This window comes from Triticum dicoccoides, chromosome 7B, assembly GCF_002162155.2.
Source record: "Triticum dicoccoides isolate Atlit2015 ecotype Zavitan chromosome 7B, WEW_v2.0, whole genome shotgun sequence".
Lineage (NCBI taxonomy): Eukaryota > Viridiplantae > Streptophyta > Magnoliopsida > Poales > Poaceae > Triticum > Triticum dicoccoides.
The window spans coordinates 160,012,993-160,085,081 of record NC_041393.1 but is presented as its reverse complement, the minus strand read 5'-3'; positions in this window follow the sequence as shown (position 1 = coordinate 160,085,081).

Genomic DNA, 72,089 nt, shown 5'->3' with positions numbered 1-72,089 from the left:
ACCACCCCTCCACGGGCACCCCTCCATCATCTACTGTTCATCCAGCCCTCCACACCACGGGGTCCTGTTCAACCACCCCTCCACGGCCACCCCTCCACCGTCTATTGTTCATCCATCCCTCCACACCACGGGGTCCTGTTCATCCAGAGGCAGCGCCACCGCTCACTGTTCATCCACCCCCCTCGCAACGCTCACTGTTCATCCAGTCGATCGGCTTCAGTTAGCAGCAGTAGTGAATGAATCGCTCCATCGGGTTCAGTTAATAGCCATCGATCGATCGCTCGGGTTCAGTAACGCGTAGCCTGCAGTGCAATCGCTCGGGTTCAGTTAGAGCCCAACGCCTCGCTCGGGTTTAGTTAGAGCCAACGCCTCGCACACACACGCGTACGTGTACGAGAGAAACGTGCATCGCTCGGCCCCCGACCTCCCATCGTAACCGGCAACTCCCCGAAATTTTCCTCCCCCTCGCTTCTAGCACGGTTTTTCCGTCATGGACGGCCCAAAGAATGTCATGCAGCTGCGTCTCCGGCCCGCCCAGGACGAAAATTCCATTTTCTGTCATGATTTTTTGTCATAGAAGTAGGAGCCCACCACATCTATGATGATACCGTGTTCTGTCACAATTATCGCCATAGAAGTGTCATATGTATGACTGTAAAAAAATTCGTTCGGCCCAAAATGTCATGGATGTGTCTTTTTTTTGTAGTGATAGAAGTAGCACAAAAACATTTTTTTAGTGTAGGATTTTCCTTGCTCAAGCCTGCCTACTAGAATCGCCAGTGCTTGAAAGGAAAAGTGATTGAAAAACATCGGAATTGGAAAGTTTCCTATGGTACTACTTTTCATGAATTTGGTGCAAAGGAATGGAGCAAAGGAAAACTGTAGGATTTGTTCCTTTAGTGTCTCCTTGAAGAAAAACCATAGAAATTCTAATTTCCACTTCTCCTCCTTTTCATATTCCTATTCATCAAGAACCAGACTAAGAGATAGTAGCATAATAGCATTATAACCATACATTTTCTTGTGGTTTGACTTAATCTCACCAAGCTTTTTTGCATCCCGTGATCTTCCAATTGGTTTGAATCAAACACCCAGATTGGCAGAAATCGTGTGTTTTTAAATTCTCTATTTTGCACGTGCATTCCTATCCTATTCCTGTCTATTTCCTATCCCTGCATTGTTAGAATCCTCAAATTCAAACAAGCCCTTACTCAATTACTTTTGTTACAGATATGTGTCAAAGAAAACCTTATGTGGTTTGTCCTACTCCTGCGGCGCTGTGTTCCACCCCAGCTCAGCTGCTCCAACGATGGAAGGGTTCACCACAGCAGGGATCCGCTCTCCAGACTGTCTTTCGTCGCCTCAGATCTTCTTCCCCGCCGCCGGCAGCAACGACAACTGCATTACCATCATCAACTAAGCACATGACCTTGAGGACTACACGGGCCGCAAGAGAGGTCGCACTCTTCCGTGTCTGCTGACGTTATGTGTCGCTTAATATGATGACATGCTACATTATCATCGTGTTCACCTATTAGACTCCGAGTCAGGTCCAAACTAATGCTGAAACTTGAGTTTTTAAATGGTTGTGGGGTACATATTGGGGCAGCAATCAGTACTATCTGTCTACTATCTGGTTAATCTCTGGTGTCTACTATGAGTTTCATGTTGGGTGCAAACAAACATTAAAGGAGCCATTATCTGTATTTTTTAACTAAAGATATTATCTGCCTCCTATCATTGATTTTGGGTCTATCCACAGTTTTCTACCATCACTCTGGATTTGTGCATGCACTCCTTACATAATCTCACTATGTTTTATTCATATGCATGCCAGTTATTTTACACAATGGAACTGATCATGTAGAGCAAAAGAGACGAGCCTTGCATGGCAATAAAATTTCATGCAGACGTCGTTCCATGGTGGGCGCAAAGGTAGCCCCCCTCCACCCATTTTGGATCGTAATCAAGAGGAACATAACTGTTCTGAGGGGGATTCAGAAGGAGAAGACCACTCCTATTTACCCCATGAGGTCTTCGCTCTAACTTGGCATGCTGATGTTGGTAATATCATGCATATGGTGCCTTGCATTGCTTACTTTATACATTAAAGATGTCATCTGCTTAGTTTAGACATGCTTTGTATCAATGCCATCTGTTTAGTTTCTTTATCGTATGTGTGAATCATGCAATGCCATCTTGTCTAGCCAGACATCATATATGTGAATTTTGCAATGCCACCCTGGTTAGCCAGTCATCTTATATGTGAATTATATCATGCCATCATTTTTTATTACATGTTAAATTTATCAACAATTTTAGTACATTCAATTACTCTTCCTGTGCATCAGCCATTCGGCACGATCATGGAAAAATCTGGAGTGGAAACAAGGTCTTCAGAGCAGACAATGCTCTCTGACGAAGTGCATGTCTTGCTGGTTACCGATAGCTCCTCAGAGGAGGATTCAGAGATAGATGACCAGTCATATCCCCCCCCCTGAGGTGCATGCCCTAACTTGGCAGGGTTATGTTGCTCATATCGTGTGTATGGTATTTTGCATTGCTATGTCATTTGCTTAGTTTAGACATGATTTGTGTGAATGCCACCTGTTTAGTCTCTAATTACCATATATGTGAATTATGCAACGCCATCTTGTTGCAAGACATTATATATGTGAATTATGCAATGTTATCTTGTTGCAAGGCATTATGTATGTGAATTATGCAATGCCATGTTGTTTAGGCAAGCGTCATATATGTGAATTATATCATGCCGTCCTTTTTTTTATTTCTCATTGCTTTTGTCGACAATATTTATATATTCAACTGCTCTTCTTGTGCATCAGCCATTTGAATTGGTGATGGAGAAATTTGGAGTGAAAACAAGGTCTTCAGAGCAGACAATGCTACCTGCTGAAGCAGATATCTTGCTGGTTACGGATAGCTCTTTAGAGGAGGATTCAGAGGTAGATGACCAGTCCTATTATCCCCCTGAGGTGTATGCTCAAACTTGGCAGGGTTATATTACTCATATAATGCATATGTTGTATTGCAATGCTTAGTTTTTACATCATATACACAATATTGAATGCCATCTCCTTAGTTGACACATCATATATGCGATTGCCCTCTGCTCACTTCCTTAGTATATAAAACATATATTTGAATTATGTCATGCCATGATGTTTACATAGATAACATGTATCTGAATTATGGCATGCCAACCTATTTTCTAAAGACATAATATAGTAATATCATCTCATCCTGTTTACATAGTCATCATATTTTAAATTATGTCATTCTATCTGTGAATTATATCATGCCATCATGTTTCCATCGACTGCATGTTTGTGATTTATGGCATGCCAACCATTTTAATAGACACATCGTATAGTTATATCATGTCATCTTGTTTACGTAGTCATCATATTTTGAAGTATGTCATTCTATCATGTTTAGTTAGCCATCATACATGTGAAACTGTGTCATGCTATCCTGTTTAATTAGCCATCATATATGTGAAATTATGTCCTGTTATTCTGTTTGCTTAGACAACATAAATGTGAATTATTTCATGCCATGTTTTCTTCCCTACTATCCATTGCACATGTCTATCTTACAATGTGTGTACATTCAATTACTTTTCTTGTTTATCAGCCATTTCAATTGGAGGGAGTGATGGCAGTATCTGTGGGAGTAAAAACACGGTCTTTAGAAAAGATCGTGCTACCTGTCGATGTAGATAGAACCACGGTTGTACTTGCCCAAGAACCAGCCCCACCACACATAACCCACACTCATGCAGAATGTACCCCTACCCAGTTGGACAGAGAACCAGCTACACCCCTTCTAACCCCAACCCCAGCAGATAGACATCCAGTTCCCGTTGACACAACACCGTCTCCACCATAGAGCACCCAAACACGAGTAGTTAGTAAGGCAACTGCAGTGCCCAAATCACGAGGACCACCACTCCGAACCCGAAGTCAATGCTTAAAGCAGAAGAAGAATTATTCTCAGGTCAGGTTCCGTAGCTATGGTTCATACTACTTTGCTCTTGCATCACTGTATTTACTGATACCAACTAATTTCAAATTTGAAGGATGCAATTGAAACTCCAATGGCGCAACAGGTATGTTTTAAACCTATTTCTTCAACGTGTTTGGCTGTTTGTTGTTGTAACTTGCTCTATGTTGATTTCAGTTTCAATTGAATAAACAGTTATGTTCTCATGCCATGCACATTACAAGTGTTGTTATTGCTGTGTAGTTTCCCACACTTATATTTTGTCTATGCTGCTTTGTCTTAAATGGATATGATTCGAACTGTATCTATCTTGATTTGGCAACATAAACTAGAATGATATAGACCATACAGTGACCATACTACATAGATATATGTTTGTTTCATGCTGTTATCCTATCCACCTTACTACTGAACTGGTTTACCAAAATGAGTTTTATATACTACATTATAAACCTGAGATGTGTTTGTTTGTTTCTCTTTTAGAACGTAGATAAAATATTGGAGAAGAGTACCCTGTTATGCAATGGTAAAGGAAGTAATGCATATAAGGTTCAAGATAGTGAGACATCCCTGTTGGTCTCCAAGAAAGCTGATAAAAACTATATTGAAGACACTGAGACAACCCCAAAGTCCTGTCTTGATGTAGTGTTCGAGTTACTGGCTACCACTGATGCTACCAGCTCTTCAAACTCGTTGCCTGAATCAGTTCGGCTTCTTGAGTCTCAACTTAAAGTTGAAAGACATCGATCTGATGTTATGTGACAGGAAGCCGAGGACTGAGGAAGTCCCTTCAAAATTCAGATGCATACTTTCTGGTGCAACAACAAGCGCTGGAGGACTTAAGCGCCAAACAAGAGAAAGTTAATAAGCTTATTAAGCATCTTGCCAGCATTATGGGTACCCAGGATACTGTTTCTTGAGCTCTTCTGAAGTGGTTTCAGTTTTGGACTTGTTTTGCTGCGGCATTTATATGCTGTTGTGTTCCCTATATTTGCACTGGTGGCGAACTTTGATGCCCAGTGGATGTAATATGTGTAATAACCGTGATAGCCTAGTGTAAGTTGCTTGCTTATTTATTTCCTTGTTATCTTGTTTATTTGTTGCCTTGTAGTTAGTGTAGTTCTTTTTCTGTGGTTTGCTAGTGGCTGCAATAACCTATTTTTTAAAACTAGGCCACAATAACCATGGGCTAATATTTACTGTACTGACACTGGGCCTCCTACGGGCCATAGAAACAGTGGGCCTTCTACGGGCCGTATAAACAGGGGCCTTCTACGGGCCGTAGAAACAGTGGGCCTTCTACGGGCCGTAGAAACAATGGGCCTTCTACGGGCCATAGAAACAATGGGCCTTCTACGGGTCGTATCATCAATGGGCCTTATACGGGCCGTATGATCGATTGGCCAAACATGGGCCAAACAGACCACATTCTGGCCGTAAATGGGCTAGAGTTGGAATTGTCCGTTCATGAGCTGACCATAACGGGCCATCGTTAATAGGCCGTATTTGATGATGCTATGAAAATGGCCCAACGTATTAACGGACCACAAACGGGCCGACTGTAACCACGGGCTGAATTTGGCCCAGAAGCAGAAAATGACAGTAACGGGCCGTAAGTAAACGAATGCCAGAAATGAGCCCAAGAATAAATGGGCTCTGAGAAGGCCGAAAGATAACATGGGCTAGAAACGGCCCAACGGAATAACGGGCCGTTAATGGGTATAAAGTGGTACACTGTTCTTTACGGGCCAGTTTCACCATGGGCCGTTAATGGGTGTAAAGTGATACACTGTTCATTACAGGCCAGTTTCACAACGGGCTGTTAATAGGCCAAGAGTTACATAGGGCCTCATATGGGTCGAAAGACGTCATGGGACATACATGGGCCAGAAGTGAAAACGGGCTGGAATCATATTGGATGGCCCAGATGACGCTACTGGGCCTAATTCGAATAGGGCGTAACGGGCCTTGGGTTAGCAGGCTGTGAATGGGCTATATGCGAAGAGGTCGTTAACAGGCTTTCCATGGGCCGGCCCGCCATCTTTTGACTAAGTCAAACGGGCCGGCCTTTTCATAGGAATGGGCCTCTGTTGGGCTGTGCCACGTGTCGACGTATCATAGGCGCCTTTTGTCCAATGAGTGGATGACATCTGTCCTAGCGATGAGCCGACATGTGTTTCCTCCAGCCAATGATGATTTTACACGTGGAAAATCCCCATTGGCCAGGGCTGTTAACGGGTTACCGGATCCAGAACCCGACCCGATAGCTTGACGGCGTTCCGTTACGGTGGATGCCACGTGTCGGTCACCCTTGACGAAAGCACTTCTATGACACGCAATTTATCGTCATGGAAGTGGACACTTCCGTCATGATAATTTTGGTAATGTCATGGAACACTTCTACGGCAGCACAGGTATGACTATCTTGATTCTGTCACAAAATCGTCATGAATGTACATGAATGACAGAAAACGCGACCTACTGTGACAAACACGTATCATCACGGAAGTGTATTTTTTTGTAGTGCTACTTCTGTACACCGACAAGAGCCCCTGGGCCTGGGCCACACATAAGCGCGACGCGTTGTTGGGCTAGGCCTAGAACGGTGCGCGGGGAGGCGAGGCTGATTTTTAACGCGGTAACTCCTTCGCCTGCTGTGCTTCCCCACGACTCGCGTTGAATGCGTGACGTGGGGATCATGCATGGGGTGACCGAAGCATGCCTGTGTCATCTTGCGGTGAACAGTAAAGAGGCGGCTTGCATGTCCCTTTAAGACCACAGGGCCGCTGCTCATTTACTTTTTTTCTCCTTAGAACTGTCCTTCCATGTTTCCCACTACGCCCGCCCCTTGTGCCACATACGCTGCATGCACGGCGTGGGGTAGGTGACAGGCGCATGGAATACGGGAAGGCGCGCGCACGAGTCGATACCCATGCGCCTTCAATTGGGCAAGGAGGATGGTTGACGGCCTCGCCTGCCGCCACCTTAGTGAGCTGGATTGGTTGAGAGAGACGGCCCAGCCCTGATCCATCCCCTTTATAAGGAGGCGGGAGGGATGGCACCCCTCAATCTTTCTCCATCCGCCTCCTCCCACCTCTGCTTCTTTCTTCCTTCTGCTATGGCAAGAGGGCGCGCCGGTGCTTCGATGGTGGCGACGAGGGTCTCCGCCCGAGAACGCGCCCCTCCTTCCCAAGAGTTTGTGGCGGCAGAGCCAGCCACGAGGGGAAGGGGGAGGGGGCGAGGTCGAGGTCGCCGTGGTGCTCAGGGAAGACGATGACGGGGCGGCGTACCGGTCTTGCTTCCGCCGGCGGTCCCTCCCCCAATGGAGGGCCACGTCAGGGACCAGCCTAGCAAATTCTTCATCAGGTTGCGCCGGCAGGCGCGTCATCGTCTTCGTCTCCTGATACGTCTCCAACGTATGTATAATTTTTGATTTTTCCATGATACTATATTACCCGTTTTAGATGTTTATGGGCTTTATTTTACACATTTATATCATTTTTGGGACTAACCTACTAACCGGAGGCCAAGCCCGTATTGCTATTTTTTTGCCTATTTCAGTATTTTGAAGAAAAGGAATATCAAACGGAGTCCAAACGGAATGAAACCTTCGGGAGCGTGATTTTTGGAACCAACATGATCCAGAGGACTTGGAGTGCAAGTCAAGAAGCAGCCGAGGCGGCCACAAGGGTGGAGGGTGCGCCCACCCCTACAGGGCGCACCCCCCTATCTCGTGGGCCCCTCGAGTGGCCACCGACCTACTTCTTCCTCCTATATATACCCACATACCCTGAAAACATCAGAGGAGCCAACGAAAACCTAATTCCACCGCCGTAACCTTCTCTATCCGCGAGATCCCATCTTGGAGCCTTCGTCGGTGCTCCGCCGGAGGGGGAATCAACCACGGAGGGCTTCTACATCAACACCATAGCCTCTCCGATGAGTTGTGAGTAGTTTACCACAGACCTTCGGGTCCATAGTTATTATCTAGATGGTATCTTCTCTCTTTTTGGATCTCAATACCATGTTCTCCTTGATCTTCTTAGAGATCTATTCGATGTAATTCTTTTTGCGGTGTGTTTGTCGAGATCCGATGAATTGTGGGTTGATGATCAAGTTTATCTATGAGAAATATTTGAATCTCCTCTGAATTCTTTTATGTATGATTGAGTTATCTTTGCAAGTCTCTTCGAATTATCAGTTTGGTTTGGCCTACTGGATTGATCTTTCTTGCAATGGGAGAAGTGCTTAGCTTTGGGTTCAATCTTGTGGTGTCCTTTCCTAGTGAGCGCAGGGGCAGCAAGGCACGTATTGTATTGTTGCCATCGAGGATAAAAAGATGGGGTTTATATCATATTTCATGAGTTTATCCCTCTACATCATGTCATATTTCTTAAAGCGTTAATCTGTTCTTATGAACTTAATACTCTAGATGCATGCTAGATAGCTGTTGATGTGTGGAGTAATAGTAGTAGATGCAGGCAGGAGTCGGTCTACTTGTCGCGGACGTGGTTCCTATATACATGTTCACGCCTAGATAATCTCATAATTATTCGCTTTTCAATCAATTGCTCGACAATAATTTGTTCACCCACCGTAATACTTATGTTATCTTGAGAGAAGCCACTAGTGAAACCTATGGCCTCCGGGTCCATCTCTTATCATATAAGCTTTCAATCTACTTTTATTTGCATCTTTACTTTTCAAATCTATATCATAAAATAACAAAAATATATTTATATTATCATACTATCTCTATCAGATCTCACTTTCACAAGTGGCCGTGAGGGGATTGACAACCCCTTTATTGCGTTAGTTGCGAGTTCTTTGTTTGTTTGTGCAGGTGCGTGGGAATTTTGAGGAGCCTCCTACTGGATTGATACCTTTGATCTCAAAAACTGAGGGAAATACTTACGCTACTATTGCTGCATCACCCTTTCCTCTTCAAGGAAAACCAACGCAAACTCAAGACGTAGCAAGAAGGATTTCTGGCACCGTTGCCGGGGAGGTCTTCGCTCAAGTCAAGACATACCAAGTACCCATCACAAACTCATCTCCCTCCCATTTACATTATTTGCCATTTGCCTCTCGTTTTCCTCTCCCCCACTTCACCCTTGCCGTTTTACTCGCCCTCTCTTTCCCAATCTCCTCTCTCTTTTGCTTGCCCTCTTCATCTCCTCTCTCTTTCTCTTGTCCTTTTTGTGTGACGTACTTGCTCCTATGGCTTTGCCTAAGAACACTGATCTTCATCTTAGAAGGTTGGAAGAGATTGAATCAAACGTTAGAAGTTTTATGACTTTACAATTTGAGCATAATTTTTTTTCAGAAAAGAGATTAAAGAACAAAAAAGTTTTTTGGGGTTTATGAACAAAGAGCTTGATGATATGACTAAAGAATTTTATGGTTTGAACGCCCAAATTACCCGGCTTGAAAATTCTATAGCCCAAATTTCTGATAAGCAAGCTACCTTAGTCAATAAGATGGTTGCCAAACCAGAAAAGTTAGGTGAAAATAATGATGAAGATCTTAAAGTTATTGATGTGTCCCCTATTATATCTTTGTTTTGCAATATGAATCTTAATAATAATGGGACTGGAGATGAGTCAACTTTAGTTAACAGGCGTCCCAATGATTCAGAGTTTTTAGATCTTGATGCTAAATTTGGTAAAAGTGGGATTGGAGAGGTCAAAACTTTAAATAGCATTGAACCCACTAACTTGGATTTCAAGGAATTTGATTATTATAATTGTTCTTTAGAAGGTTGTATTTCCTTGTTGCAATCCGTTGTGAACTCTCGTCATGCTTATAGTCAAAATAAAGCTTTTACCAAACATATTGTTGATGCCTTGATGCAATGTTTTGATGAAAAACTTAATTTGGAAGTTTCTATACCTAGAAAACTTAATGATGAGTGGGAACCTACTATAAATATTAAAATTAAAGATCATGAGTGTTATGCTTTATGTGATTTGGGTGCAAGTGTTCCCACGATTCCGAAAACTTTATGTGATATTCTAGGTTTCCATGATCTTGATGATTGCTCTTTAAATTTGCACCTTTCGGATTCCACCATTAAAAACCAATGGGAAGGATCAATGATGTTCTCATTGTTGCAAAGAGAAATTTGGTGTTCGTAGATTTTATCGTTCTTGATATAGATTGCAATCTTTCTTGCCCTATTATTCTTGGTAGACCTTCCCTTAGAACGATTGGCGCGATTATTGATATGAAGGAAGGGAATATTAGATTCCAATTTCCATTAAGGAAAGGCGTGGATCACTTTCGAAGAAATAAAATTAAATCACCTTATGAATCTATCATGCGAGCTACTTATGAATTGAGTAACAATGATGGCACTACTTGAATCTATCCTCGCTTTTATGCCTAGCTAGGGGCGTTAAACGATAACGCTAGTTGGGAGGCAACCCAATGTTATTCGTGTTTTTTTGTTCCTGCTTAGTAATAAATTTTGCATTGTTTAGATGTGTTTTTACGTTTTAATTAGTGTTTGTGCCAAGTAGAACCTATAGGATAACCTATGGTGATAGTTATTTTGATTCTGCTAAAAAATAGAAACTTTGCGTGCACGAAATTAGTTTTGTTAAATCACAGAAACGAGATTTTGCGTTGATTATTTTTTCTGTACATGAATAGACAAATTTCCCAAGACTTCCTATTTTTGTAGGATTTTAGAGTTACAGAAGTATTCTTGGGTTACATATTCCTAAAGACTGTTTTATTTTTGACAGATTCTGTTTTTCGTGTGTTGTTTGCTTATTTTGATGCATCTATGGCTAGAATTAAGTGGTACGAACCATAGAGAACTTGGAATACGGTAGGTTTAACACCAATATAAATAAATAATGAGTTCATTACAGTACCTTATGTGGTGGTTTTTCTTTTTTCACTAACGGAGCTTCTGAGATTTCCTGTTGAGTTTTGTGTTGTGAAGTTTTCAAGTTTTGGGTAAAGATTTGATGGACTATGGAATAAGGAGTGGCAAAATCCTAAGCTTGGGGATGCCCATGGAACCCCAAGATATTCAAGAATAGCCAAAAGCCTAAGCTTGGGGATGCCCCGGAAGGTATCCCCTCTTTCGTCTTCGTTCATTAGTAACTTTACTTGGAGCTATATTTTTATTCGCCACATGATATGTGTTTTGCTCGGAGCGTCTTGTATGATATTAGTCTTTTCTTTTTAGTTTACCACAATCATCCTTGCTGTACACACCTTTTGGGAAGAAGCCCATTTGATTGGAATTTATTAGAATACTCTATGTGCTTCACTTATATCTTTTGAGCTAGATAGTTTTTGCTCTAGTGCTTCACTTATATCTTTTAGAGCACGGCGGTGGCTTAATTTTGGAGAAATTATTGATCTCTCATGCTTCACTTATATTATTTTGAGAGTATCTTAGAACAGCATGGTATTTGCTACGGTTATAAAATTGGTCCTAGAATGGTAGGCATCCAAGTTGGGTATAATAAAAACTATCATAGAAAGTGAATTGGATGCTATGATCAATTTGATACTTGATAATTGTTTTGAGATATGGAGGTAGTGATATTAAAGTCATGCTAGTTGGGTGATTATGATTTAAAAAAATGCTTGTGTTGAAGTTTGTGATTCCCGTAGCATGCACGTATGGTGAACCGCTTTGTGATGAAGTTGGAGCACAATTTTATTTATTGATTGTCTTCCTTATGAGTGACGGTCGGGGACGAGCGATGGTATTTTCCTACCAATCTATCCCCCTAGGAGCATGCGTGTAATACTTTGTTTTTGATGACTTATAGATTTTTGCAATAAGTATATGAGTTCTTTTAACTAATGTTGAGTCCATGGATTATACGCACTCTCACCCTTCCACCATTGCTAGCCTCTCTTGTACCGCGCAACTTTCGTCGGTACCATACACCCACCATATACCTTCCTCAAAACAGCCACCATACCTACCTATTATGGCATTTCCATAGCCATTCCGAGATATATTGCCATGCAACCTTCCACCGTTCCGTTTATATGACACGCATCATCATTGTCATATTGCTCTTTGCATGATCATGTAGTTGACATTGTATTTGTGGAAAACCCACCTTCATAATTTTCATACATGTCGCTCTTGATTCATTGCATATCCCGGCACACCGTCGGAGGCATTCATATAGAGTCATATCTTGTTCTAGCTTTGAGTTGTAATCTTGAGTTGTAAGTAAATAAAAGTGTGATGATCTTCATTATTAGAGCATTGTCCCAGTGAGGAAAGGATGATGGAGACTATGATTCCCCCACAAGTCGGAATGAGACTTCGGACTTTAAAAAAAGAAAAAAAAAAGAAAGGCCAAAAAAAGAAGAAGAGAAAGGCCAAAGAAAAAAAGAGAGAAAAGAAAAAAAAAGAAAAAAAGGAAAAATGTGAGAAAAAGGGACAAGGGACAATGCTACTATCTTTTTTGCCACAATTGTGCTTCAAAGTAGCACCATGATCTTCATGATAGAGAGTCTCCTGTGTTGTCACTTTCATATACTAGTGGGAATTTTTCATTATAGAACTTGTCTTGTATATTCCAATGATGGGCTTCCTCAAAATGCTCTAGGTCTTCGTGAGCAAGTGAGTTGGATGCACACCCACTTAATTTGTTTTGTTGAGCTCTCATACATTTATAGCTCTAGTGCATCCATTGCATGGCAATCCCTACTCACTCACATTGATATCTATTAATGAGCATCTCCATAGCCCGTTGATATGCCTAGTTGATGTGAGACTATCTTCTCCCTTTTTGTCTTCTCCACAACCACCATTCTATTCCACATATAGTGATATGTCCATGGCTCACGCTCATGTATTGCGTGAAAGTTGAAAAAGTTTTGAGATTACTAAAGTATGAAACAATTGCTTGGCTTGTCATCGGGGTTGTGCATGATTAAATACTTTGTGTGATGAAGATAGAGCAATAGCCAGACTATTTGATTTTGTAGGGATAACTTTCTTTAGCCATGTTATTTGAGAAGACGTGATTGCTTGATTAGTATGCTTGAAGTATTACAATTTCTTATGTCAATATGAACTTTTATTTTGAATCATTTGGATCTGAACATTCATTCCACAATAAAGAAAATTACATTGAGAAATATGCTAGGAAGCATTCCACATCAAAAATTCTGTTTTTATCATTTACCTACTCGAGGACGAGCAGGAATTAAGCTTGCTGATGCTTGATACGTCTCCAACATATCTATAGTTTTTGATTGTTCCATGCTATTATATTACCCGTTTTGGATGTTTATGGGCTTTACTTTTACACATTTATATCATTTTTGGGACTAACCTACTAACCGGAGGCCCAGCCCGTATTGCTATTTTTTTTGCCTATTTCAGTATTCCAAAGAAAAGGAATATCAAACGGAGTCCAAATGGAATGAAACCTTCGGGAGCGTGATTTTTGGAACGTACGTGATCCAGAGGACTTGGAGTGCAAGTCAAGAAGCAGCTGAGGCGGCCGCGAGGGTGGAGGGCGCGCCCACCCCTACAGGGCGCGCCCCCCTATCTCATGGGCCCCTTGGGCGGCCACCGACCTACTTCTTCCTCCTATATATACCCACGTACCCCGAAAACATCAAAGGACCAACAAAAACCTAACTCCACCGCCATAACCTTCTGTATCCGCGAGATCCCATCTTGGAGCCTTCGTTGGTGCTCCGCCGGAGGGGGAATCGACCATAGAGGGCTTCTACATCAACACCATAGCCCCTCCGATGAGTTGTGTGTAGTTTACCACAGACCTTTGGGTCCATAGTTATTAGCTAGATGGCTTCTTCTCTCTTTTTGGATCTCAATACCATGTTCTCCTCGATCTTCTTGGAGATCTATTCGATGTAACTCTTTTTGCGGTGTGTTTGTCGAGATCCGATGAATTGTAGGTTTATGATAAAGTTTATCTATGAGAAATATTTGAATCTCCTCTGAATTCTTTTATGTATGATTGAGTTATCTTTGCAAGTCTCTTCGAATTATCAGTTTGGTTTGGCCTACTAGATTGATCTTTCTTGCAATGGGAGAAGTGCTTAGCTTTGGGTTCAATCTTGTGGTGTCCTTTCCTAGTGAGAGCAGGGGCAGCAAGGCACGTATTGTATTGTTGCCATCAAGGATAAAAAGATGGGGTTTATATCATATTTCATGAGTTTATCCCTCTACATCATGTCATATTTCTTAAAGCGTTACTCTGTTCTTATGAACTTAATACTCTAGATGCATGCTAGATAGCGGTTGATGTGTGGAGTAATAGTAGTAGATGCAGGCAGGAGTCGGTCTACTTGTCGCGGACGTGGTGCCTATATACATGATCATGCCTAGATAATCTCATAATTATTCACTTTTCTATCAATTGCTCGACAATAATTTGTTCACCCACCGTAATACTTATGCTATCTTGATAGAAGCCACTAGTGAAACCTATGGCCCCTGGGTCGATCTCTTATCATATAAGCTTTCAATCTACTTTTATTTGCATCTTTACTTTTCCAATCTATATCATAAAATACCAAAAATATATTTATCTTATCATACTATCTCTATCAGATCTCACTTCCGCAAGTGGTCATGAAGGGATTGACAACCCCTTTATTGCGTTGGTTGCGAGTTCTTTGTTTGTTTGTGTAGGTGCGTGGGACTTTTGAGGAGCCTACTACTGGATTGATACCTTGGTTCTCAAAAACTAAGGGAAATACTTACGCTACTATTGCTGCATCACCCTTTCCTCTTCAAGGAAAACCAATGCAAGCTCAAGACGTAGCATTTCCCTTCTCCATTTGCTCGGGAGATGGAGCTCGACCGCCACAGGCTTTGAGACTGCATATGAGGGGTTGCAGGAATAGCGGCACATGGGTTGATGTTGATTTATCAGCCCCTCATGTCATGTATCTTCGTTGCGGATGGAAGACCTTTTCTCGTATCCACAGCCTGACGGCGGGACTCGTTCTCTATTTCAAACTAATGGAGAATGACCTGCTCTCCGTCAAGGTCTTTGGAGACTTTGGAACTCGCCAAAAGTGTGGCATGGAGAGCTCCTCTGATGACGAAGACTCTTCCTCGAGCGGGAGTGATAAGGAGGACAGCGACAATGACAATGAGGGTAGCAGGCGGTAGGACGACGGGTCTGTGTAGGCATCGGACCTGCCGTCCCTGGGTGGCGCTAGCAGTAGCAGCATCTGCACCTGGCCCCTTCTCCTGATGGGGCCAGCTCCTTGAACTTCTCGTGGTCGCCTCCTTGGGCGGCTGGTGTGGAGAGGCCGGAGAAGGCAAAGAAGGCGGGTGGCGGGCCGTCAAGTCGGAGTACGATGGCACTGACGCCTTTGTAGCATATTGGCGACCCGCTGCCTCATCTTCCAGCTCTTCTCCCGGCACCATCATCACCAGCCCTCTCCTGGGCGGCTGCCGATATGTTCTCTTGGTGCCTTCTGCTGCTCGTACCTCCCCTAGGCGCTCCTTTTGCCCTCTTGCTTTCTTGTTCCATTTCCTGAGGAGAGGGACAAGAAAGGGATTATGGGCACCTTATCTCTTTTTAGTTTGTAAGACCACGAGCCTTAGTTAAATTAAAAACTTGTAATCCCCTTGCTCATGTTTACATTCCGTACGAACTGTACCTATATGGGGTGTATTAATGAAAAAGGGTTCTTGTCGGGTTCCTTTTGGGTGAGCAAAACCCATACCAAGGAACGAATCCTTGTTATTTTTAATATAAACATTGTCGCCCGGTAACAGGCCTTGCCGCTCCCTTACTTCATTCGACCACACTCACGCTTTCGACGAAGGCAGGGCGAAGTAGGGTTAGGCTTTATGCTTGCTTACTTGCCACCGCGGCTACAACCAGACTCCGACCCAAGAAATAATTCTTGGGTACAGGAAAAGGGGAGCACGGTGGCCTAGGAATAAAACGAGGTTTCATACGCCCCAATTTCATACGGAAATGCAAAACAGGGGATGAAGGACTTATCTGAATCTGCAGCCCCCCGACAACCTTGGGTTGCCGGGGTTGGGTCCTTGTGTCTTCAGGCCCCGGCAAGCTTGGCTTGCCGGGACCGGAGCGCCGGCTCGTTCTCCTTCTTCCAAATAGCTCATCAGAATGTCCATGCACCCTGCGAACAAAAGAGGACGGAAAGGAACAGAGAGACGCACACTCGACCTCGATGCCAGGGGTTAGTCGCTGCTAAGCACTATCAACCCTAACCGAGGGAGGTACTCAACCTATCATGCATGCTATAACTTAGGGCGCTACCGCTTCATTTATTTATGCTCAGGGTCTGCGCCTAGCTTTGTACAGAGGATTACATGCCTTGCCGGCAAGGCTCGTACAAAAGGTGGTTTGCCGGGAGGCCCGGCAACCGCGCCTTATGGGTAAAACTTACGAAGATGCTCGACGTTCTAGGAGTTTCTCACTGGAACTGCATCTTCGGTCTCCAGGCGGACTGCGCTGGGCCTGGTGACTCGTATTACCCAATAGGGGCCTTCTCACTTCAGCGTCAACTTGCTGGAATTCTTGGCCGATTGAACGCGCCGAAGAACAAGGTCGCCTTCCTCAAAGATTTGGGCATGAACCTTGTGGCTATGGTAGCGGCGAAAGGCTTGCTGGTAGCGTGCTGCTCTCACAGCCGCCCGAAGATGATCTTCCTCAACGAGCGTTGCGTCATCTTGCCGCAATCGCTCTTGCTCAAGCTCGTCATAAGCGAGCAACGAGGTGACCCGTATGTGAGTTCCGTGGGGAGAACTGCTTCTGCCCCGTATACCAGGGCAAAGGGTGTCTGGCCGATGGCTCCATTTGGCATCATTCTGATCAACCAAAGAACCGACGACATCTCATCAATCGAGCGCCTTCCACTCTTGTGCAACCTGTCAAAAGTCTTTGTCCTCACGCCTCGCAGTACTTTAGCATTTGCCATCTCTGCTTGGCTGTTGCTCCGTGGGTGTGCCACGGAAGCGAAACAGACCTTGCTGTCGAGGTCCTCAATGTATTGCATGAAGGTGTAGCTTGTGAACTGCGTGCCGTTGTCGGTGATGACCCTGTTTGGAACACCAAAACGGCGGACTAGCCCCTTGAAGAATTTGACGGCTGACTGCATTGTCACCCTCCTCAGTGCTTCCACCTCCGGCCACTTTGTGAACATGTCGATTGCAATGTACAAGTACTCAAAGCCCTCGACGGTGTGGGGGAAGGGCCCTAGTATGTCGAGCCCCCAGACCAAGAATGGCCAGGAGAGAGGGATTGTTTGAAGGGCTTGAGCTGGCTGATGAAGCTTCTTTGAATGGAACCGACACGCTCCACACGTGGTTACTAGTGTCGTCGCATCCTGGAGGGCAGTGGGCCAGAAGAAACCTTGTTGCAAAGCCTTGCCTGCAAGGGCCCTCGACACTATGTGGGAGCCACATATGCCTCCATGTATCTCCGCCAACAGCTCCAATCCTTCCTCCCGGGGAATGCACTTCAATTTCACTCTGTTTGGTCTTTTTCTGTATAGAACATTGTCAACGAACTAGTACAGGGCAGACTGACGGGCAGCTTTCTCCGCTTCTTCCTGCTCCTCAGGAATCTCCCATGTTTGGAGGAATCAGATGGTATGTTGTGCCCATGCCGGAGCCTGGGGCTTGATGACAAGGACTAAAGGCATCTCCTCTGCCGTGGAAACGATTGTCTCTACGGCTAGGGCTTGACGCCGTGCCGGAGTCGGTTGCCCCACGGCAGGCTCAGTGTCCATGGCAACATCTTCACCGACGGCTCCAGGGAGCTCGGTGGGGAAGTACTTGTCGGGGCCTGATTTCCTCTGCTTGTTCTGCTCTGTTGATGGTTCAACGGATGGTTGAGTTAACTGAAGCACAAAAGTACCTGGTTCCACAGGTAGCTTGAGGGCAGCGTGCTTCGAAAGGTAGTCGGCGATGTCATTCTCCACACGGGGGACATGCTCCGCCTGTATCCCGTCAAAACGCTCCTCCAGTTTCCTCACCTCATCTACGTAAGCTTCCATCAACGGGCTCTGATAATCCTTATTGACCTGTCTAACGACAAGCTGGGAATCACCCCTGACAATGAGCTTCTTAACCCCGAGGTCTATCGCGATCCTGAGACCGGCAAGCAATCCCTCATACTCAGCAGTGTTGTTCATTGACATCTCCCTGGAAAGTGCATCTGGATTACATACTTGAGGTGCTTTCCGGTGGGTGCGACGAGCAGCACACGGATACGTCTCCAATGTATCTATAATTTTTTATTGTTCCATGCTATTATATTACCCCTTTTGGATGTTTATGGGCTTTATTTTGCACATTTATATCATTTTTGGGACTAACCTACTAACCGGAGGCCCAACCCGTATTGCTGTTTTTTGCCTATTTCAGTATTTCAAAGAAAAGGAATATCAAACGGAGTCCAAATGGAATGAAACCTTTGGGAGCATGATTTTTGGAACGAACGTGATCAAGAGGACTTGCAGTGCAAGTCAAGAAGCAGCCGAGGCTCCCACAAGATAGGAGGCCCCCCCCATAGGGTGCGCCCCCTGTCTCGTGGGCCCCTCGGGTGTCCACCGACGTACTTCTTCCTCCTATATAAGCCTATGTACCCCGAAAACATCCACGGAGCAAACGAAACACAATTTCCACCACCGTAACCTTCTGTATCCGCGAGATCCCATCTTGGAGCCTTCGCCGGCGTTCTGCCGGAGGGGGAATCGACCACGGAGGGCTTCGACACCAACAGCCTTGCCCCTTCGATGAGTTGTGAGTAGTTTACCATAGACCTACGGGTCCATAGTAATTAGCTAGTGGCTTCTTCTCTCTTTTTGCATCTCAATACAATGTTCTCCCCCTCTCTTGTGGAGATCTATTCGATGTAAACTCTTTTTGCGGTGTGTTTGTTGAGATTCAATGAATTGTGGGTTTATGATCAAGTTTATCTATGAGTAATATTTGAATCTTCTCTGAATTCTTTTATGTATGATTGAGTTATCTTTGCAAGTCTCTTCGAATTATCAGTTTGGTTTGGCCTACTAGATTGATCTTTCTTGCCATGGGAGAAGTGCTTAGCTTTGGGTTCAATCTTGCGGTGTCCTTGCGCAGTGACAGAAAGGGTTGCAAGAACGTATTGTATTGTTTCCATCAAGGATAACAAGATGGGGTTTATATCATATTGCTTGAGTTTATCCCTCTACATCATGTCATCTTGCTTAATGCGTTACTCTGTTTTTATGAACTTAATACTCTAGATGCAGGCTGGAGTCGGTCGATGTGTGGAGTAATAGTAGTAGATGCAGGCAGGAGTCGGTCTACTTGTTACGGACGTGATACCTATATACATGATCATGCCTAGATAATCTCATAATTATTCGCTTTTCTATCAATTGCTCGTTAGTAATTTGTTCACCCACCGTAATACTTATGCTATCTTGAGAGAAGCCACTAGTGAAACCTATGGCCCCCGGGTCTATCTCTTATCATATTTGCTTCCAATCTACCTTTATTTGCATCTTTACTTTTTGCATCTATATTACAAAATACCAAAAATATATTTATCTTATCATACTATCTCTATTAGATCTCACTTTCGCAAGTGCCGTGAAGGGATTGACAACCCCTTTATTGTGTTGGTTGCGAGTTCTCAGTTTGTTTGTGTAGGTGCATGGGACTTTTGAGGAGCCTCCTACTGGATTGATACCTTGGTTGTCAAAAACCGAGGGAAATACTTACGCTACTATTGCTGCATCACCCTCTCCTCTTCGAGGAAAACCAACGCAAGCTCAAGACATAGCAAGAAGGATTTCTGGCGCCGTTGCCGGGGAGGTCTTCGCTCAAGTCAAGACATACCAAGTACCCATCACAAACCCATCTCCCTCACATTTACATTATTTTCCATTTGCCTCTCGTTTTCCTCTCCCCCACTTCACCCTTGCTGTTTTATTTGCCCTCTCTTTCCCAATCTGCTCCTCTCTTTCGCTTGCCTTTTTCTGTTTGCTTATGTGTTGGATTACTTGTTGCCATGGTGCAAGATAATACCAAATTGTGTGATTTCTCGAATACCAATAATAATGATTTCCTTAGTACTCCGATTGCTCCTCTTAATGATGTTGAGTCTTGTGAAATCAATACTGCTTTGCTGAATCTTGTTATGAAAGATCAATTCGCGGGCCGTCCTAGCGAAGATGCCGCTACTCATCTAAACAACTTTGTTGATTTGTGTGATATGCAAAAGAAGAAAGATACGATAACAATATTGTCAAATTGAAGTTATTTCCATTTTCACTTAGAGATCATGCTAAAGTTTGGTTTTCGTCTTTGCCTAAAAATAATATTGATTCTTGGAACAAGTGCAAAGATGCTTTTATCTCTAAGTATTTTCCTCCCGCTAAGATTATCACTCTTAGGAACGATATTATGAATTTTAAACAACTTGATCATGAGCATGTTGCCCAATCTTGGGAAAGAATGAAATTGATGCTTCGCAATTGCCCTACTCATGGTTTGAATTTATGGATGATCATACAAAATTTTTATGCCGGTTTGAACTTTGCTTCTAGAAATCTCTTAGATTCAGCCGCGGGAGGCACGTTTATGGAAATAACGTTAGGAGATGCTACAAAACTTCTTGATAATATTATGGTTAATTATTCTCAATGGCACACCGAAAGATCTTCTAGTAAAAAAGTGCATGCTATAGAAGAAATCAATATTTTGAGTGGAAAGATGGATGAACTTATGAAATTGTTTGCTACTAAAAATACTCCTCTTGATCCCAATGATATGCCTTTGTCTTCCTTGATTGAGAATAATAATGAATCTATGGATGTGAATTTTGTTGGTAGGAATAGTTTTGGAAACGATGCTTATAGAGGAAACTTTAATGCTAAACTGTTCCCTAGTAATTCCTCTAATAATTATGGAAATTCCTACAATAATTCTTATGGTAATTTCAATATGATGCCCTCTGATTTTGAGAATAGTGTGAAAGAATTTATGGTTTCTCAAAAGAATTTTAATGCTTTGCTTGAAGAAAAATTGCTCAAAGTTGATGATTTGGCTAGGAACATTGATAGACTTTCACTTGATGTTGATTCTCTTAAACTTAGATCTTCTCCTCCTAAGCATGATATCAATGAGTCTCTCAAAGCAATGAGAATTTCCATTGCCGAGTGCAAGGAAAGAATCGCTTGATTGCTTGCTAGAAAAGATAGCTTTATAAAAGTGTGTTCTTCTAGTTTCCATGAAAATAATGATGATAATCTTAAAGTTATTGATGCGTCTGCTATTAGATCTATGTTTGCAATATGAATTTTGATAATTATGGGACTGATGATGAATCAACTTTGCCTAGAAGGCGTCCCAAGAATTCGGAGTTTTTAGATCTTGATGTTAAATTTGGTAAAAGCGGGATTGGAGAGGTCACAACTTTAAATAGCGTTGAATGCACTATCTCGGATTTCCAGGAATTTGATTATGATAATTGTTCTTTATAAGGTTGTATTTCCTTGTTGCAATCCGTTGTTAATTCTCCTGATGCTTATAGTCAAAATAAAGCTTTTATCAAACATATTGTTGATGCCTTGATGCAATCTTATGATGAAAAACTTAATTTGGAAGTTTCTATACCTAGAAAACTTAATGATGAGTGGGAACCTACTATATATATTAGAATTAAACTTCATGAGTGTTTTGCTTTGTGTGATTTGGGTGCTAGTGTTTCCATGATTCCGAAAACTTTATGTGATATTCTAGGTTTCCATGATCTTGATGATTGCTCTTTAAATTTGCACCTTGCGAATTCCACCATTAAAAAGCCTATGGGAAGGCTCAATGATGTTCTCATTGTTGCAAATAGAAATTTGGTGCCCATAGATTTTATCGTTCTTGATATAGATTGCAATCTTTCTTTCCCTATTATTCTTGGTAGACCTTTCCTTAGAACGATTGGTGCGATTATTGATATGAAGGAAGGGAATATTAGATTCCAATTTCCATTAAAGAAAGGCATGGAGAACTTTCCAAGAAAGAAAATCAAATTACCTTATTAATCTATCATGCGGGCTACTTATGAATTTAGTGACAATGATGCCACTCGTTAGATCTATCTTCGCTTTTATGCCTAGCTAGGGGCGTTAAACGATAGCGCTAGTTGGGAGGCAACCCAATTTTCTTTATGTTTTTTGTTTTTGCTCCTGTTTAGTAATAAATCTTGCATCTACCTTCTGTTTAGATGTGTTTTTATCTTTTAATTAGTGTTTGTGCCAAGTAGAACCTATAGGATAACCTATGATGATAGTTGATTTGATTCTGCCAAAAAACAGAAACTTTGCGCGCACGAATATAATTTTCTTAAATCACAGAAACGTAAGTTTGCGTTGATTCTTTTTGATGCTGATCAATAAACAAATTTTCCAGGATTTCCTATTTTGGTAGGATTTTTAGTGTTCCAGACGTTTGCGTTGGTTACAGATTGCTATAGGTTGTTCTGTTTTTGACAGATTCTGTTTTTTGTGTGTTGTTTCCTTATTTTGATGCATCTATGGCTAGTAAAATAGTTTATAAACCATAGAAAAGTTGGAATACAGCAGGTTTAACACCAAAATAAATAAATAATGAGTTCATTACAGTATCTTATGTGGTGGTTTTGTTTTCTTTCACTAACGGAGCTTATAAGATTTCCTGTTGAGTTTTGTGTTGTGAAGTTTTCAAGTTTTGGGTAAAGCTTTTATTGACTATGGAACAAGGAGTGGCAAGAGCCTAAGATTGGGGATGCCCAAGGCACACCAAGATATTCAAGAATAGCCAAAAGCCTAAGCTTGGGGATGCCCTGGGAAGGCATCCCCTCTTTCGTCTTCGTTCATTGGTAACTTTACTTGGAGCTATATTTTTATTCGCCACATGATATGTGTTTTGCTTGGAGCATCGTGTATTATATTAGTCTTTTCTTTTCAGTTTAACCCAATCATCCTTGCTGTACACACCTTTTGGGAGAATCCTATTTGATTAGAATTTGCTAGAATACTCTATGTGCTTCACTTATATCTTTTGAGCTTGATAGTTTTTGCTCTAGTGCTTCACTTATATCTTTTAGAGCACGGCGATGGCTTATTTTTGAAGAAATTGCTAGTCTCTCATGCTTCACTTATATCTTTTTGAGAGTCTTTTAGAACAGCATGGTATTTGCTATGGTTTTAAAGTTGGTCCTAGAATGATGAGCATCCAAGTTGGGTATAATAAAAACTATCATAGAAAAGTGAATTGTATGCTATGATCAATATGATGCTTGATAATTGTTTTGAGATATAAAGGAGGTAATGTTAGGGTCATTCTATTGGGTAATTATGAATTGATAAATACTTTTGTTGAAGTTGGCAAGTCCCGTAGCATGCACGTATGGTAAAAGTTGTGTGACAAATTTGTTGCATGAGGTGCTCTTTTGATTGTCTTCCTTATGAGTGGCAGTCGGGGACGAGCGATGGTATTTTCCTACCAATCTATCCCTCTTGGGGTATGCATAGTAGTGCTTTGCTTCGAGGGCTAAGTATACTTTTGCAATAAGTATATGAGTTCTTTTTGACTAATGTGAGTCCATGGATATATGCACACTCATCCTTCCACTTTGCTAGCCTTTATTATTACCGTGCAACTTTCGCCGGTATCATGAACCCTTTATTTACCTTCCTCAAAACAGCCACCATACCTACTTATTATGGCATTTCCATAGCCATTCCGAGATATATTGCCATGCAACTTTCCACCGTTCCGTTTATTATGACACGTTCCATCATTGTCATATTGCTCTTTGCATGATCATGTAGTTGACATCGTATTTGTGGCAAGGCCACCTTCATAAATTTTCATACATGTCGCTTTTGATTCATTGCATATCTCGGTACACCGCCAGAGGCATTCATATAGAGTCATACTTTGTTCTAGCTTTGAGTTGTAAATCCATAAAAGTGTGATGGTCTTCATTATTAGAGCATTGTCCTAGTGAGGAAAGGATGATGAAGACTATGATTCCCCCACAAGTCGGGATGAGACTTTGGAATTTATAAAAAGAAAAAATGAGAAAAAAAGAGAAAGGCCAAAAAAGGGAAGGCCAAAAAAAGAAAAAAGAAAAAAAAGAAGAAAGAAAAAAAGAGAAAAAATAAAATGAGAGAAAAAGAGAGAAGGGACAATGCTACTATCTCTTTTTCCACACATGTGCTTCAAAGTAGCACCATGATCTTCATGATAGAGAGTCTCCTATGTAGTCACTTTATTATACTAAGTGGGAATTTTTCATTATAGAACTTGGCTTGTATATTCCAATGATGGGCTTCCTCAAAATGCCCTAGGTCTTCGTGAGCAAGCGAGTTGGATGCGCACCCACTTAGTTTCTTTTGTTGAGCTTTCATATATCTATAGCTCTAGTGCATCCGCTGCATGGCAATCCCTACTCACTCACATTGATATCTATTAATGGGCATCTCCATATAGCCCGTTAATACGCCCTAGTTGATGTGAGACTATCTTCTCCCTTTTTTTGTCCTCACAACCACCACCATATACCACCATAGTGCTATGTCCATGGTTTGCGCTCATGTATTGCGTAAGAGTTGAAAAAGCTGAAGCGTGTTAAACAGTATGAAACAATTGCTCGGCTCATCATCGGGTTGTGCATGATGGGAGTATTTTGTGTAATGAAAATGAAGCATGGCCTAACTATATGATTTTGTAAGGATAAGCTTTCTTTGGCTATGCTATTTTGATAGGACATGATTATTTGTTAGTATGCTTTGAAGCATTATTATTTTTATGTTTTATAAGATTTTATGTTGTATCATTTGGATCTGAACATTCATGCCACAATAAATAAAATTACATTGAGAATTATGCTAGGTAGCATTCCACATCAAAATTTTCTTTTTTATCATTTACCTACTCGAGGACGAGTAGGAATTAATCTTGGGGATGCTTGATACGTCTCCAATGTATCTATAATTCTTGATTGTTCCATGCTATTATATTACCCCTTTTGGATGTTTATGGGCTTTATTTTACACATTTATATCATTTTTGGGACTAACCTACTAACCGGAGGCCCAGCCCGTATTGCTGTTTTTTTGCCTATTTCAGTATTTCGAAGAAAAGGAATATCAAACCGAGTCCAAACGGAATGAAACCTTCAGGAGCGTGATTTTTGGAACGAAAGTGATCTAGAGGACTTGGAGTGCAAGTCAAGAAGCAGCTGAGGCTCCCACGATATAGGAGGGTGCCCCCCCATAGGGCGCGCCCCTTGTCTCATGGGCCCCTCGTGCGTCCACCGACGTACTTCTTCCTCCTATATAAGCCTACGTACCCCGGAAACATCCAGGGAGCAGACGAAACACAATTTCCACCACCGTAACCTTCGGTATCCGCGAGATCCCATCTTGGAGCCTTCGCCGGCATTCTGCCGGAGGGGGAATCGACCACGGAGAGCTTCTACACTACTAGGGAAAACCTTATACACAGAAATTTAGCAACAGCGCGGGTTAAAAAAGGGCGCTAGTGCTAGATAGCAGTAGAGATTGGAGAAAAACCACGCTACAGATACAACCTTAGCAGTAGCACGTGTAGTGGCAAAAGCGCTACTACTAATATTCCCATTGCTAGAATGATAGGCTACGCATAGCAGTAGCGGGCTTGGAAGAAACGCGCTACCGCTAGGGCATAAGTAGCAGCGCGTTTCCTAAGAAGAGCGCTACTACTAGCGGAAATAAAATAAGATGAAAAACAAATAGAAAAGTAAATGAAAATGAAAGAAATAGAAAAAGGACAAAGGAAAAAATAAAATGTAAAGCAAAATAAATGAAAAAGCGAAAAAACGGAGGAAGGCATAGCAGCAGCGTGTGTTTGTAAGAGGCTCTATAGCTAACGTAGCTGCAGCGCGTGTCCTAGACCCCCGCTATAGAAACAGAAAAGGAAATTAAAAAATGGAAGAAAATTACATAGCTATAGCAGTAGCACGTTTTTTAAAAACCTCTATAGCTATCTTAGCTATAGCGCGTTTTACCAAAGGCGCTACCGCTAAGTTTGACTTAACCAAAAAACCGTTTCCCCCCGGCCAGCACTTCTCCCCCAAATCCCTCAACCCACCCCGTGCGCCGACGTCTCCCGATTCGCCGTCGCCCCACTTCGCCGCCCTCTCCTGCCGACGTCGACGCCACCAGAGCTGTGCGCCATCGATGCCACCGGAGCCGCCCCCAATGCCACGGAGCCGCGCGGCCTCGTCAACGCCACCGGAGCCGCCGTCGACGCCACCGGATCCTTCCTCGCCACAACTGCCTCCCTCGCTGTCACCGGAGATGCCCCTGCCTCCCTCGCCGTCACCGGAGACGCCCCTGCCTCCCTCGCCACCACTGCCTCCGTCGCCACCACCGGAGCCATCATTTGTAAGCCCCCACCCCTCCTCTCTCTCTCATGCATAGGTTAGCTAGTTTAATTAGGTTAATTATCTAGGTTAGGGCAAAAATTTAGTTAAGGCTTTGACAGAGAAGTAGTTAGGTTAACTAGTTTAATTAGGTTAATTATCTAGGTTAGTGCAAAAATTTAGTTAGGGCTTTGACAGAGAACTAGTCAGGTTAACTAGTTTAATTAGGTTAATTATCTAGGTTAATTAGTGCAAAAATTTATTTTGGGCTTTGACAGAGAACTAGCTGCATTAACTAGTTTAATTAGGGTTAATTATCCAGGTAAACTAGATTAACTAAGTAGGTTAAATAGGTAGGTTAATTAGGTTCGTTGGATTAACAAGCTAGGTTAAGTAGGTTGGCTAGGTTAGAGGAAAATTTTATTTTAGAGCATTAGGTCAGAAGGGTTAGAGAAATGGAGTTCCTTTGCAATTTAATTGGGTTCTGTCCTAGGCAGAGAAGGGTTAGAGATAATAATGTGTGTTTGTGTGAGAGAGAGGAATAGCTAGATCAACATAATTTTGGTTCTGTCCTAGGCAGAGAAGTTTTTAGTGAGGTCATTTTGCAAAGGTTTTTGATTTTTGAAAAGACCACTATTTTTCAAGGAAAAGAATTTAGGCAAATTTTATTTTTCATTGAAGTGGTCATGTTATATTGTTTCATTGAAGTTGTTCGATTGTGCCCAAGTGGCTTTGTTGTTTCCAGGGAATGATGCTGAGTGGCCTATGTTTTGCCGGAATGTTGATTCATTTCTATTCCGGCAAATTTCAGGTTCTCGATTTTTCCACTTTTTAGCAAAGGTCATGCCGAAATTTTCCGTGAATTTCGGCATGACTTGTGCTACAAACTAGGACGTATCGAGTGCCCGGGATTTGCCGCACCAGGAAGGAGTCAACATTCCTGCAAAACAATAGTCCTTTTTATGTCATTATTCATGTTATTAGGTCTAGAATTAATTGACTAGATTTAATCATAGGAAACATGGCTAGCAACGATGAAGGACAGGGTTCTGGTGATTGCGACAACGTCTACCGGGCGGCAGACGAATATTTTAGCCTTACCGACGATCAACCGATGTTGTTGCTGGGCACACCGGTGGCATCAGGGACTGAGGCCGACATGCAGACCGGTGCTGAGACTGAGACCGGCGCTGAGATTCAGACCGGCATCGAGACCGGCGCCGAGACTGGTGCTGCCTCGGGGAGCGGAGCCGGTGTAGAACTGAAAGCAAAGAGGCAACGAGTTCTTAACAAACTCAGGACTACTAGACTGGTGGTCACGGAGGTGGACGACGACAATTTTGAGCCAAAGGCGCCCGAGGAAGCGTGCGCGTGCTACGGCAATCAAATAGGCTGTATCGTACGGACAACCGCCACCATCAACGATGAGAAACTACAGAAGATAAAAACTATGAGGAGCTCCCTCCTAAAGAAGTTTCACCAGATATTCTTGTTCCCGGGCCGAAATGAGAAGAATTATGAAGATCCAGACGAGGACCCGGCAATGAAGAAGATAAACAAACACGCCATGACCAAGTTTAGCGACGCGTTGGCCGCCTGGAAAAATCGAGTGAAAGCAAAGATCAACGATGGGGAACCCTACTCCAAGATTGTAAAGGATAATCCGACAATCACGGAAGAGCAGTTTCAAATATTCAAGGAGGCTTGCAAGGCCGAAGCTGCCAAAAAAGTCTAAGTACATGAAGGGGCTTCAAAAGAGGAACATTGGGAGCCACCACCTCAGAAGCCGTGGTTACGGCGGAAAGAGGTCCAAATGGGCCAAGGAGGACGCGGAAGCTGCGAGCCTGGGCATCCCAGACCCCTTGGCGGATTTCACCGTCCCACAGGAGCGTGACGTCCTGAGGGCCCGGCACCGTTGGGACCCAGTGAAGAAGGTTTACAAGACAACACCGGTCATTACGGAGTTCATGAGACTGCTGGTAATTTTAGTTTCTGATCAATTCGACTACACACGTTAGTCATATTTGTAAACGATCCTTGTGCCTTTTGCAGAGAGAGCAGCACCGGATTGCGGTCCAAAGCGACTCACCGTCTGAGGCATTAGCGAGGCCCAAGTGGAACTCTCCATTCAACCGAGCGTTGAACATATTGAAACGACAACTGGGGGATACTCGACCGTCGTATGGACACGTGCACATTGTCGGAGACGGCGCCACGTGGAAGAAGTACTACCGTGAGACCACAGAGGAGAGAAAGGAAAGACGGAGGTTAACTGAAGAAAACATCGACAAGAAGGTTGATATTGCGGTTGAGAAGAAATCATCTCAGACAGTCGCAATAGCGGTAGCTACCGCAAAACAGGCGATTGCAGATATGTCTACTTCCTTGGTGATGGGCGTTTTCACTTGGACAAGGCAAAATCCAGAAAAAAATACAAAGGACTTGCCCCTTGCTGACTTCTTGGGAGCACCTGCTCCCGCACCGGCTCCCGTACCTGCTCTCGCACCGGCTCCCGCACCTGCTCCCGCACCTGCTCCCGCACCTGCTCCCGCACCTACTCCCGCACCGGCTCCCGCACCGACTCCCGCACCAGACGTGCTCGGTGGTGCCTCCTCTTTGGCTGAGCTCGACGCCCTCACGGTATCTGTCACACCGGCCCCCTTCAATATAAATGTATAATCTCCCGTTTTCGTTGCCTTTCGGATGTCCGTCGCAGACTTTTCTTTGCAGGCCGACGAAACCCCGTGCACCATATTGTACACCATCGGCGAACAGAAGGTGGACGTGGGGAAGGCGACGATAATGGAGCCGAAGGAACCATTGTTCCACAGCCGGCCGATCCCCCCGAACGTCTTCAAGGTTTCCTTGGCCATTGTCAAACCGGGCCACGAGAATTTGCCTCCTCTAATACTAGTGGGGGATGACGACGAGACCCTGCGGCGGCTTGGTGATTGTTGCAATGGGTGGGTCCTGTTGTGGCCAAAGAGTCTGCTTCGTCTGGAGGCGGTCGGGAGCACACCCATGAGCACGCAGCCTCAGCAAGGTATGAACATCAACACCCCACCTACCCAATTAGCGTCGGGTGTCGGGTTGGGTGATAGCGGACGGGGTAAGGAGGATGCTCCATTAGTCGCTGATGACGTCACCATGGATGAGGATGAGGATGACGATGGCACTGAACAGTATGTCTATACTGGCGCCTCCTCAGGGTTTGAGCGTCATGAGTCGGTGCCTGAGTTACCGTCTCAACATATTATTGACGACCTTCCGGTAGCAAAGAAGTCTAGGAAGAGAGCGAGGAAAGGCAAAAAGCTGATTCTATGATCCAGCCGCCTCAGCAGCCTCGGCTTCAAGACCGTATAGATATCCCCAATGCGGATAAATGGCATATCCCCGGTCAACCAATCCTACCTGCAACAGCGCTTCGGGCCAGATTCGGCGATCTAAGGAGACTTCATGACGATGTGCTGCGGGTAGAGAAAGGCCTCATCGCCTCGAAAGATCCAAGATACCCACTCTACGTGGTTAACGTTCCGCGGCAAATGTCGTACGTCGACAGCTTCCCCGCGGATAAGTTCTTCCTCAGATTTGATTACATATTCGACATGTTTCACATGAAGAAGCTGGATTTTACGTTTGTCTGCCTTTATGCCTTGCACATGAACTACATCATTGGGGTTGAGCAGATACGTCATATCTGTGTCGCTGACCCATACTACATGCACGAGGGCTTCTTGGGAGTCTGTGTAGAGCAGCGTGAATACGCGAGGGATTACATCGTCAGTTTCATGCTCGCCAATAAGGACAAGGAGGCGATTCTCGTGCCTTATCATCCCATGTAAGTCATCCGCGCTGCTATCCTTCCTTCGATTTCAATAATTCATTTGCATGGTGGAGGCTAATTAATTTGAGGTGTACTTATTTTTCGCAGCGGCGTGCGCGCCGTCCTCATCATCCTCTACCCCCGATTCTCCCACGCTCTTTACTTGGACTCGCCGAAGAACATTCACAAAAAGGATTACACCCACATCAAAGATGTTCTCGACAGTGCTATGTTTTACAACCAAGCAAGGCGTGGAGAGGTTAGGGACAAGAAGATAAGGGGCGGCAGGGCCGCCTTCAGCCATAAGACCGACTTCTGCTGCATCCAGCAACCAAACGATTCTCTTAATGATGGATTCTATGTCCTACACCACATGCTGGAGTACAGACGGGATCACCAGAACCTTCACATGTCACCTAGATCTGGCGATGCCCATATTCTACAATGGGCAAAGGACATAGGAGATATCGAGGATCATCGACTTCGAGCTGAGTTCTATAACATCCAGCGTGAACTTGCCCAAATCATCATGAAGGGGTCGTCAGAAAAACAGGGATGTTCTACGCAGAAGGACAAATGTCGCGGGAAGACGTCCGAACATGGATAGCCTCTCAGCGTCTCAACATGAAGCCTTTCACTAAGCTCGAGGACTATGTCCCTGACATGGATGGATGGCACGAAATGATGGAGTGATTGTCGATATATGACAATGTGTTCGTTTAGTCTATACTTTCTGTATGACAAAACTTTGAGTTATGCACGGTGAAACTTTATTTGTGATGTAATTAAACCGTCCTCCTCCTTGACTAGCGAAAATCACTCTAGTTAGGGCATTTTGGGTATGATGAAACTTTGTTATTTATGCTTATGATATGTTGTTTCTATTTTTGCCAAGTCTGTCTCTTTCTGTTGCTCAACTATATATGTTGCATATCATCGACTCATGTGACGATGCAGGTGCATAGATCATAGATGGCGAAGAAGTGCTACGCCAGGAGTATATATACGACAAGTGGCCGAAGTGTCAGGCCCAGGTGTACCAGTTTCCGGTTTTCGAGCGATAGGCAGTAGTTAGTTTAGGTTCATGCTAATGCGAGAGAGGGATACGATCTCATGTACTCAAAGTGATAGCTCTTCTCACGTATATCATTGTTTAGATGGATGACGATGTATTTGCAAGTAATCGAGACTTGTATCGCTATTTTCGAGATTGATGACAAGAGACCACTTTGTGTTGGATGATGATTATGATGATGACATGATTTGATGAGACTAATTGTATGTATATGCTATGATTACATTTGTATGTGGATGATATGCTAAAGATTATTGTATAAAGCCTATTCAAATACAAAACAAATACAAAACAAATATGCAGGAAAAAAACTAATAAAACTAGTAGTAGCGAGGGGGGGGGGCAATTTAGCAGTAGCGCTTCCCTGTAAACAGCGCTGTAGATAATATCAGTCGCGCCCTTTTGTAAAGAGCGCTAAAGCTATTCATGTATAGCAGTAGCGTGGGACAATAGGTGCTACTGCTATATGTTAGCTGTAGCGCCTTATTAGTAGCGCCGCTACCCGCGCTACTGAGAGGCCCAAAACCCGCGCTGCTGCTAGGCTTTTCCCTAGTAGTGCTACATCAACATCCTTGCCCCTCCGATGAGTTGTGAGTAGTTTACCACAGACCTACGGGTCCATAGTTATGAGCTAGATGGCTTCTTCTATCTTTTGGATCTCAATACAATGTTCTCCCCCTCTCTTGTGGAGATCTATTCGATGTAAACTCTTTTTGCGGTGTGTTTGTCGAGATCCGATGAATTGTGGGTTTATGATCAAGTTTATCTATGAATAATGTTTGAATCTTCTCTGAATTCTTTTATGTATGATTGAGTTATCTTTGCAAGTCTTTTCGAATTATCAGTTTGGTTAGGCCTACTAGATTAATCTTTCTTGCCATGGGAGAAGTGCTTAGCTTTGGGTTCAATCTTGTGGTGTCCTTACCCAGTGACAGAAAGGGTTGCCAGGCACGTATTCTATTGTTGCCATCAAGGATAACAAGATGGGGTTTATATCATATTGCTTGAGTTTATCCCTCCACATCATGTCATCTTGCTTAATGCGTTACTCTGTTTTTATGAACTTAATACTCTAGATGCAGGCAGGAGTCGGTCGATGTGTGGAGTAATAGTAGTAGATGCAGGCAGGAGTCGGTCTACTTGTTATGGATGTGATGCCTATATACATGATCATGCCTAGATAATCTCATAATTATTCGCTTTTCTATCAATTGCTCGTCAGTAATTTGTTAACCCACCGTAATACTTATGCTATCTTGAGAGAAGCCACTAGTGAAGCCTATGGCCCCCGAGTCTATCTCTTATTATATTTGATTCCAATCTACCTTTATTTGCATCTTTACTTTTTGCATCTATATTATAAAATACCAAAAATATGTTTATCTTATCATACTATCTCTATTAGATCTCACTTTCGCAAGTGGTCGTGAAGGGATTGACAACCCCTTTATTGCGTTGGTTGCGAGTTCTCAGTTTGTTTGTGTAGGTGCGTGGGACTTTTGAGGAGCCTCCTACTAGATTGATACCTTGGTTCTCAAAAACTGAGGGTACTTACACTACTATTTCTTCATGACCCTCTCCTCTTCGAGGAAAACCAACGCATGCTCAAGACGTAGCACACACCCGCATCGGTGCCTTGCAGCGAGAAAGCCTCATCAAAGTACGTAACCCAGTTGCAACTTGTTTCCTTGCCGGGAAGAGCGGTCTCCTAGATCTCTTCATCGAGCGTCGAGGTCCACTCCGCAGTGAACTCCGCCAGGACTCGGCTCTGGATCGTTGAAGTACTTACGAACTTCAAACCAAAGCTCGACAGTTCCAAGGCAGATTCCACAATCCTCCCTGTTGCATCTGGGTTATGCAGTATCCGTTGCAACGGGAGGCGGGTAACAATGGTGATCTCGTGTGCTTGGAAGTAATGACGCAGCTTCCTCGAGGCCATAAGGAGGCCGAAGAGCAATTTCTGCACACCGGAGTACCTTGACCTAGCCCCTTGCAAGAGGGAGCTGATGAAGTAAACCAGGTGTTGCATCATCTTCTTCTTCTGTGCCACTTCACCTGGTTGCGGAGGCCCTGTCTCGCCGGGAGCTTTGCCTTGCCGGGACTAGGCCTTGTCGGGGGGATCCCTGGCTCACCATCAGCCAGTCCTGCCGTTGCAACTGCCCCTTCGTCAACCTCCCTCTGTGCCAATAGTGCGGTGCTGACGACTTGATTCGTTGCTGCTAGATACAGAAGCAGCGGCTCTTGTGGTTTAGGCTCAACTAGTACCGGCATGGAGGATAGGTATTTCTTCAAGTCTTGCAGCGCTGCTTCGGCCTCTAGGGTCCACTCCATTCGGCCCGCCTTTTTCAAGATTATGAAAATGGGAAGGGCACGCTCAGCAGACTTGGAGATGAATCTGCTCATGGCGACAATGCAGCCAGTGAGCCGATGCACATCCTTGATCCGCTTAGGTGCCTCAATCTACTCAATGGCCTTGATCTTATCTGGATTTGCCTCGATCCCACGCTGCGACACAAAGAACCCGAGAAGCTTGCCAGACGGAACATCAAAGACACACTTCTCAGGGTTCAGCTTGAGGTTGATCTTGCGCAAATTTGCAAATGTCTCTTCCAAATCTTGCACAAGTGTTGCCTTGTCCTTGGTTTTGACCACTATGTCATCCATATAGGCTTCCATATTTCTATGTAGCTGGGGCTCAAAACCAATTTGGACTGCTCTTGCAAATTTCGAGCCAGCACTCTTCAACCCGAAAGGCATCCATAAGAAGCAAGATGTACCACACGGGGTGATGAATGCTATCTTCTCTTCATCTTCTCTCATCATGGAAATCTGATGATATCCTATGTAGGCATCGAGGAATGATAACAAGTCACACCCGTCCGTGGAGTCAACAATCTGGTCGATGCACGGCAGCGGGAAAGGGTCTTTTGGATAGGCTTTATTGATATCTGTGTAATCAATACACAGCCTCCACTTTTCGTTCGCCTTGTGCAACACCACCAGATTGGTTAACCATGTCGGGTCGAGTACTCCTCTCACCAAGCCTGCCGCTTCTAGCTTTCTGATCTCTTCTATGATGAAATCCTGCCTTTCCAGAGCTTGCTTCCTAATCTTCTGCTTGACGGGCCACGCATGAGGACATACAGCAACATGGTGCTCAATCACCTCCCTGGGAATGCCGGGGATGTCGGATGCCTTCCATGCAAACACATCGACATTCGCCCGCAGGAAAGTGACGAGCACGCCTTCCTATTTGCTACCGAGGGTGGAGCTTATGGTGAAAGCCCCTCCCGTGCCATCCTCCTTGACGGACACCTTCTTGGTCTCTGGTGGTGCAGCTCTGGATTCTTGCTCTTGCCGGTAGAGCTCTCTGGCATGTCCTCAACAGGAGCACAGCAATCCGGAGAGGTGCGCTTGCCGGAGTGGGTGTGAGAGGTCTTCTTCCCTCCCAGGGCTTTAGCGGCAGGAGCAAGTGCCTTGGCAGCAGTTGCTGCAACTGCTTCCCGGTAGAGTTGGTCAGCACAAATCAGTGCATCCTTCTTGTCGAAGGTGACGGTGATGATGGTCATCGGCCCAGGCATCTTTAGCGTGTTGTAGGCGTAATGTGACGCCGCCATGAACTTGGCTAGTGCCGGGCGGCTGAGAATCCCGTTGTAAGGCAAGGGGATCTCGGCAACATCAAAGACAATCCTCTCCGTCCTGTAGTTCAACTCGCCTCCAAACGTCACGGGCAGCGTGACCTTGCCCTTCGACTGGCTTTTTCCCGGGTTAACCCCTTGAAATGTGCCCTCCTCTTCGAGGTCTCCATCAGGAATCTGCAGCCTTTTGACCACCATAGGCGAGATCAAGTTCAGACCGGCCCCGCCGTCAACTAGCATATTTGTCACCTTGAGGTTGCGTATCGTTGGTAAAACCAACAATGGCAAACACCCGACCGCAGTCCTGCGATCAGGGTGGTCCTCGGTGTCAAAGATGATAGGCGTGTTGGACCACTTCAGCGGCTTCCGTGCGTGGAATGATGGCTCCACCGATGTGATCTCACATGCCCACTGCTTGAGCTAGCGGCGAGAGGTGTGCAGCGAGGTGCCACCGTTGATGCACATGGCCTTTGTAGCTTTCTGGAACTCGTGGTTGCCGGACTCGTCGTCCTCGTCATGATCATCGTCTTCCTGCTTCTTGTCACGGCCCCGGGCGGGCCTCTTTTGCTGGTTATCTTTGCCGCAGCGGCCTCCTTGGCCGCCACGCTTCTTGTTGGATCCTTCATCACTGTCTTGGCCTTTCTCCTTGTCCGGGCCTCTCATACTCAGCCTTTTGCTTTTCAACAAGCAGCTCAACTTGTCGGCAGTTTTGGAGGTCGTGACCCTTGGTGCGATGGATCTTGCAGTATTGCTTGTCGGAGCTTCCTGGCTTGTCGGCAGCCGCCAAGGCTTGGCAAGCGGCACACCTGGCAACCTCCTTGCCGGGGTCGCTTGCCTTGTCCTTCTTGGCAGCGCCGGTGTTGTCGGATCCCTCGACGGCAAGCACAGCCTTGCCCTTGCGCTTTCTGTTACGTCACTGGCCCTTCTTCATCGGGGCGGCGGTGTCGTCGTCTATGGAGTTGATTTCCGCACCGGCGTCCTCGCCGGGGTACTTCCTCCCCTCTTCAGCTCAAGCGCACCTAACGGCCAGAACATAAAGTTCGGCCACATCTTTGACTTTGTTCAACGCCATCTCTTCATGCATCTTACGGTTGCGCACATTCTGATGGAACGCGCTGATCACGGCAGGATGAACATCTGGGATGTTGTACTGCACCTGGCTGAACCTCTGGATGTACTTGCGCCTATTTTCTCCTTCCTTCTAGGGGATGATAGGCAGATCACTTGCCTGTCCATGAGCTTTATGGCCTCCAGTGAAGGTGCCAAGAAACTCATGGCACATATCCGACCAAGAAGAAATGGAATCCGCTGGCAAGTGCATCAACCATGACATGACATTAGGCTTAAGCGCCAATGGGAAGTAATTGGCAAGCACGTTATCGTCGCAGGCTCCAGCAGCTTTCACGCAATGTTGTAGATGCTGAGGAACTCTGACGGGTGAGTCTTGCCATTGTACTTCTCGCAAATGTCGGGCTTGAATGTGCGGTGGGAGGGCCACTGGAACTGCCGCAGCTCATGGGTAAAGGCTCTGCAACCCACCTCGTAAGGTAGGCCACCGTAGCCTCTCGGTGCCGGGTGGTCCATAGTGGGCCCTGCCCGCCTATCTGACTGGTGGCGCACATCACGCCAGCGCTCGATGGTGGTTCGAGCGTCTTCAAGGGCTCGCTCCCGAAGAACTTGGCACTGATTGCGGTGGGTCCGCGGATCGGACAATGCTATGGAGATGTTATCACAAGCATCATCATGACGGACCGACACCCGCGGTAACTGGCATGGGGGAGGAGAGTGCACCGTGGCTGCATCACCCCCGGCCCTTCCACCACTGGCATGCGGTGGATCGATGGAGCTTCGGCCTACAGGCCCCGCCGGTCGCGGCTCGTCTTTGTTGGTGATGCCGACGAGGCTCTGGACGGTGGCTGTCCACTCGTCGAGCTTCTCTGCGGCAGGAGGAAAGCCGAGGAGCAGCTATGCGCGCGCCAAAGCTTCAGCTGGCATGGGTGGCGGCAAAAGCTGCGTGGACCATGACGCGCTTTGCCTTCTAACCATGTTAGAAGGAGCTCTATCACGGCCCTGCAGATGTCCGCCATTTTCACCAGCACCTTGGCATGCATGCTTGCCTCTTTTGTCCCGCGAAATATGTGCATGACTCTTCCCACGGCGGCACCCAGGGTCACCAATGTGGTGACGCTGCTCATCGCGCACAACTTGGGAAGAGCGTGCCGTGGGTGCCGGCGTCGGTGTCTTGGAGGCCTCCGCGCTGCCGGTAGGTGGCACGGCGACGCCCTGGGAGGGTCCCGGATCGCCTGTGGAGGGCCCAGCTCCATCCTTGGTATTTGTGGCGTGCCGCCCGTCGTCTTGCGCATGAACGACGCCGCTCGCCAGGCCTGGACTGCCAGAGCAACGTGGGTGTTCGCGGGTCGCGCCTCGGGTTCTATCCGCGACCGCCCCGCTACTCGCCCGCACCGGTATAGGCAGTCCGGCTCCGGATGAACCGATCGCCGTCGTCATCTTCCTATTGGGAGCCATGGCGACGAAGAACTACTAGACTAGCTGTCAGACCAGATTCTCACAACTGCGCCCCCTACCTGGCGCGCCAAAGATGTCGGTGGGAATGACACCTATGGGATCAACGGAATCCCTACTACGGTCGGCGGGCGCGAGGTTGTGGGAAGAGCGGGTCCAGGAGCTAGCACAAGGATTATTTACCCAGGTTCGGGCTGCGAGGATCGCGTAATACCCTAGTCCTGCTTTGGTATAGATCTGAATGTTCTTGTGTTCTTGAACTAGCTGTGGTGCGTACGTAGTCCAAAAAGCCGAATCCCTCTCCAGTACGCCTCGGGCCTCCTTTTATTGGAAAAAGGGGATGCCACAGTGGCACACAGGAGGTGGAAAGGGTACAGTGTACAAGCTTATTGCCTATCATTATGGGACAAGTCGCATTAAATGCGACCCTTAGGTGTCCCCTCGCTTTGTTGCCGCCTCACCTTGCTTCGACACGCGTCCAGGCCAGCGAGGCGGGCAGCGCCATGTTGGCTGGCAGGCTGCTGAGCTGGCGTGGTGGCAGCGTCTTCACGAAGATCTGCATGCCACCACGCAGGTGCTTGCTGAGTTGGCCTCGGGGCCGCACGTTGCCACGCAGGTGCCCGCCTGGCTGGCTGGGCTGGCAGCTGCATGGGAATGGCGGTGGAGCCTTGGCGGGCGTCCCCGGCAAGGATGTTGCTGGAGGTCTCGTCTTCTGGTCTTCATCTGATTTTGCATGCTTATGATCTTCACAAAGATCTGCATGCCACCATGGAGGTGCCTCCCGAGCCTTGGTTCCAATGTGGTTGGTGATGTTGGACGCCCGTGCTCAAGGGTGGCGTGCTCTGCTAGCGTCGGCCAAGTTGCCCTAGCAAGGCCCTTGCCGGGGCCGTGGAGGCTGCCCTGGCAAGGGTCTTGCCGGGGGAGTCCACCTCGCCCTCATGCTTTTTGGTGTTTCTGTCTTGGCGTTGCTTTTATTGTTTTGTGGCTTTGGCTTCCCGCCTCTGCCCTACCAAGTGTGGCCGCGGGCACGGCTCTGACTGCCCGTGCACAAGTAAAGGGGTACAAAGTAGAGCCCCTACTTCTGTACATCGACAAGGAGTGGGTCAACTAATCTTGGACGTGATGCCTATATACATGATCATTGCCTTGGATATCTTCATGATTGTTCTCTTTTCTATCAATTAACCAACAGTAATTTGTTTACCCACCGTATGCTATTTTCTCAAGAGAAGCCTCTAGTGAAAACTACCTAGCTGCACTTTTTCTTTATTTATTTTATTTTTTTGTTTTAGTTAGATCTATTTATCAAATCTCATACAATTTAATCTATCTCAATACCGTTGAGGGATTGACAAGCCCTTCACATGTTGGGTTGCAAGTATTTGTTGTTTGTGTGCAGGTGGTGTTTACGTAGTATTATTTGGTTTTGCCACTAGATTAATAACCTTGGTCATGCTGCATCATCACCTCCTCTTCGGGGAAATATCAATGCGGATACAAGCAATCAGTCACTGCTACTCCCTTCGTACCGGTGCATAAGTCATCTTATGTTATGCACCACGACCAAGGTGAAGGGGAAAACAAGAGAAGTTAATATTTATTTGCTAATTAATATCATCGTATGCAATGAACTAGCCACTGCATGCCCTGCTAGGTAGTCTCAAGTCAATAAAAATCTACACGTAACACGTATCTTATTAGTTGATTCCTTCATTCATGTCAAGAAACGAGAAACAAGGTGAGAGTTAATGCACCACACCTAAGTGTTTTGGGATTATTTGTTTTTTGTAAGATGACTTATGCACCGGTATGAAGGGAGTAAAGTATATACTACCACAGATGAACATTCAAAGGATAGCGCCACAGGTGTCGAAAGCGTCACAACCGATGACTAATTATCAACCTCGCTCCAGTCACTTAAGATGCCAGCTACAGCTTCTATAGGGAGTGTTGGTGGTGTTGTGGATATCATCGACAACAAAGTGTCTAGTTGCTCGTCTAAGCTCCTTGCTTCGGTGGTGCAGCTTGGGGTTGTGACCCATGTTCTTGTCTCATTTTCTCCTTTGGAGGAGCACACTGAAGTTGTTGCGACTATGGCATGTGCTACGTCTTGAGCTTGCGTTGGTTTTCCTTGAAGAGGAAAGGGTGATGCAACAATAGTAGCGTTAGTATTTCCCTCAATTTTTGAGAACCAAGGTATCAATCCAGTAGGAGGCTCCTCAAAAGTCCCACGCACCTACACAAACAAACAAAGAACTCGCAACCAACGCAATAAAGGGGTTGTCAATCCCTTCACGGTCACTTGCAAAAGTGAGATTTGATAGAGATAGTATGATAAGATAAATATATTTTTGGTATTTTATAATATAGATGCAAAAAGTAAAGATGCAAATAAAAGAAGATTGAAAGCCTATATGATAAAAGATAGACCCGGGGGCCATAGTTTCACTAGTGGCTTCTCTCAAGATAGCATAAGTATTACGGTGGGTGAACAAATTACTGCCGAGCAATTGATAGAAAAGCGAATAATTATGAGATTATCTAGGCATGATCATGTACATAGGCATCACGTCTGCGACAAGTAGACCGACTCCTGCCTGCATCTACTACTATTACTCCACACATCGACTGCTATCCAGCATGCATCTAGAGTATTAAGTTCAGAAGAACATAGTAACGCATTAAGAAAGATGACATGATGTAGAGGGATAAACTCAAGCAATATGATATAAACCCCATCTTTTTATCCTCGATGGCAACAATACAATACATGCCTTGCAACCCTTTCTGTCACTGGGTAAGGACACCGCAAGATTGAACCCAAAGCTAAGCACTTCTCCCATGGCAAGAAAGATCAATCTAGTAGGCCATACCAAACTGATAATTTGAAGAGACTTGCAAAGATAACTCAATCATACATAAAAGAATTCAGAGAAGATTCAAATATTATTCATAGATAAACTTGATCATAAACCCACAATTCATCGGATCTTGACAAACACACCGCAAAAAGAGTTTACGTCGAATAGATCTCCACAAGAGAGGGGGGAGAACATTGTATTGAGATCCAAAAAGAGAGAAGAAGCCATCTAGCTAATATCTATGGACCCGAAGGTCTGTGGTAAACTACTCACAACCCATCAGAGTTGCTGTGGTGTGGATATAGAAGCCCTCCATGGTCGATTCCCCCTCTGGCGGAGCGCCAGCGAAGGCTCCAAGATGGGATCTCGCGGATACAGAAGGTTACGACGATGGAAATTGTTGTTCGTTGGCTCCCTGGATGTTTCGGGGTACGTGGGTATATATAGGAGGAAGAAGTATGTCGGTGGCCGCTCGAGGGGCCCAGGAGACAGGGGGCATGCCCTCCTATCTCCTGACTGCCTCGATTGCTACTTGATTTACACTCCAAGTCCTCTGGATCATGTTCGTTCCAAAAATCACACTCCCAAAGGTTTCATTCCGTTTGGACTCCATTTGATATTCCTTTTCTTTGAAATACTGAAATAGGCAAAAAAACAGCAATACGGGCTGGGCCTCCGGTTAGTAGGTTAGTCCCAAAAATGATATAAATGTGTAAAATAAAGCACATAAACATCCAAAAGGGGTAATATAATAGCATGGAACAATCAAAAATTATAGATACGTTGGAGACGTATCAAGCATCCCCAAGCTTAATTCCTGCTCGTCCTCGAGTAGGTAAATGATAAAAACAGAATTTTTGATGTGGAATGCTACCTAGCATATTATTCAATGTAATTTTCTTTATTGTGGCATGAATGTTCGGATCCAAATGATTCAAAATAAAAGTTCATATTGATAAAAGAAATAGTAATACTTCAAGCATACTAATCAAAGCAATCATGTCTTCTCAAAATAACGCGGCTAAAGAAAGTTCATCCCTACAAAATCATATAGTTAGGCTATGCTTCATTTTCGTCACACAAAAATGTTCCTAGATTCTACACCCCCGATGACAAGCCAAGCAATTGTTTCATACTTAAATAATCTCAAACCTTTTCAACTTTCACGCAACACATGAGCGTGAGCCTTGGGTATAGCACTATGGGTGCAATAGAATATGATAATGGGGATTGTGTGGAGAAGACAAAAAAGGAGAAAGTCTCACATTGACAAGGATAATCAACGGGCTATGGAGATTCCCATCAATTGATGTTAACATGAGGAGTAGGGATTGCCATGCAACAGATGCACTAGAGCTATCAATGAATGAAATCTCAACAAAAGAAAACTAGTGGGTGTGCATCTAACTTGCTTTCTCACGAAGACCTAGGGCATTTGAGGAAGCCCATCATAGGAATATACAAGCCAAGTTCTATAATGAAAAATTCCCACTAGTATATGAAAGTGACAACATATGAGACTCTCCATATGAAAAACATGGTGCTACTTTGAAGCACAATATATGAGACCCGCTATATGAAGAACATGGTGCTACTTTGAAGCACAAGTGTGGAAAAAGAGATAGTAACATTGCCCCTTTTTATTTATTTTCTTTTTTTTCTTCCTTTTTTTCTTTTTATTTGTTTTTCTTTTTCTTTTTTTTCTTTTCTTTTTTTTTTCTTTTGGACTTTTTTTTGCCTTTCTTTTTTTTTCTTTGGGACAATGCTCTAATAATGGTGATCATCACACTTTTATTGCAACACATAAATTACAACTCGAAACTAGAACAAGATATGACTCTATATGAATGCCTCTGATGGTGTACCGAGATGGTGCAATGAATCAAGAGTGACATGTATGAAAAATTATGCATGGTGGCTTTGCCACAAATACGATGTCAACTACATGATCATGCAATGGCAATATGACAAAAGTAATGGATGTCATGATGATGAACAGAACGGTGGAAAGTTGCATGGCAATATATCTCGAAATGTCTATGGAAATGCCATAATAGGTAGGTATGGTGGCTGTTTTGAGGAAGATATAAGGAGGTTTATGTGTGATAGAGCGTATCGTATTACGGGGTTTGGATGCACCGGCGAAGTTTGCACCAATTCTCAAGGTGAGAAAGGGCAATTCACGGTACCGAAGAGGCTAGCAATGGTGGAAAGGTAAAAGTGCGTATAATCCATGGACTCAACATTAGTCAAAAGAACTCATATACTTATTGCAAAAATTTAGAAGTATCAAAAACCAAGCACTACATGCATGCTCCTAGAGGGATAGATTGGTAGGAAAAGACCATCGCTCGTCCCGGACCGTCACTCATAAGGATGCACAAGGCAGGTACACTTCATGTTTCAAATTTGTTACACAACTTTAACCATACGTGCATGCTATGGGACTTGCCAACTTCAACACAAGCATTCTTTAAATTCATAATCACCCAAATAGCATGACTTTAATATCACTACCTCCATATCTCAAAACAGTTATCAAGTATCAAATTGATCATAGCATCCAATTCACTTCCAATGATAGTTTTTATTATACCCAACTTGGATGCCTACCATTCTAGGACCAATTTTATAACCATAGAAAATACCATGCTGTTCTAAGATACTCTCAAAATAATATAAGTGAAGCATGAGAGACTAGAAATTTCTACAAAATTAAGCCACCGCCGTGCTCTAAAAGATATAAGTGAAGCAATAGAGCAAAAACTATCAAGCTCAAACGATATAAGTGAAGCACATAGCATATTCTAATAAATTCAAATCAAGTAGGCTTCTCCGTAAAGGTGTGTACAGCAAGGATGATTGTGGTAAACTAAAAAAATACTAATATCATACACGACGCTCCAAGCAAAACACATATCATGTGGCGAATAAAAATATAGCTCCATGTAAAATTACCAATGAACGAAGACAAAAGAGGGGATGCCTTCCCGGGGCATCCCCAAGCTTAGGCTTTTGTCTACTCTTGAATATCTTGGGGTGCCATGAGAATCCCCAAGATTAGACTTTTGCCACTCCTTATTCCATAGTCCATCAAATCTTTACCCAAAACTTGAAAACTTTACAACACAAAACTCAACAGGAAATCTCATAAGCTCCGTTAGTGAAAGAAAACAAAACCACCACATAAGGTACTGTAATTAAATCATTCTTTATTTATTTTGGTGTTAAACCTACTATATTCCAACTTCTCTATGGTTTATAAACTATTTTACGAGCCATAGATGCATCAAAATAAGCAAACAACACACGGAAGGCAGAATCTGTGAAAAACAGAACAGTCTGTAGCAATCTGTAAGTAACGCAAACTTCTGAAACTCTAAAAATCCTACCAAAATAGGAAGTCCTGGAAAATTTGTCTATTGATCAGAATCAAAAAGAATCAACGCAAAAGCACATTTCTGTGATTTAAAAAAACTAATTTTGTGCGTGCAAAGTTTCTGTTTTTCAGCAGAATCAAATTAACTCTCATCATAGGTTATCCTATAGGTTCTACTTGGCACAAACACTAATTAAAACATAAAAACACATCTAAACAGAAGATATATGCAAAATTTATTACTAAACAGAATCAAAAACAAAAGAACTAAAATAAAATTGGGTTGCCTCCTAACTAGCGCTATCGTTTAACGCCCTAGCTAGGCATTGATAATTTTAATGATGCTCACATGAAAGACAAGAATTGAAGCACAAAGAGAGCATCATGAAACTTGTGACAAACACATCTAAGTCTAACATACTTCCTATGCATAGTCATATTATTAGCAAACAAATTTTCAAGGCAAGCAAAAACTAGCATAAGCAAGGAAGAAGAAAGAGACGATAGCAATCTCAACATTCAGAGAGGTAATTTAGTAACATGAAAGTTTCTACAACCATATTTTCCTCTCTCATAATAATTACATGTAGGATCATAGGCAAATTCAACAAAATAGCTATCACATAACATATTATTAACGCGATCCACATGCATGCAAAGTTGACACTCTTCCAAGATAGTGGGATTAACATTAACTAAAGTCATGACCTCTCCAAACGCACTTTTATCAAAAATATTATAAGATTGAACGTACTCCAAATATGTGGGATCTAAAGTTGACACTCTTCCAAACCAACTTTCAATATTATTGCAAACACTATTATCAATCTCATATTCATCATGGGGCTTACATAAATTTTCAAGATAAGGAGAATCACCCCAATCATGATCATTGCAACACGTAATAGGCATAGCAAAACTAGCATCCCCAAGCTTAGAGTTTTGCATATTATTAGCACAATTAACATCAATAGAATTTATAACAAAATCATTGCAATCATGCTTTTTATTCAAGTATCTATCGTGAATTGCTTCATAAAGTACTTCATCACAATTTTCAGATTCACAAATTTCAAGCAAAACCTCATAAAGATAATCTAGTGCACTCAACTCACTAGCAATAGGTTCATCATAATTGGGTCTCTTCAAGAGATTAGCAAGTCGATGAGGATCCATAAACTTTTAGCAAGCAAAGATGCAAGCAGAAAGAAGGTACATGGAGACACAAGCAAACAAAATATCAAACAAAAGAGGGGCGAAGAAAACATAAAGGGTGAAGTGGGGGAGAGGAAAACGAGAGGCAAATGGCAAATAATGTAATGCGAGGGAGATGAGTTTGTGATGTGTACTTGGTATGTCTTGACTTGAGCGAAGACCTCCCCAGCAACGGCGCCAGAAATCCTTCTTGCTATGTCTTGAGCTTGCGTTGGTTTTCCTTGAAGAGGAAAGGGTGATGCAGCAATAGTAGCGTACGTATTTCCCTCAGTTTTTGAGAACCAAGGTATCAATCCAGTAGGAGGCTCCTCAAAAGTCCCACGCACCTACACAAACAAACAAAGAACTCGCAACCAACGCAATAAAGGGGTTGTCAATCCCTTCACGGCCACTTGCGAAAGTGAGATATGATAGAGATAGTATGATAAGATAAATATATTTTTGGTATTTTATAATATAGATGCAAAAAGTAAATATGCAAATAAAAGTAGATTGAAAGCTTATATGATAAAAGATAGACCCGGGGGCCATAGGTTTCACTAGTGGCTTCTCTCTAGATAGCATAAGTATTACGGTGGGTGAACAAATTACTGCCGAGCAATTGATAGAAAAGCGAATAATTATGAGATTATCTAGGCATGATCATGTATATAGGCATCATGTCCGCGACAAAGTAGACCGACTCCTGCCTGCATCTACTACTATTACTCCACACATCGACCGCTATCCAGCATGCATCTAGAGTATTAAGTTCATAAGAACAGAGTAACGCATTAAGAAAGATGACACGATGTAGAGGGATAAACTCAAGCAATATGATATAAACCCCATCTTTTTATCCTCGATGGCAACAATACAATACGTGCCTTGCAACCCTTTCTGTCACTGCGTAAGGACACCACAAGATTGAACCCAAAGCTAAGCACTTCTCCCATGGCAAGAAAGATCAATCTAGTAGGCCAAACCAAACTGATAATTCAGAGAGACTTGCAAAGATAACTCAATCATACATAAAAGAATTCAGCGAAGATTCAAATATTTGTCATAGATAAACTTGATCATAAACCCACAATTCATCGGATCTCGACAAACACACTGCAAAAAGAGTTTACATCGAATAGATCTCCACAAGAGAGGGAGAGAACATTGTATTGAGATCCAAAAATAGAGAAGAAGCCATCTAGCTAATAACTATGGACCCTAAGGTCTGTGGTAAACTACTCAGAACTCATCGGAGGGACTATGGTGTTGATGTAGAAGCCCTCCATGGTCGATTCCCCCTCCGGCGGAGCGCCGGCGAAGGCTCCAAGATGGGATCTCACGGATACAGAAGGTTACGGCCGTGGAAATTGTTTTTCATTGGCTCCCTGGATATTTTCGGGGTACGTGGGTATATATAGGTGGAAGAAGTACGTCGGTGGCCGCTCGAGGGGCCCAGGAGACAGGGGCGTGCACAGGAGGGGTGGGCGCGCCCTCCTATCTCCTGGCCGCCTTGATTGCTTCTTGACTTGCACTCCAAGTCCTCTCGATCACGTTCGTTCCAAAAATCACGCTCCCGAAGGTTTAATTCCGTTTGGACTCGGTTTGATATTCCTTTTCTTCGAAATACTGAAATAGGCACAAAAAATAGCAATGGGCTTGGCCTCCAGTCAGTTGGTTAGTCCCAAAAGTGATATAAATGTGTTAAATAAAGCCCATAAACATCCAAAAGGGGTAATATAATAGCATGGAACAATCAAACATTATAGATATGTTGGACACGTATCAGCATGTGCGTAGGCTGCTCTTGGTAGACTCCCGGTTGAACCTCCCGTGTCACCGCTCCTCGAGAGCGAGGTTGGTTCTGTGGATGGACGAGAAGCATGCTTCTTATGGATATTTCTCCCCTCGTGCCCCTCTCTGCACGTCGCTACTACCTATCATGTTGAGTGACCCTAAGAGTGAGGTCTTCACCGATGCTACAAAGTATGCCTGAGCTGCATGTGTTAAGTGTGGAACCCACTTCTCCTTTATCGATGGTGCTCTCGAAGGTGGACTTGCTTGTGGCGATGACGGTTGCCTCGATACCCTCTCCACCTCCCTTGGAGCCTAGCCAGCTGGAGTATGCATATGTGGAGAGTGTTGGTCCAAGAACGTCTAACAGGTGCTCGCTTGAGCCCTTCGGAGGTGTGGTTCCTATGACTGATGAAATTGTTGCAAGAGGAGTGTTGGTGCCTAACCCTGGGGTCCTTTTAGCCACCAAGATTTGTGAATTCCTTTCCAATTTGGAGTCTGAAAATTCTGGGAAGACAATTGGATGCTTCTTGGAGGAAAAAGCTCTTAGGGAGAAGCACAAGAAGGGTGGCTCTAACTCTAGATCCGATACCCTCAAAGGGAAACCTTGCAGGAGCAAAAGCAAGAAGGATGACACAACAAGGGAGGCGCAAATGATTCCATGATGGATGGTTTGCGGCTTTCTACAGGTATGGGCTTGGTCGTGTGTGGTTTTCGTCGAGTTGTAGCGAGTAGATTGATTTCTTTTTGTTTTGTATTACTGAGACCCATATGTTGCGAGTTGCAGTAGTAGTATGTTGGGTTCTTCCATCCCGTGGCTCCGCGGTTTGGGAGTAGTTCACATGTGGATGGGGTTGTGCTTTTGAGCATGGCTGTGATGGTTTTCGCCCGGTTTTCCGCAAATTCACTGGGAAACTCTCTTCTTCTTAATTAATAGATGAATCAAAACTTCTGCCTTCATTTCAAACGGTTTTCGCACAATTTTTCGCAAATTAACTTGGCAACTCTCTTCTTCTTAGTTAATAGATGAAGCAAAACTCTTTCCTCCATTTGAACAAAATAATATCAAAGCTCGTCGCGGGTAAAGACGTACCACCGGCCAATAAGGAATTGTGCCCTCCACTATTTATTTTTCAGGATAAGAGCAATATGTGTGCATGTCACTGAACATTCTGGCAGCTACATGCATTTTTGAAGTAGTGGAAGAACTTGCCTCTTTTTCTTTAATAACACAAGTAAGGGAAACACCACGAGATATAATAGAAGAAATGTAGTATTGCAACTCTCCTAGGAAAATATCCTAGACAATGTTTTATTCAGACAGAACATGGCCAAAAAGAAAAATACTACTAGTAATCATGGGGCAGACGGAGGACATTTTGGTGGGGGCATCTGACCCCCACATGATGCATGAGGATCACCGAGTGACGTTGTTGTGGTATACTTCTTCGGAGTCTCCGAATAGCGCACCCATCCTTGACTGGTTTCTTCTACTGGAAAAGCTGTCACAACTTGCTCCTTGTGCACGACCGTGATGATCATCATCAAACTAAGAACTATCACTACTGCCACAACTTTTGACATTGTCATTCACAATATAGTGAACACACTATCAAGATTGATGTAGCAGACTAATGTTCTGGTTGTAAGGCAACACACAGGATGACATATATACTAATCAATCAGACCTATTTAAGGATAATATCAATGTATATCTAAATATTTATTTTTAGAAGGTAAGTATTAATACATATAAAATCTATTTATAGTGATAATCCAACAAATCTATCAAAATTATGACGTGTGAGCTGCATGCATAATTTACCAGGTTATGCCTATATAGTATATATTTAATGCCACTATTAATTATTACCTATTTTTATTTTGATTATCTGTGTCATAATCATCTCAATCGCTACTACATGCCTAAACTGGAACCAATTAATGTTGATTAGGTAGGATTTGCTAATTACCCTATAGTGGCTGACCACTACAAATCAGGAAACTAATTTTCCAGATTATTAGAATATTGCTCATAACTAGCCCGTATATTCCTTTCCATGACATACTCCCTTCAGTTCTTTATAATCTGCATATAAGTTTTGTCTGTGGTCAAATTATCTCTACTTTGACCAAATTTATAAAAAAAGTATAAACATTGACAATGTCAAATAAAAAAAATAGATTCATTATGAAATATAGTTTCATAGTACAATTGTATGGTATTGTAGATGTTGATATTTTTTAGTATATAAATTTGATCAAACTTTGCAAAGTTTGACTTGATAGGAATCTAATGCATGGAGTAAAAGGGACCGGAGGGAGTACTTACAAAACTCATATAGTTCCACACGGTAAGGAAAGTAATTTTAGATGGCAGGGAAAGTAATAACTCTAGAAAAACATGATTAAACACATATAGTATACTCTCTTACAAATCTCATTGTTGACCCTAAAAAATCATTGCTGGGTGCTGCTAACGCGTGGGAGTCATGCACCATGGCTGACTCTATGTTGAATTCCTGTTCGGCGCTTAGAGCATCTCTAGCAGACCCCTTATATTGTGGACCCTTATAACGCGTTTACAATTGGAATATTATTTTTTACAGTTCCGCTATGTGGGGTTTTTTCGGCCGCAGCCCGCGCCAGCCCGCAAAACATGTTTTCTGAATTTGACACATATCTCACATATTACACAGTATCATGAATTCAAATAACATAAAATGTGAATATTATGAATTCAAATTACAATAATTATTCAAATCACCTAATTAAACTTTCAATACAACAATTGTCCCAAATAGAACAATGATACAGATCATGCATGAATTAAATGAAATGAATGTAAATCTAGATGGTGCTCAATGCCTTTGTCGGGGCCCCGATTCTAAGTCACACTGATCTAGCATGCAACACATCATATCACTTTGCCGCCTCACGCACGGTATCCCCACGGGTGACACCTTACTTGGCCCGGGACCGTTTGTGCCTTTTTGCACATGTATATGCTAGTGTCGCTAGCATCCATATGACAGAGAACCCAGGCCAACATGACTAGTCGTAAAGCCAATGTAGCACTAACTTACAGGGACAGACATACTTGACCGGCAATGCACGTGTCGGTCATCAATGTAGACTGGTATGCATTGGTGCTACACAAACGGTTTTTAACCCCTTTTCGCAACGGTGTTCGGAACCATCGCCAAGTGAGTGTCGGTGATAGGGGGGTCCTTCGCACACAACCCAGAAACCGTCGGGGATATGCCCTCCTGGCACACACGCTTGGCAAAATGAGGTCGCGTGCGACCGACGAGCACTCAAATACGGAAATTGATTCTGATCGCAAGTACATCCCACACAGTAAGTCCTCGCTAAACATTTCTATTTGTATATACATCCCACATAGTCGCTCAAAGGAAAATGTTTCCGTTCACAGGTATATCACACACAATTTTCCCCGTTAAATTTTTTGTGATGGCGTTGCCATTGCACATGATATTAACAATTTTATCGTTTGCGTTATTGAATGCATGACACACGATGCTTAGAAGGAACTATGTGGCAAAGGTTGTCCATCACACAGAATTTTTATGTGGTAAACGTTTGCGCAAGGTGGCCTAACGCAAACAGTTTTCAAGAGGATGTCGTGTGTGCAGCGGAGATTGATCGCACACCTGGTGGATCCTAGAAACGTTTCTGATATCGATGTCTATCGCAGATGTTTCGCTTTCGCAAACCGTGTGCAGTGTAATCCCTAATTTAAAAATCACATGTTTTGAATTTGAAAGTAGGGAGTCACTTATTTCATATCCAACCATGTTTATTACAAATATAGGTTCAACCACGAATGCATAATTCTATGCACACGTACATATACTGAAGAACTATGGAAGCACCAAGTAAAGAATGATGAACCACAGTTGTACTAAAGACTGTAAACAGAGAGGCGAAAGACATTCTGGTTGCTAGAGAAGGTGAAGCGGAATGCCCATATTGTGCCCTCCTCGATGCGTAATGCACGCATGACTCTATGCCAACCCCTTGAGATGGTTGCACGTCCATGCTTCATTGTCTTTGCTACGACTTCTCGATGCTCATTGTAGTCTGGATGAAATACTTTAACCTTCATTGTGTGTCCACCAATCATGTACTTTGCGAGGTAATCTTGAGTGAACTGCTTCAGGAACCACTGTGAACAAAAAATATTCAGACACTGTTGTCTAACAACTCATTATGGGCAGTAAAAAGAGAAGGCTGCAGAGTTTGTAGTTACCATCCTACAGCTCATTGTTGTGTTGGATAGAGCATAAACAAATAATTTGCTTGCCACCATTCGTAATTTTTTGCTAATAATCCTTATCAGTTTCCTCACTTGATGCTTGTTCATGAATATCACATTGCCCCATACGCAAAAAAGGTTGATGGTGGATCCTTGCCAAGGGCATATGTACCTACAAGCAACAAGTGAATATTGGAAGCTAACAAGTGTCCAGGCTTGGTTCTATATGCACTACATTATGGAACAATGGGGGGAGTACAAGCAGAGGGATGAAGCTAACCTCGGCGGAAAATGGTGGCCACTCCCGTTGTTGTCCTGCATAAGTAGTGGAAAGGCATGATAAGTACAACAACCTTAACATGAAACAAATATAGCAAATATAAACAACATCATCTCCAAATGATAACTTGAAGGTGTTGGTTTTAGCATGATGTTAAAGCAGATATAAAATGGAAGGCAATGTTACCGACAGCGGGCTTAACAGCCATCAAATATTGCAATTCAAACTGGTATTGTTGAAAATGAATAGAACATTGAAAGGATTGAGAAGAGGTGTCTAGAGGGGGGTGAATAGACTCTAAGCAAGAAAAGTTGCAGTTTTTTAATTTCTTTAAGTTGAAGTGGAGTTTTGGCACAAGTTTAACATTCACAATACATATCAAGCAAGCATGCAAAGAGTATATGAGCAGCGGAAAGTAAAGCATGCAAATTGCAAGAATGTAAAGGGATGGGATTGGAGTGTGCAAACGCAATTTGGAGACACGGAGATTTTTGAGCCGTGGTTCCAATAGGTGGTGCTATCCTACATCCACGTTGATGGATACTTCAACCCACGAAGGGTAACGGTTGCGGGAGTCCATGGAGGGCTCCACCCACGAAGGGTCCACAAAGGAGCAACCTTGTCTATCCCACCATGGCCGTCGCCCACGAAGGACTTGCCTCACTAGGGTAGATCTTTACAAAGTAGGCGATCTCCTTGCCCTTACAAACTCATTGGTTCAACTCCACAATCTTGACGGAGGCTCCCAAGAGACACCTAGTCAATCTAGGACACACCACTCTCCAAGAAGTAACAAATGGTGTGTTGATGATGAACTCCTTGCTCTTGTGCTTCAAATGATAGTCTCGCCAACAGTCAACTCTCTCTCACAGGATTTGGATTTTGTGGAAAGAAGATTTGAGTTGAAAGCAACTTGGGGAAGGCTAGAGATCAAGATTCATGTGGTAGGAATGGAATATCTTGACCTCAACACAAGTGTAGGTGGTTCTCTCTCAGAAAATGTATGTTCGAAGTGTAGGCACATTCTGATGGCTCTCTCCACGAATGAAGAGTGGGTGGAGGGGTATATATAGCCTCCACACAAAATCTGACCGTTACACACAATTTACCAAACTCGGTGGGACCGAATCCTGAAACTCGATCGGACCAATTTAGTAGATAATGTGACCGTTAGGATTTTCGGTGGGACTGAAATGTCATCTCGGTGGGACCGATATGGTTAGGGTTAGGGCATAACGTAATCTCGGTGAGACCGATTACACAAACTCGGTGAAATCGATATTGGTAATAGACACAGAGAGTTGGACAGGCAAACTCGGTGGGACCGATTCGCTCATATCGGTTGGACCGAAATGGCACGAAAGGGAAACAAAGAGTTTGCATTGCAATCTCGGTAGGACCGATTACACCAACTCGGTGAGACCGATTTGGTAATGGACACACAAAGAGAGATTTCAATCCCATCTCGGTGAGACCGAGATCCCTATCGGTGAGACCGAAAAGACTAGGGCTTGTGGCAGTGGCTATGTCAAGAGAACTCGGTGACGCCGGATAGAAAGTTTCAGTAAGGCCGAGTCTGACTTTTGGTTTGGGACAAATGTGGATGTGAGAAAGTAGTTGAGGGATTTGGAGCATATCACTAAGAACTTTGAGCAAGCAAGCCATTAAGCAACACCTCATCCCCTCTTAATAGTATTGGCTTTCCTATGGACTCAATGTGATCTTGGATCACTAAAAGTAAAATGTAGAGTCTTGTGCTTTGAGCTTGAGCCGATCCTTTGTCCTTAGCATCTTGAAGGGGTTCCACATCCTCTAGTCCATGCCACTCCATTGTTGAACTTATCTGAAACATACTAGGTAAACGTATTAGTCCAACAAGAGATATGTTGACATTAATTACCAAAATCACCCAGGGAGCACTTGTGCTTTCAATCTCCCCCTTTTTGGTAATTGATGACAACATACATCAAAGCTTTAGATAAAGATATAGAGAATAACAAGTAAAGCTCTGGACAGACATGTAACATGCATAGGCTCCCCCTACATGTGTGCAATCATGTAAATATGGAATATAGGAGCATGTGAATGCATAAGCATGACAGAATAAGCAATGTGTTACATGTATCTTGGCAATATGCATCAGAGCAAATGATGTGAATATGGGAAATGTACCTTCATGCTCATGAGTCCTTCTTGCAAACAGTGTGTACATCAGCAAGAAATCGATCCTCATACACATGACTGTGATGCATATACTTACCTTGTGGTCTTGATTTGGCTAAGGAAGGAATGAACCTGCATAAACAAGGTTAGATAACACAGATACACTTACTATCCAGAGCAAACAAAAGAAAACACAAAAGAACCAAGACTGGGATGACATGTAGAGAGTAAGTACTGAGTACTCCATAGGACATAGGCATGTCCCCAAGGGTAAAGATGTGCAATGAATTCAAGGATTTCCTTCACTTAGATGTCTTGGTCCCCCTGAATCTAGCATGGGATACTGGGAGAAGATAGGGAACAGAAAATCATAGCAATGAAAAGAAATAGAGCTAATGCAATCAATCAAATATGAATATGTCTTTCCCCTCTTAAAGACATGTGACTTCTCTCCTCTTGAACACCAAACATCTGGGGTCTCTCTCCTCCTGAGTATTTTCTGCCCCTATAGAAATGATTAAGCTTTGATGTGATCTCTCTCCCCCCCTTTGACATCAATTTCCAAGGATTTTTGTTACAATGGGTTTGGTCCTTGAGTCACAGTACAAAAAAGCAAGTCGAATGTGATGCTGGTAGAGGACAAGAATCATTGAGTGGAGCTGGCTCAAAAGGAAGGCAGGAACAAGTGGCAAGCTGTCTTTCCTGTAGTGAAATCAGTGGCACCGAGTTGTGTGCTTTGGTTGCACCGAAAGGTTTCGGTTCGACCGAATGCAATAGACCAGTGTGACCGAGTTCATCACAGAGAAAACACTTGTCACCTCAGCTCACTAGTCAAGTAAGATCTCACAAGGATTTGCAAGGAATTAACTGAAAGATTTGCAATGAATTGGGTGCAGGGAATGCAGAACAGAAATGAAAGAAAAGAAATCTAGATGAATTTTTTTAAACAAGGGAAACATATATGCATGAGATAAATGCAAGAGCACAGAAAAGAACACAAGAGAACTTCGTCTAGAATTGGTCGGCGACAAAGTCACCTATGTTAGATTATATTAACATAGGAGTCAAGTGAGATCACTTGATCATAGGTCATACTCATCGTTTAAGCTCAAAATGGGGTTACCATTTTTCGTTTAAGCATTTTGATGTATTCGCATCTTGTTGATCTGCTTTCACTCATGGCTTGGAGTAAAGCTTCTCTAAGATGGAATAACATACCTTGGGTGGTGGTGTTGATTGTGATCATGTAGTTGAACTTGTGTGGGTTGCTCAAGGTTGATTTAGCTCATCAAGAGTTGTGAGCACCACTTGGAATTTGAGTTCATCTACCTACATGGGTTAGTTTTTGCAAGGAAGAGCACTTGTGTATCCAAAATGACAATCATGAAACTCAATGTAGAATTAGTCAAAGGATATGTTTGAATGGTTTCGTGCTTCCTTGTCTTCAACCACCATTGTGTAGAGACTTGGTGATGTAGAGATTGCTCAAAATGTGAGTGAGTTGCAATCTCATAGATTTAGATTCATCCAAGTACCTACAAGAGTTAGATAACATGCAAGGTGCAAATATATTCAAGACATAAGATTATCATCATCAGATAAATATCAAGGATTAGTCATAGGCTCATGTCTTGCATGTATCCAAATGGAGTTTCTACTCCAAGTTTGAAGCATCAATAATGTTAAATTCACCTCTCAACCTACAAAACACTTTCTCATCAAGTGGTTTAGTGAATATATCTGCCAATTGCTTGTCGGTACGAACATGCTTAAGATTAATGTCCCCTTTGGCAACGTAATCTTGAATGAAATGGTGATGAGCTTAAATATGCTTAGTTCGAGAATGTTGCACAGGATTGTGAGAAATCTTGATAGCACTTTCATTGTCACAAAGTAATGGAACATGTTTCACATATATCCCATAATCTTTAAGAGTTTGGGTCATCCAAAGTAACTGAGCACAACATGAACTTGCGGCAATGTATTCCGCTTCGGCGGTGGATAAGGATACCGAGTTTTGTTTCTTGGAGGACCAAGACACAAGAGATCTACCAAGAAATTGACGAGTACCCGAAGTGGACTTTCTATCAACCTTGTGTCGGGGAAGCTGATCCACGAACACCTATGGGGACCGGCGGACCGGGCCCCTTTCGGTTCGGCGGGGGGCGAAGATCGCACGAAGAGCAGATCAAGGCGAAGCACACGAGCAGTTTACCCAGCTTCGGAGCTCTCCGGAGAGATAATACTCCTACTGCTGCTTGTCTGATTGTATTGAGTTCTTGCTCAGGAGCGCTGAGTGCTACAGTACACTCTAGCTGCTAACGAGACCGAGCATGAGTGTTTTTCTGGCCTCAAACCGAACCCCTTCTACGTTGAGAATGGGCCTCCTTTTATATGCTCAAGGGGTCACCGATAGGTGGCAACGCAGACAAGGGTAAAAATGGAAAAGGGTCGCGGTTGGTACAACTACCTGTACAGTGTATCATACCTAACCCTGACGCCAGGGGACAAAGGCATTAAATGCCCGTCTGTGTCGCCCAAATAGTGCAAAAAGGACCGTCAGGGACGCCACCGCTTGCCACGATGGCTATCTTGTCAGCGTCGCTTGCCACCGCGCACCGCTGGCTGCAGAGCCTCCCGCCACGCGTGCTTGGGAAGGCCCCAGGGCGACACGTTGGCGGATGCGCTGGAGCACGGGTACAGAGTGGTCGCTTGCCGCGGCAAGCGCCTTGCCGCAGTCGTTGTCTTGTCGCGTCCGGAAGCTTGTCGCTCACCGGGCCTTGCCGGGACGTGTGGCGCGTTGCGGCAAGTTCCTTGAGATGCCTTGGTTGGCCTTCCTGGCAAGCACCTCTTGCCGGGGGCTTGTCTCCTTGGTTTAAATACTTTGTGCGTGAATGGCTCCAAAGGAACCACGGAAGACCTTGGCGGTCACCCGGCAAGCCTTGCCGCGGGGTGCTGCAACTGCCCGTGCACAAGTTCGGGATACTAGGGTACCCCTACTCTAGTACACCGACAGGAGCCCCCGGACCTGGGCCACACACGGTGCCGAGCGCTGTTGGGCCAGGCCCAAAACAGGGCACGGGCACACGCGGCCTGGGTCACGCCGTATCTTACTCCGTATCCACCGCGCCCTCCCCCAACGGCACGCGTCGAATGCGGCATCGTGGGAGAGATCGTGGGTGGTTTCTTTATTTGGAAGGACGAAACGTCCGCCCCCTCCCTCTTTATAAGCAGGGGAAACAGGGGCAGTTCGCCCATCTCGCCGGTTGCTACTCCAATCTCGCAAATCTCCGCCGCTCCCCCCTTCTTCTCAAAGCTGAAAGAGGGCAGCGCGCCGCCCCCCATTGCCACCATCACCACCAACACCGTCGATCTCCCCCACCACCTCCGCCATGGCTCCGAAAGACGACAAGGGGAAGGGCGTGAAATCGGTCGAGGCGCAGCGGCTCGCGGCGCTGCGAAAGGAGCGGGCCATCTTCCCCCCTCAGCTTGCCGCGAAGGAGCTGAGGGAGTACTACTACCTCTTCTGGTCGACGGAGACGCGAGCGCATCCGCGCACGAAGGTACTTCCGGCCGCCGCTTCGGAACTAGCTCCAAATGGATACCCCTTCTTCGCGCTGTTCTTCTACTGCGGGCTCTGCCCGCCCTTCTCTGAATTTTTCTGTGACATCATGAACACCTACGGGTTCCGCCTCCTTGACTTCACCCCCAACGCCGTTCTGACCATGGCAGTTTTCGCACATCTCTGCGAAAACTTTGTCGGAGTCCATCCAAACGTAGCTCTTTTTCGCCACTTCTTTATGCCCCGAGTCGAGAGAGGAGAACCTTTATCCGGCGGAATCGCCTGGATCTCGAGAGTCGGCAAGAAGGAAGCTTATATGGAGGGAGAGCTCCGCAGCAAGTGGGAGGAATGGAGAGCAGAGTGGTGCTGGATTGTCGAGGAGAACCCGCAGCCATTTACCGCCCTACGACAAGCCCCAATAGCGTGCGGCAACGATTGGAGCAACGTGGCCCCGGAAGACGATAGGCTGAAGATTGCCGTCACCCGGATCCTTCGCCTCAGGCTTGCCGGGCTCACCGTAGGCGCCGTTGGCGCAGATTTTCTTCGCTGCCGCATCGCCCCCCTACAGGAGAGGAGGAGACCCGCCTGGGAGTTCCATAACTCGGCGGATATCATGAGGTTGCGCCCGGGCCTCAACTTCAACTTCACCGTCCTGGAGCTGGACGCGATGCTCCTGGAACTGTTCAAGCGCGATCCTCAACATCCATTCATGTTACCGAGGGGTGTCATTCCGTTGTGCAACAACTCCTCGCTCGACCGCATCCGTGCAATGATGCCGCTGTGCGACTCGCATGGGATTGTTCCAACTTGGCAAGACCCGGCAGATGCCGTCGTGCAGGAGTTCTTCGACGGCTTGGTTGAAGTGCCGGGCCGCTCCGACGAGCAGAAGAGCCTTACTCACGACACCACCGACGCGGAGATGCAGCGCATCGCCACTAGGTTGGAAGAGGCGGCGGCAGTAGCTGCCGCGGGCGAGTTTGGATTCACCGTGGAGGAGGCAGAGGCAGCAGAGATGGCAAGCCTTGTCGAGCGAGAGGAGTTCGCCGGCGAGGAAGAGCTTGCCGGGCCTGAAGCTGAGTCGAGCGAGCCCGGCGAGGGAGAGCTTGTCGGGTCCGAACCTTCAGACAGCTTGCCGCAAGCGGAGCCCCCAGCTCCACCAAGGAGGCGTCTCCGCAGGGCCGGGGACGTAGCGGGGCGGCAAACGAGTCAACAGCCGCCGTGTCGAGCGACACGCTCTACCGCGGCAAGTACTATTGCCGCGGGAGTGCCTCACGCTGCTGCGGCAACTAGGGCGGGGTCTTCCCGGTCCACCACTACTGCCCCTGCCAAGCGGGCAAGGGAACCTACTCCTCCACCTCGTCGCACCGGAGGCGAGCCGGACTTCGATCTCTCCGTGCTCAGCTCCAACGAGGAAGAAGAAGAGTAAGATTCTTTGCTGTACTTGTAACTCTTCAATTTTGTTGCTTTGTCTTGTATCTGATTTGCTTTACTCTAAACCTATTCCTTTTCAGGATGCTGGCCCAGAGAGCGGCGAAGAGAGCCAAGGCCCCGGTGATTGTCATCGAGGATGATCCCATTGCGACGGCAGGGGACATGTCTGAAACCACCTTGCCGGACCCGGCAAGCATTCCTCAAGCAGCCCCCAGCGCAGCCCCCAGCGTAAGTACATAGTTTACTTCCTGCTTTCAGGCGCGCATGGTTGCTCTTTCTTTGCTGATATCTGACTGTTGGTTTGTGTAGGAGCAGAGCAGCCTCACCAGGAGTGCCCGGAAGCCGCTCCCGAAGTACCATCTGCTTCAACTACACCGCCAAGGGAGGCCTTCTCGGCAAGGGAGCATCCTCCAGCAAGGGAGAATTCTCCGGCAAGGGACAGTTCTCCGGCAAGGGACAGCACCAGTGATCCTCCGGTGGTTGAGACCATGACTGCAGATCCTAGCGCAGGTAACCCTTTTGCTTTAAAACTTCCCTTGGGTTCTTCTTCTTCTGATTTTCTTTTTGGATATTTATTTGACTTTTCTCCCCTCTTCGGTCGTCAGATCCATCTGCCGCGGAGCCAATGGAAACCGAGGTCGCTGGCGAGGAGAACACGCGCAGCAACACCGATGACGCCGTTGCCACCGAAGGAGAGGCCGGCACTGATGATCCCGCCGGCGAAGAGGCCGCCAAAGCTGCCGCCGCAGAAGCTGGCAAGGGATCCGGCGATCGCACTGACAGCCCTGAGGCCGCAAGAGCGCCAGGCGCTATGCCGACCGCCGATCCCTCCGCCGCTGCTGCAGCGCCGGGCTCCGAAGAGCCCTAGCCCGGCGCCTATTTGAAGGCCGGCGACGGTATCTCATCAAGCTCCCCTGGGCGTCAAGCTCCAGGGCGCCGGTCGAAGGAGAGATTTTGGATGGAGAGGTGCTCGCCTCCGCTGGGCTGACGCTGGTCGACGCGCCAAGCAGCAGCAGTGACGAGTCTGAGGAGGAGCGGCTGCTGCAGAAGCTGTTGTCGCTCTACCGCGCCCGACAAGCCAAGCTGGAATCTCGAGAAGCGCTTGTCACGAGGGCGGGAGTGGACATTGAGAAGCGCGCTGAGGAGCTCTGGGGTCTCAGGCAAGAAACTCTCCGATCCCTGGCGGAGGAGCGGGAGCAAGTCACCGAGGAGCGAAAAGCCTTCCTCCTCGCGAAGGCTGAAGTTGAAGAGCAACAGCGGCTTGTCGCCGAAAATCTATTTGCGCAGGAAGGAGAGTTGACGCAGCACAAGGTCAACCTTGACAGCTACGAGGAGGAGCTTGCCGCGCGCGAGCAAGCAATTGGCGGGGCTCTCAAGGAAGCAAAGGATGCTGCCGCAGCTGCCGAGGCCGCCAAGAAGGAGTTGGAGACGAAGATGGCGCAGCTGGAGGCCGATCTCAAGGCGAGCGGCGAGGAGCTTGCTGCGCTCAAGCGTGAGCGCGAGAAGGATGCCGTCGCTCATGGCGAGCTGCAGGGTCTTCTCGCCGAGAGGAGCAAAGATCTTAGCGCCTCCAAGGACTCCAACGCAGATCTCGAGTTGAAGCTAGCCAATTTACCAGGTTATGCCTATATAGTTTATATTGAATGCCACTATTAATTATTACCTATTTTTATTTCAATTATCTGCGTCATAATCATCTCAATCGCTGCTCCATGCCTAAACTAGAACCAATTAATGTTGATTAGGTAGGATTTGCTAATTACCCTATAGTAGCTGGCCACTACAAATCAGGAAACTAATTTTCCAGATTATTAGAATTTTTCTCATAACTAGCCCGTATATTACTTTCCATGACATACTCCCTTCAGTTCTTTATAATCTGCATATAAGTTTTGTCTGAGGTCAAATTATCTCTACTTTGACCAAATTTATAAAAAAAGTATAAACATTGACAATGTCAATTCAAAAAAATAGATTCATTATGAAATATAGTTTCATAGTACAATTGTATGGTATTGTAGATGTTGATATTTTTTAGTATATAAATTTGATCAAACTTTGCAAAGTTTGACTTGATAGAAACCTAATACATGGAGTAAAAGGGACCGGAGGGAGTACTTACAAAACTCATATAGTTCCATGTGGTAAGGAAAGTAATTTTAGATGGCAGGGAAAGTAATAACTCTAGAAAAACATGATTAAACACATATAGTATACACTACAAGAAATTTGTTCATTGTTGACCCTCCATTTTGGTCACTGAGTCGTCATTATTCATGTTCTATGACCTTGTTTTGACCAAATTCAAAAGGTCAACAGTTGGCCATCAAGAATGAACAAACATGACCTTTCTAAAATTTTGGTCAAAGATCTCTATTGACCGAAATTTTGGTTTGGTCATTACCCATTTCTCTGAGCCACGTTGGATCTGATGTGGCTGAGCTGACGTGGCATTGCTAGTGACCAAATGGAATCAACATAAATTTCACAGCCCAGTCCACCAATATAGCCTACATAGGCCTGGCCCAATAAATATTTTATTATAAAAAATGTCTGATCTATTTGGGCTGATGCATTATTTTGTCAGCAGCATGCATATATCAAGATAGGCCCATTAAAAAACAAGTACAACAAAATACAATATTGCAGATAAACTGTATATTTCATTTCAGTAGCACATCACATGAAATACAATACATCATCTATCGACTCCTCTACACACCAAGGTTCAAGGCCCAACAAGTGCACAGCAAAATGATTCTAAAAGTGTACAAAAAAATAGTTCTACATGTGCAAGTGCACAACAAAAAGATCCAACAAGTGCACAAGCGCACAGCAACATAGTTGTACAAAGATTGGATGAGAAGCACAAGTTTTAAGTTATCACACACAACAGCAATGAGAAACGAAGCTTCTTGTGCCCTCCTTCTACCCTCCGCTTCTTCTGAGTGATTCAGATAATCCTGGTAATAGGAATAATCAAACATAAGAAAGCATATAAAATATGAGCAAACGAAAGACAAATGGTGGTTTTACATTCAACAATGAGACTTAAAAGTTCACATCAATGAACACAAACACAAGACTTTAAGACATACTCCCATAGAAGTTTCAGGACTTGCAAGATTATTCGTCTGTTAGCTCTCAACACTCAGTGCAAAAAAAGCTCACATCAATAACTTACAAGATCAAGATATGTGAATCGTGTAACTTTAACACAGTATAATAAACAGCACAGCCATGAGCAGTACAACACAACACAACTCATAAACAACCAAAACAAACTGATTGCAAACTATAAGTTAACCTCAAAGCAAACAACACATGCACACAAAGTATACATGGCGGAAACACAACCTCGTATGTAGAATTTAACATAATTCATATGTAGAACCAATCAGAACCATTTCTTGCAGTGATCTCAACCTTTCTTATTGAACAGGAAATAGTTACAGAAATAAACTAATGAAATAATCTTCTCAGAAGAGTCCCAACAATTTGCATTAACTATTTACATGGTTGCAAAACTTCAGTAGTAAAGAGGGTACCATGTTTCTGTTGTCTTTACTTGACTGGAATTACAACATGAAGCACATGAACAAATCATATGAACAACCCCATAAACGCTCACTTGAATCTTGTTTATACTTTTCTTGTAGAACAACATGTGGGAGAAGATCATTACCTTGATGGTTCTCAATCGAAGCATACAACCTGGACAATATAGACTAAATCTGGAGAAAAAAATATTACTTGTCCACAAGGGTAAGATTGACCTACACATTGCCAAACAACCCTTGCAGTCACTTGGTTCAGATCTTCCCTATGAGGTGATGAGCATTCCGCTGCAACAAACAAATAGAATTAAATTCAAAATACAACCACTTTTATGGAGACTACTACAAGGCAAGTTTAGCTAATAGGACTTCTATAGCATGCAAGATGTTTCTTAGATCAACAAAAACAAGAACAAGAGCTATGACAACGAACCTTTGAGCAACATATAATGAGCAGGGTATTCAAAGAAGGTCATATCTTCCACACAAAACTGATCAAAACAAGAAATATTCTAGTCTACTAATTTATTACTGAATCACGTAGCATCATAGCAGAAAACAATGATTCAAGTTTAATTAAGACATACACTATTTTCTAAGGAAAAGTAAGTCACGACAAAAAGCATTTTGACTTCCATTTATTTGCACACGCAAAATCATCAGGTGCTCATAGTTCAGATTAGGTAAGGTGATTTTGTAGCTCCCCACTGTTGCTGGCCTAACAAGACTTGTCCTCCAGCATAACAACATATTTGAAATCTCCATTATAGTATATAAATGAGAGGACAGTGCATAAGTCACATCATATTATACAAGCAAGCTAAATCTAGGGTTTGCGGTCGGTGGAGTATATACATACACATAGAGGAGGGTGAAGTTGTGGAAGTAAAACATACTTGCCACCGCGGTAGAGTGAGGTGCCATGGGGCAGGTAGCGGAAGGCCGCCGCCACCCAACACCCACTGACGCCCAAGCCTTCTTTCTTCTCATCCTCTTTGTCTGCCCAATATGGCACTCCCGCCATTGCTGCGTACAAGAAAAAAATGATGGTAAGGCTCAAAAAGCAGATCAAGGAAACTAACATGATAGAGCATCAAATATTAATGCATAGATAAGCCTCTATACAACGAGCCGCATAATAAAAAAACGGCAGTCGATAATAACCGACTATAGGTTCATGCACATGTACCACAAAAAATCTCCTTATATTATTTACCTCAAGAATTCCATGTAGATGTTAGACATGCTTGAAAAGAAACCTAGCTTCAAGAGAAAAATAAATCTACAATCTTAGGATAATCAAGACAATCTTGGTATAACAAGAATCTGGCAACAAGCAACAGATCAGGCGACATACAGATAAAAGAATTAACTATTGTAATTTCAGCTAATAACCAGTTCTAAAAATTCTACTTAAGAAGATGCTGCTAACAATGGAGAAATTGTGAATAATCTGTAGCAAGTAAGTTTACCCATAGAGGCAAACAGGAGGGCGATGGTTGCATAGATACAAATCCATGAAGTGGCAACCAAATTGACCAATCTGGACCTCATCTTCTCTCTCTATTTGGCCGTAACAAACTAAATAAAAAACTAGACTTGTTCATACAAATCCCTCTTGAATTCCTTGAGGCAACCAGGATTTGCATCAAATATTCCTTAACTTAGCATCATTAGTGAGCAGAGGTAGAGAGGGAGGGATATGCTACCTGCCGCAATGGGTCATCGTGGCCATGCTTGAGCTCGGGAAGGATCTCTTGGTCGCCCTAGCAGCAGACCCCTCCCGCCCCTTCTCCTTGAGCAGAGCATGGTCGGTGGCTAGATGCGCCCCTCCTCCTCCTCCTCGAGCAGGGCAAGGCCTTGTGCCTCCTGCCGTCGTCGCCGTCTCCACACCATGGTGGCCTGCAGCAAAGGGGTGGATAGGAGGAGAAGGTGAGATGAGGAGGAGAGGGTGGATCCAGGCAAGGAAGGATGGGAAGGAGCTACCTGGGCAATGCCGGTGACGGATCTCGCGAGCTTAGGCCTCGCCATCGCTGGTTGTGGCGGGTTCCGACTAAGAAACCCTAGCAGCTAGCGAGGTTGCGGGCCTTGAGGCATGGATCTGAACGGAGAGGGGGGAGGTGCGGATCTTGGGGAGCTCAGGGTCGTGTTGTGCATGGCCTGAGCTCGCCGGAACCGGCCGGCATGGTTGGTGGCGGCGGCGAGGAGATCGTAGGTTGGGAAGGAGAGGTTCGCACGAGAGAGGGAGGGAGAGATTGGTGCGGTGGGCTTCTTTTTTTTATCCTTTTCTTTAGATGGATGGATGGATGAGTGGACGGTGGGAGTGCTGGGAATGAATGGCAGGATGTGTTCCATGTCATCAATCCATGGCACAAATGATTCCACCAATGAGAATTAAGCATATGCAAATTGTGTGTTTTTCCTTTCGTTTCTTTTATATTTTTTTATCCTCCAATTTCAGGTAAACATTCAACATATTTAGGATGGGCCTCGAGGAGACGAGCTCGCTGCCGGTGGGGTTGGGATTGGGGGAAAGGGAGGAGGTCGGCGGCGGCGATTGGGTGGGATGAGGAGGAGCAAGCCCCGTGTCTTCATTTTTGGGGCCGGTTGGACGCACGCACGCATGCCGGATGAAGGCGAGGGGAGGGGGATGGCGGAGATGAGGTCGGCGGTGGGTGGGGGCGGCGATGGTGGGTGGGGATGGCGGCGGTGGCGGAGACTAGGTCGCGACAAGGGAGAGGACGGCGCGGCAGCCTCGATTGGATCTGGAGAAGGAAAGGGTGGGTGGGTAGGTGGGTTAGGGTTTTGGTCTTTCAGGAGAAGATCCACCGTTGGATGGGCGCGTGATGGATGGCTCAGATCGTGTCCAACTTGGTGATCTTTGTGGACGTGGTTCCTCGCTTCTCATTGGTTGGCTGGCTCGCGCTCAAATATCCAAAATTTGGACCCAAATTTCTGAAAAAAATATTAAATGCCTACAAATCTATGTTGCAAAATTGAACCAAATCAAGGGAGTTTGTTCAAATGATCTCATATTTGCACAAGGGTGCATCTTGAAATGGCAAACAATGTTGCCTAAGGGAGTTTTCATTTTCTTTGCTCGGAAAATTCATTTTCCATTTTCCGAGTGCCCGAAATGAGTTTTTTTGTGAAGGACCTACCATATATTTGTTGCAAAACTGGACCAAATAAATTTTATAAAAAACTATGCCATATTTAATGCACAATTGACCAAATGGTTGGGTGTAAAAAGTTTTTGATCCACCTCTGGTGAAAAAGACAAATTTCCACCGATTCAGCTGGAAGCGGGTCAAATTTGAACTGCAGGTGCCTCTTATTTGCTCTTTATTTTTTTCCAAAAATCATTTCTAGGTACATAAGTATCTATTTAATCAGAGAAACATCAAAAGCTTTCCAAGATTCAACCACTAGCTAGGAACGGTCAAGCCCGCCGTTTTGACCGCATTTTGAAACAGGCATAAAAAATTCAAAAAAATTCAAAAAACTGGAAAACCTTCGCATTGTGTCATTATATATGACCAAGTTTCCAGGAAAAATAATAAACTTTTAATACAGAAATTATTTTAAAAAAGTGTTCTCAGAAATGAGCTATCAAGTGTGAAGATTCATGGCTTTCAAGCCAAATGATCAATCTTATGGCCACATTCATGGCATAGTTTGTTCAAATGATCTCATATTGTGCACAAGGGTGCATCTTGGAATTCCAAACAATGTTGCCTAAGGGACTTTTCATTTTCTTTGCACGGAAAATTCATTTTCCATTTTCCGAGTGCCCGAAATGAGTTTTTTTTGTGAAGGACCTACCATATATTTTCCATTTTCCGAGTGCCCGAAATGTGACCGTTAGGATTTTCGGTGGGACTGACATGTCATCTCGATGGAACCGATATGGTTAGGGTTAGGGCATAACGTAATCTCGGTGAGACCGATTACACAAACTCGGTTAGACCAATATTGGTAATAAACACACAAAGAGTTGTTCAGGCAAACTCGGTGGGACCGATTCGCTCATCTCGGTTGGACCGAAATGGTATGAAAGGGAAACAAAGAGTTTGCATTGCAATCTCGGTAGGACCGATTACACAAACTCAGTGAGACCGATTTTGGTAATGGAAAGACATAGAGAGATTTCAATCCCATCTCGGTGAGACCGAGATCCCTATCAGTGAGACCGAAAAGGCTAGGGTTTGTGGCAGTGGCTATGTCAAGAGAACTCGGTGGCGCCGGATAGAAAGTTTCGGTAAGGCTGAGTCTGACTTTTCGTTTGGGACAAATGTGGATGTGAGAAAGTAGTTGAGGGCTTTGGAGCATATCACTAAGCACTTTGAGCAAGCAAGCCATTAAGCAACACCTCATCCCCTTTTAATAGTATTGGCTTTCCTATGGACTCAATTTGATCTTGGATTACTAAAAGTAAAATGTAGAGTCTTGTGCTTTGAGCTTGAGCCGGTCCTTTGTCCTTAGCATCTTGAAGGGGTTCCACATCCTCTAGTCCATGCCACTCCATTGTTGAACTTATCTGAAACATACTAGGTAAAAGTATTAGTCCAACAGGAGATATGTTGACATTAATTACCAAAATCACCCAGGGAGCACTTGTGCTTCCAATCTCCCCCTTTTTGGTAATTGATGACAACATACATCAAAGCTTTAGATAAAGATATAGAGAATAACAAGTAAAGCTTTGGACAGACATGTAATATGCATTGGCTCCCCCTACATGTGTGCAATCATGTAAATATGGAATATAGGAGCATGTGAATGCATAAGCATGACAGAGTAAGCAATGTGTTACATGTATCTTGGCTATATGCATCAGAGCAAATGATGTGAATATGGGAAATGTACCTTCATGCTCATGAGTCCTTCTTGCAAACAGCGTGTACATCAGCAAGAAATCGATCCTCATACACATGATTGTGATGCATATACTTACCTTGTGGTCTTGAGTTGGCTTAGGAAGGAATGAACCTGCGTACACAAGGTTAGATAACACATATACACTTACTAGCCAGAGCAAACAAAAGAAACCACAAGAGAACCAAGACTGGGATGACATGTAGAGAGTAAATATTGAGTACTCCATAGGATATAGACATGTCCCCAAGGGTAAAGATGTGCAATGAATTCAAGGATTTCCTTCCCTTAGATGTCTTGCTCCCCCTGAATCTAGCATGTGATACTGGGAGAAGATAGGGAATAGAAAATCGGAGCAAAGAAAAGAAATAGAGATAATGCAATCAATCAAATATGATTATGTCTTTCCCCTCTTAAAGACATGTGACTTCTCTCCTCTTGAACACCAAACATCTGGGGTCTCTCTCCTTCTGAGTATTTTCTCCCCCTATATAAATGATTAAGATTTGATGTGATCTCTCTCTCCCCCTTTGACATCAATTCCAAGAAGGGTTCTTCTGGATTTTTGTTACAATGGGTTTGGTCCTTGAGTCAAAAGTACAAAGCAGCAAGTCAAATGTGATGCTGGTAGAGGACAAGAATCATTGAGTGGAGTTGGATCAAAAGGAAAGAAGGAACAAGTGGCAAGCGTTCTTTCCTGTAGTGAAATCGATGGGACCGAGTTGTGTGCTTTAGTTGCACCGAAAGGTTTCATTTGGAGCGAATGCAATAGACCGGTGTGACCGAGTTCATCACAGAGAAAACACTTGTCACCTCAGCTCACTAGTCAAGTAAGATCTCATAGGGATTTGCAAGGAATTAACTGAAAGATTTGCAATGAACTGGATGCAGGGAATGCAGAACAGAAATGAAAGAAAAGAAATCTAGATGAAGTTTAAAAAAAAGGGAAACAAATATGCATGAGAGAAATGCAAGAGCACAGAAAAGAACACAAGAGAACTTCATCTAGTATTGGTCGGCGACAAAGTCACCTATGTTAGAGTATATTGACATAGGAGTCAAGTGAGATCACTTGATCATAGGTCATACTCATCGTTTAAGCTCAAAATGGGGTTACCATTTTTCGTTTAAGCATTTTGATGTATTCACATCTTGTTGAGCTGCTTTCACTCATGGCTTGGAGTAAAGCTTCTCTAAGATGGAATAACATACCTTAGGTGGTGGTGTTGATCGTGATCATGTAGTTGAACTTGTGTGGGTTGCTCAAGGTTGATGTAGCTCATCAAGAGTTGGGAGCACCACTTGGAATTTGAGTTATCTACCTACATGGGTTAGTTTTTGCAAGGAAGAGCACTTGTGTATCCAAAATGACAATCATGAAAATGAATGTAGAATTAGTCAAAGGATATGTTTGAATGGTTTCGTGCTTCCTTGTCTTCAACCACCATTGTGTAGAGACTTGGTGATGTAGATATTGCTCAAGATGTGAGTGAGTTGCAATCTCATAGATTTAGATTCATCCTAGTACCTACAAGGGTTAGATAACATGCAAGGTGCAAATATATTCAAGACATAAGATTATCATCATAAGAGAAATATCAAGGATTAGTCATAGGATCATGTCTTGCATGTATCCAAATGGAGTTTCTACTCCAAGTTTGAAGCATCAATGATGTTAAATTCACCTCTCAACCTACAAAACAATTTGTCATCATATGGTTTAGTGAATATATCCGCCAATTGCTTGTCATTATGAACATGCTTAAGATTAATGTCCCCTTTGGCAATGTGATCTTGAATGAAATGGTGACAAACTTCAATATGCTTAGTTCGAGAGTGTTGCACGGGATTTTGAGCAATCTTGATAGCACTTTCATTGTCACAAAGTAATGGAACATGTTTCACATATATCCCATAATCTTTAAGAGTTTGGGTCATCCAAAGTAATTGAGCACAACATGAACCAGCGACAATGTATTCCGCTTCGGTGGTGGATAAGGATACCGAGTTTTGTTTCTTGGAGGACCAAGACACAAGAGATCTACCAAGAAATTGACAAGTGCCCAAAGTGGACTTTCTATCAACCTTGTCACCGACATAGTCCGAGTCGGAGTAACCAACAAGATTAAAAGAGGCCCTCTTTGGATACCAAATGCAAAGTTTGGTGTATGGATTAAGTATCTCACTATGCTTTTCACGGCCTTAAGATGGCATTCTTTAGGAGTGGCTTGATATCGTGCACACATGCACCACTTAGCATGATATCAGTATGTGAAGCACATAGATACAAAAATGAACCTATCATGGAGCGGTAAACCTTTTGATCAACCGGTTCACCATCTTTGGTCAAATCAAGATATTCACTAGTAGGCATGGATGTAGTCATACCTTTGCATTCTTGCATATTGAACTTCTTGAATAAGTCCTTGGTGTACTTTGTTTGAGAGAAAATGGTACCTTCCTTAGTTTGCTTGATTTGCAATCCGAGAAATAATTTGAGTTCACTCACCATCAACATCTCAAACTTCTCTGACATTAGCTTTCCAAACTTCTCACTAAAGTGAGGGTTAGTCAAACCAAATATAATATCATCAACATAGATTTGGCACACAAATAGTTCTCCATTAACCATTTTAGTAAAAAGAGTAGATTCTATTTTTCCAATTTCAAACCCTTTTTCAATAAGGAACTTGGTCAAGCATTTATACCACGCTCTAGGAGCTTGTTTAAGACCATAAAAAGCTTTGTGAAGTTTGTAAACATGATTAGATTTCTTAGGATTGACAAAGCCGGGAGGTTGCTTAACATAAACTTCCTCCTCTATTTCACCATTTAGAAAAGCACTTTTAATGTCCATTTGGTACAAGGTGATATCATGGTGATTAGCATAGGCAAGTAAGATGCGAATGGACTCAAGTCTAGCAACGGGCGCAAAACTCAGAGTCGAACTCGTGTCGCGGGAGTCTGGAGTCATGCCCCGGATCCGGCGGTAGATCGCTTTCCTGGGGGAGGAGGGTGTCGTTCAGGACGAATTCAGCAAGGAGCTATACTTTGGACATGCTAAAAATGATTGGGATAAATTGGAACTTGACAGGACGATTCGGATCTGTAGTACACCTGCCTTCTAATGACCTTAGGCAAGTGCTCGGCAGTGACCGCCGTCCTCGCGGCGATACGAGCAGGAGCAGCCACACTGAAACCATCAGCACCACTCGTCCGCATTCCTCCGATGTCAGTGCCACGTGAGGGAATTTGGAGGCTATGTAGGGATTTGGGGGAAATGGGGAAACTATGGGAATAAGCTAACGGTCGTTAACTACTTATGGCACTATATGTTGTATACGACACATTGTTTATACATGTCGTTTGTGTTAGATATTACAACGACACACACGATTTCCGCACCAAACCATGTGAGAAGACAATGTAGGTTAGACACGGTTGGTGTTACATACGAATGTGATGTAATACCCTATCCATATAATTGGGTTACAGTGATACCGTGTAAACAGCCGCTCTGCAGATATCCGTCAAAAAACAACCGCTCTGCATATAGAGATGGTGGAGGTGGCCTAGGCCACGGCTACCGGAGAAGAGGTCAATCCTTGGTCGGTGGGCGGTGGCAGCGTCATAGGAGGTCAATCCTCGGTCTGCGGCGGGAGATAGGAGGAGCTCAACCATCGAGGTCGGCGGCGGTGTGATTCGAGCACATCCATCACGGTCGATGGCGTGATAGTGGAGGTCGAACTTCAGGCGGCAGCTGCACTAAGCTTTGCTCCTCGACCCTGCTATCCCGGTGTGCCACCACATCGCGCTTCTCGATCTGCTGGGTGGAGGTCGCCACGCAGCTAATAGTTTAAGGTATTCTTTTCGTGAGTGGCTTAATTAAGGTATTCAATTCCTAAGTGTAGTGTTGTACTAGTACTCTTTGTGTAAATTGACTGGCCATTAATTTTTGTCATTGCACGTCTGGATAACAACATGTGGAGCACCCTTAGTAATTATGAATAAAAACCTTGTGATTTATGCACGCATCTTTGGGTAGTAGTTAATCCGTGTATTAATGTTGTTGTTTTGTTTTTAATTACCATTCGTGTTCTACAGATGGAACGATCTCGATGGATGAAGAATCGGAAAACCGCAGATTTTATCAGTGGCGTGACAGAGTTCATGAATTTGGCTGAAACTACAAAGAGGAGAATTGGTGATGCAGATTACATCCTATCTCCATGTACTGATTGTGCCAATATAGAGTCACATGAAGTTGCAGATGTCCAATTGCTCTTAGTCTCTAGGGGATTCATGGATGGATATACATGTTGGACCAGACACGGTGATGAGGAGGTCATGGATGAAGATACCCAGGGAAGCGAGATGCCAAACCTCGATCAGTGTCACATGGATGTTGAATCTAACATCGGGGCAGAGGCATCAAGCTACCAATGGAACATAGGTAAGACAAAACGCCCACTGGAAAACCAAGACGTCGACGCAGATGACGACGATCTTGATATGCTAGATTTTGCTGCTATGATTGCAGATTTCGAGGGCCCAAAAATGGATATGATTGGGTACAAGGATCTGCCAACCATTGATGCGGACTCCAAGAAAGAATTGTATCCAGGTTGCAAAAAAATATTCCAAGTTGAATGCCACCCTGGCGCTTCTCAAATTGAAAGCAGCAAACGGTCTATCAAACAAGGGCTTCACAGAGATGTTAGGTATTTTCAAAGAAATTCTTCTGGAAGATAATGTGCTCCCCAGAAGCACGAATGAAGCGAAGAAAATTGTTTTCCCATTGGAACTTGAAGTACAGAAGATACAGGCTTGTGTGAATGATTGTATATTGTACCATGGTGAGTCCAAAGATTTGCGTGCATGTCCCACATGCAAGCATGCACAATACAAGCACAGGAGAGCAAAGGACAAGTACAAATTGGACAACAAGATCAAGACAGGAATCATGTTCAAGGTAGTTTAGTACTTGCGGATAAGTTTACGAGGCACCCGAAAGATGGGGCTCAGTGGGAATTAATCGACAACAAGTACGTAGAATTTGCCAAGGATCCTAGAAGTATAAGGCTCGGGGAGTGTACTGATGGGATGAATCCTTTTGGCGATATGAGCACCAATCACAGCACATGGCCGCTGCTTCTGTGCATATATAACCTAAATCCTTGGTTCTGTATGAAGAAAAAATACATTATGATGTCAATGATTATCCAAGGCCTG